General features: G+C 39.3%; 1 protein-coding gene and 1 pseudogene across 3 annotated transcripts; one reads left to right on the top strand and one right to left on the bottom strand.

Moving 5' to 3' along the window:
• The window catches only part of LOC138905862 (uncharacterized), a 2,105-nt pseudogene extending 2,024 nt beyond the window's left edge, over window positions 1–81 (top strand).
• Window positions 82–47,221: 47,140 nt separating this feature from the next.
• On the bottom strand, window positions 47,222–69,621 carry LOC108943377 (uncharacterized). 3 transcript variants are annotated; one of them, XR_011414471.1, is made up of 3 exons: window positions 68,655–69,621; window positions 53,224–53,277; window positions 47,222–47,476 (listed from the first exon to the last, which is right to left on the bottom strand). XR_011414471.1 is itself a non-coding variant. In XM_070196490.1 (2 exons), exon 2 carries the CDS (start codon window positions 65,035–65,037, stop codon window positions 63,964–63,966), a length of 1,074 nt encoding a protein of 357 aa, XP_070052591.1. In that variant the 5' UTR covers window positions 65,038–65,872; window positions 68,655–69,621; the 3' UTR covers window positions 63,660–63,963. The 3 variants fall into 3 exon arrangements, 1 of the variants encoding a protein (XP_070052591.1); XR_011414472.1 differs by lacking the exon at window positions 53,224–53,277; XM_070196490.1 differs by lacking the exons at window positions 47,222–47,476; window positions 53,224–53,277 and adding an exon at window positions 63,660–65,872.
• Between the last annotated feature and the right edge of the window lie 2,468 nt (window positions 69,622–72,089).

The raw sequence follows: 72,089 nt of genomic DNA, 5'->3' as shown, positions 1-72,089 counted from the left end.
ACTTTTGCCTGTCATCTTGAAGCAGAGTTAGAAAGGATGTACCGTACATTAGGGGGTCAACCAGGGCAAGCCCCACCATGAGCAGATGTTCCAGTGTTTGAAAGCAAGAAGATTGGGGAGTTGAATTATAGTCGTAGTTGTTAGAACTTTTTTGATGTAGTAGTTATGTTTTAGTTTGAGTCATTGTTGAATCTTTAAAATCATTGTCTTTTAGTCTTGTCAGAGTTTGGTAAGTCATTTTCAATGTAATGTCCTTTCTATTATTGTATTATTTTGTTTTGTTAAAAAAAAAAATCTACTATTATTATTTTCCCCTAAACTACGTAATGGTCTGATTCATGCGGCGTCATGATACGTAGGCAATCCTCATCGGATGCGATCATAACCATAATTAATCTAAAAAAAATGAAAAAAAACTGTTAAATTCAAGATGAAAATAAACCAATAAATCAATAAGCCGGGATGAAACATAAAGCTTTCCAAGATCATTTTAGAAATGAAAATGGCATTAGGTGCATAACATATAATGTGTGATTAATATCTGCAAAATGCCTAACTCTAACATGTTTGTTGTTTGTCATTTTAAAAGATAAAGTAAAACAGAGGTGGTTGGTTTGTGGTTTAAACTGGCGACTCACCCTTACAACACGAGATCAAAAAGAAAAAGTAGAATGGCGAACAACAATGAGAATGAGTCAGATAATGATGATGTCCATGGACAATTGGTTGAACAAGGTTCAGGACTGGTTGAAGAAGTAAGAGTGTTGAAGCAACAATTGGCAGAGATGTACCAAGCCTGGGTGAATGGACAAGCACCGCCCTCACTACCCATAGGGCCTTCGGATAATCTTCATAATGTGTCAGTTGCCACTCAAGTGCCTATCTCCATAACAAGTAACCCATTGTACCAACCTGGATTCAGTCCGAGCATTAACCTTCCCACTATCCCCAGTACCTCCATTCCACGTCCTCCAATCGCACCTTTCAGAAATCACCCACCTACTATACCCATTGTCCATACTTTCACTGTCCCACAACCGGCTCTTGCTCAAAAGTCCAATAATGATCCACAATTGGATGCTCATGATGCCCAACATTACTCTCCAGAACTGACTTTAAAGGTTCCAGATTCATACAAGCACACTCCTCATAACGTGTTCCCAATTGAGTTCGAAAAGCCCGAAAAGACTATGGAACAAGAGGAAATGACCAGAAAAATGAAGAGCTTGGAACAAACCATGAGAAACATACAAGGTTTGGGGGGCCATAAGAGTGTTTCGTTTAACGATCTATGCATGTTTCCCCATGTTCATTTGCCACCCGGCTTCAAGACCCCAAGTTTGACAAGTATGATAGGCATGGTGATCCCGTTGCCCATTTGAAGAGGTATTGTAACCAACTAAGAGGAGCGGGAGGCAAAGAAGAATTGCACATGGCTTATTTTGGGGAAAGTTTGACAGGAATTGCTTCAGAGTGGTTCATAGATCAAGACATCTGTCACTGGCACGTTTGGAATGACATGGCTCAAGATTTTGTCCAGCAGTTTCAGTACAATATTGATATAGTGCCAGACCGCTCCTCTCTCGTCAACATAAAGAAGAAACCAACAGAAAGCTTCAGAGAATATGCAATCAAGTGGAGAGAGCAGACTGCTAGGGTCAAACCACCAATGAAAGAGGCAGAAATGATTGACTATTTTCTCCAAGCTCAGGATCCTGATTACCTCCATTACATGTTGGCCGCCATCGGTAAACCTTTTGCTGAGGCGATTAAGATTGGTGAAATAGTTGAGAATGGCATGAAGTCAGGCAAAATTGTGAGTCAGGCAGCCCTTAAGGCAACCACACAAGCAATTCAAAGGGGGTCAGGCAATTTCGAAAATCGGAAAAAGAAGGAGGAAGGATCCATGATGGCATCTGGGTTCGGAGGAGTTTAAAGAGGAATAACTCCTTCTTACGTGCAATTCCAACAAGGACTATCCAATTCTCTTCAACATTATTATCCGCCTCAAGGTCCCCGATACTCAGTTCCCCTGCAACAATACACAGTGTTTAATGCTCAGGCTTATGCTAGGCCTCCCAATCACCAACAATGGCGGGCACCGATTCCACAAGGCTCTCGTCAACTCCGGCCGAATTTTCAGGCACCATATAATCCTCGTCCCCGACAAGAATATGTGAGAGAACAGGAGCCAAAGAAAGAGTTCACCCCAATTGGAGAATCGTATACAAGCCTATTTCGAAAGTTGATGCAGTTGAAGTTGATTGAAACTATTATGCCGCGCTATGTGAATCCAAATTCAAAAGGTTTTGACTCAAATGCAAGATATGAGTATCACTCTAACACCCAAGGGCATAGTACTGAAAACTGTTGGACATTAAAGAAAGCCATTGAAAATTTGATTGAAGCAAAGGCAATTGTGGTAACAAACAATGAGGATACTCCTAATATCACAAACAATCCGCTCCCAACTCATGATAATACACATTTTATTGGGATGATTTGTGATGATCGGGATTATAAACAGTCTGGCAAGACAGAGATGGTGGTTAGAACCATAGGGTTAGAACCAAAAGTGATAGTGAGCCTGCCGCAATTGGCACCATTGATGGTGAAAGGTGCGAATTCTAGTTTGAACTTGGCATGTTCTGAAAAAATGATTCTCTATGTTCCTGGAAGCACAAAAAAGGTTGAGGTTCAATTGGGTGGGCCAAAACTTTACATCCCCAGGGGCATTCAAAAGATCATTCCAAATAATGGTTTGAGGAATATAACAGAGCCAGTCGTGATCCGATCTGTTGCCCAACTCATAGTGACAAACACAAAAGCTATTCCCTGGAATTATAACAAGACTGTCATGACATACAAAGGAAAAGAGATAGTTGAAGAAACAGGTGAAATAGGGGGCTTGACCCGCTCTGGAAGGTGTTATTCACCAGAGGAATTGAGAAAAGCTAAGCAAGCCAGAGAAGGTCATTTGCCAGTGGAAGAACCCGTTGCAGAAAAAGAAGCGGAGGAATTCCTTAAGAAGATGAAATTGCAAGACTACTCAATTATTGACCAACTAAGGAAAACTCCTGCTCAGATATCTTTGTTATCTCTGCTTTTGCATTCAGAAGAGCATCGTCGTGTGTTGATCAAAACTTTGAACGAGGCATATGTCTCAGAAAAGACAATGGTGAATCAGCTAGAAAAAATGGCTGAAAGATTCTTTGAAGTAAATAGAATTACTTTCAGCGATGATGATTTGCCTGAGGAAGGGGCTGGCCACAATAGAGCTTTGCATCTTATGGTCAAATGTGAAGGGCACTACGTAAAAGGAGTCATGATTGACGGAGTCTCAAGTGTAGATGTGTGTCCTCTTTCTACTCTACAACAGCTGAACATCGACACTAACAGAATTCGAACCAGTAATGTCAGCATCAGAGCTTTTGATGGTTTAAAAAGAGACACTATTGGGGAAATCGAACTCACCATGACAATCGGCCCGGTTGATTTTAACATTGTCTTTCAAGTGTTAGATATGAAAACTTCCTATAATTTTCTTTTGGGAAGGCCGTGGATCCATATGGCCAGAGCTGTACCATCCACCCTACATCAAATGGTCAAATTTGAGTGTGACGGGCAAGAAATTATTATTCATGGGGAGGACGACTCATCCGTCTATAAAGACCCGTCCATTCCATATATCGAGGCCAAGGAAGGATGTGAATCTATCATATATCAAGCATTTGAGGTGATTGAGGTGGACCAAATGGAAGAAGGAAAACCAATTCTGCATCCTCGTCTTTCAGCCACATCTATGATGGTAGCTTCGCTGATGTTGAGGAACGGCTATGAACCAGGAAAAGGATTGGGATCCTCTCTACAAGGAATTGTGAACCCCATTGCTCCATTTTCAAAGAAAAATACCTTTGGCTTGGGCTTTAAACCAACATCAGCTGATATAGACAGAGCCAAGGCCCGCAAAAAGAATGGTTGGAATCTGTCCAAACCAATCCCTCACATTGCCTACTCTTTTGTCAAGCCACAATTTGAAGAAGTCCAAAATCCTTCTACTCAGGATGACATTAACGGAGTTTGCCAGGGTCTCAAGGAGATGTTCTATGAGATCAATATGGTTCAAGTTGGGGAGGGCCCTAGCCGTGCAAATGTTCAACTGATTGGTCCAGATACTTCACTCAGCAACTGGGAAGCAACTCCTCTTCCCATCAGGAAGGAGTCTGGGTAGCCTGTTTTGTTGTTTTTTCTGTATTTGGATTATTTTAAGGGTTGAAATCCAAATATTTTAGTTTAATTGCTTTGCTGTGATGTTAACCCTTCTATCCTTTCAAATTCAATGAAATGAAGTTTCATTTTCGTAGTAAAATTCTATCTTTTTATTTCCCTAATTTTTGTTAATTTCTTATCATTTTTAGTTTCGATAATGCTGGCTTTAAATACATGACATGCACGCGGAATTCATGCCCAGATCTTAAAAAGCTGTTTAATCTCGAAATAATGAATCAAGAAGTTGAGTATGACGAATATGAGGTTTTTAGAGAAATAAAAAGGGAATTGGATCAATTAGAGAATAAGCCTAAGCCTAAATTAAATGAAACTGAGGCAATTAACCTGGGAAGTCCTGAAGAAACTAGAGAAACAAAAATAAGCATTCATACTGAACAAAAGACGAGAGATTCCATAATTCAAGTTTTGTTTGAGTACAGAGATGTATTTGCTTGGTCGTATGATGACATGCCGGGTTTGAGTGCCGATTTAGTGGTCCATAAGCTTCCCACATATCCTAATTTTCCACCAATCCAGCAAAAACAAAGGAAGTTTAAGACAGACATGAGTGATAAGATTAAAGAAGAAATCACGAAGCAACTAAGTGCAAATGTGATCAGGTCGTCCGATACACTACATGGTTAGCAAAGGTTGTGCCAGTGCCAAAGAAGGATGGGAAAATCAGAGTTTGTGTTGACTATAGGGATTTAAACAAAGCAAGTCCAAAGGACAACTTTCCCTTACCCAACATTCATATCCTTGTTGATAATTGTGCTAAACATGAGATCCAATCTTTTGTGGATTGTTATGCCGGATATCACCAAATTCTGATGGATGAAGAAGATGCAAAAAGACCGCCTTCACAACTCCATGGGGAACTTATTGTTATAGGGTCATGCCATTCGGTTTGAAGAATGCAGGGGCAACTTACATGAGAGCCATGACTACCATGTTCCATGACATGATGCAAAAAAAGATTGAAGTGTATGTTGATGATGTGATCATTAAGACGAGAACACAAGCTGACCGTGTGCAAGACTTGAAAAAGTTCTTTGAAAGGCTACAAAGGTACAATCTCAAACTCAATCCAGCCAAATGTGCATTTGGAGTTCCTTCTGGGAAGCTTTTGGGTTTTTATAGTTAGTCGAAGAGGCATTGAGTTAGATCCCTCCAAGATAAAGACCATTCGAGAGCTGCCTCCCCCGAAGAACAAAGTAGAAGTCATGAGTTTACTCGGGAGGTTGAATTACATCAGCAGGTTCATCGCGCAGCTTACAACCACATGTGAGATTATTTTAAGTTGTTGAAAAAGAATGCCGCTATCAAGTGGACAGATGAGTGCCAAGAAGCTTTTGATAAGATCAAGGAATATTTGTCAAATCCCCCTGTTTTGGTCCCGCCGGAACCTGGTAGGCCTCTATTTTTATATCTGTCAGTAATGGATAGTTCCTTTGGTTGTGTTCTGGGTCAACATGATGTCACAGGCAAAAGAGAACAAGCAATATATTATTTGAGCAAAAAGTTCACCACTTATGAGGCCAAATACACTCTTTTAGAAAGAACATGTTGCGCTTTAACCTGGGTCGCCCAGAATCTTAGGCATTATCTTTTGGCCTATACAACTTACCTCATATCCCAAATGGATCCCCTGAAGTACATCTTTCAAAAGCCGATGCCAACTGGCAAATTAGCAAAATGGCAAATCTTGGTCACAGAGTTTGATATTGTTTATGTCACTCGCACTGCCATGAAGGCACAAGCTTTGGCTAATCATCTGGCAGAAAACCCAGTTGATGATGAGTATGAGTCTTTGAACACATATTTCCCAGATGAACAGTTTATTTAGTTGAAGAAGTAGTCCAAGATGACAGTCAAATTTGGAAACTATACTTTGATGGGGCTGTCAACATCAAAGGCATAGGGATTGGGACAATTCTGGTATCACCTATTGGGCAACATTACCCTGCCACGGTGCGACTTCTTTTTTTCTGTACAAACAACACAGCAGAATATAAAGCTTGCATCATGGGTCTGAACATGGCAATAAACCTATATGTGCATGAATTGTTGGTGATGGGAGATTCAGATTTGCTTATTCAGCAGGCTCAAGGTGATTGGGAGACTCGAGACATCAAGCTCATTCCATATAGACAATGTGTGGAGGATCTTAGCAAAAGGTTCAAGTCCATCGAATTCAAGTACATTCCCAGGTTTCACAATGAATTAGCTGATGCCTTGGCCACCCTGGCCTCAATGCTTCCATATCCGGGTAATACTCATATTGACCCATTAGAAATTCAAATTAGGGATCAACATGGTTATTGCAATACAATTGAAGCAGAACCAGATGGTGAACCATGGTATCGTGATATTAAACAGTTTCTGAAAACAAGAGAATATCCGGAACATGCTAATAGGGATCAAAAGAGAACTGTTAGGCGACTCTCTAATGGTTTCTTTATGAGTGGGGAAATCCCATACAAAAGAACTCTGGATTTGAATTTGTTGAGATGTGTGGATGACAAAGAAGCTGAAATGATTATGAATGAGGTGCATTCGGGAGTTTGTGGTCCACACATGAATGGATATGTTCTAGCAAAGAAAATCCTTCGGGCAGGATATTATTGGCTTACTATGGAACGAGATTGCTTTCGTTTTGTTCGCAAGTGCTACCAGTGTCAGATTCACAGTGATTTGATTCACTCGCCTCCTTCAGAGTTGTATCCTATGTCGGCTCCTTGGCCTTTTGTTGCTTGGGGAATGGACGTCATTGGCCCAATCGAGCCAAAAGCTTCAAATGGGCACATATCATCTTGGTTGCAATTGATTACTTCACCAAATGGGTGGAAGCTATTACATTGAAAGCAGTTACCAAGAAAGCAGTAGTAGACTTTGTTCACTCCAACATTATCTGTCGTTTCGGTATTCCAAAAACCATTATTACAGATAATGCTGCTAATTTGAATAGTCATCTGATGAAGGAGGTATGTGAACAATTTAAAATTGAGCATCACAATTCTACTCCTTACCGTCCCAAAGCTAATGGAGCTGTTGAAGCTGCGAATAAGAACATCAAGAAGATTCTTAGGAAGATGATCCAAGGGTCTAGACAATGGCACGAGAAGCTACCTTTTGCTCTTTTGGGATACCGGACAACTGTCCGTACATCAGTTGGCGCAACACCCTACTTATTGGTTTATGGAACTGAAGCGGTCATACCTGCTGAAATTGAGATTCCCTCTCTCCGAATCATTGTTGAAGCAGGGATTGAGGACAATGAATGGGTGAAGTCCCGATTGGAACAGTTGAATTTGATTGATGAAAAGCGTTTGGCGGCAGTTTGTTTTGGTCAGTTATACCAACAAAGAATGGCACGCGCTTACAATAAGAAAGTGAGCCCAAGACAATTCGAGGTAGGACAACTTGTTTTGAAATGTATCTTTCCGCACCAGGTAGAAGCAAAAGGAAAGTTCGCCCCAAATTGGCAAGGTCCTTACCTCGTCAAGAAAGTATTGTCAAAAGGAGCTCTACACTTGGTAGATATAGAAGGAAAGGTGACTGATATATCCGTCAATGCAGATGCGGTCAAGAGATACTATGTATGACATGGCTATGTTGGGGCATTCTTATATTTAGCATTCTCAGGTTGGGATGACGAAAGGCTATCATTCTCGCTACCCAAACACTGGTCAACCCTAGTTATCCCTTTGAAGCCTTGTTTATATTTCTTTGTTTTCCCCTCTTTTGGAATCAATGTACTTAAAAAAAAAGTTCATGTTAATTGAACTACGTTCGACCTGATTCCGAAAGGATACGTAGGCAGCCTCACTTTGGGGTTCGGTCACACCAAAACAAAAATCCACATTTTTTCAGTTCCAAAAGTTGTAATTCAGTTGAATAGTTCTTTTTACCTTTCCCTGCTAAGACCTTCTGATCAACTTTCGAGAATGCTAAGTCAGTATACTACGGGTAATGCTTCAGCCATTGAAGAGAGAAAAAATAAATGAGAGAGTCTTATTAGTGAAAACCATCACGGGCACTATAAGGCAATTGTGAGTTGAGAGAAAGGCAAATGAGAGAGGTCAATTAGTGAAAACCCACAAAGGGCATCATTGATCGATTTAAGGCTTCGTACATCCCGACACAAGCATGGTCAAGGAAAAGAACTTAGTTTCAAAGTTAAGTTTACAGTAGATTTTGAGAATTAGACGGTTCAAACGGATCAGGCATCCAGTCCAAAGTGCATGTCATGTTCATTGAAGTCAGCATATTTCCTCCAGATAAGTCCTTTCTTATTCTTTCCTCTGAAAGGGACACTTCTTGATTAAGTTGTAATACATATTAGTTCACCTTCTTATTTTCTTTCGCATTACTTTTTTGAGTCCCTTTCAATCTAATTTTGTCAAAGCAAAGCAAAGAAAAGGCCGCAAAACTGGTTACAGTTTCCCCGTTATATAAAGCAAAGATTGTTGGGCATAAACCGTATGGGCAAAGGCATAAAGCCATCTGTGATTTTTCCTGACAAACAAAAATCTTGAAGGATTGAACAATGTTTCAAGGGTCAACAAAAGTTACTTAGTTAAAAGTTATTTTGGGAGAAAGGTTGTTTGCACCATGAACACAAATGGTGATAGGCGCAAAATGGTTAGGTTTTGATGTTGAGAAAGAAGATCTCCAGAAAGAAAAGACAGAATCTCCTGACAATTTTTACAATCATCGACGGAGTAAGTTTTTCTAATAAGTGTAATGGAAGCAAGGTCAAGTCGCCCAAGAAATCAAGGCCACAAACTGACCACCATTTTAAAACTAATGAATCTTTCTTTGTTCAGAACAGGAACATAACAATTTTAGGAAATAGTTCGTGAAAAGACGAACACCACCAAGTGAAGTCCTCAAATACTTGATTTTCTTCAAATATACATGTAATCATGTTATTTCTAGTTTCATTATAGGGAATCAATACACTATCTTCAACACATGGTACTACATCCCCTGGTTGCATTACTCTTTGCCAAAATAGGGTATTATATCCCCCGATTGCACTTTTTGTTGCAAACATAGGGTACGACATTCTTTAGTAGCTTCCTAGAGTGCCACGAGCCTCATCTTATTGCCAACACATGGTACTACATCTCCTGGTTGCATTTCTTATTGGAAACATAGGATATGACATTCCCTAGTAGCACCCCAGAGTGCCTCGAGCCTCATCTTATTGCTAACACAGTGTACTACATCCCCTAGGTACATTTCTTATTGCAAACATAGGGTACGACATTCCCTAATAGCATCCTAGAGTGCCAAGAGCCTCACCTTATCGCTAGCATAGGGTACTACATCCCCTGGTTGCATTTCTTGTTGCCAACATAGGGTACGACATTCTCTAGTAGCATCTCAGAGTGCCACAGGCCTCATCTTATCACCAACACAGGGTACTACATCCCCTGGCTGCATTACTTTCTGCCAACATAGGGTACAACATTCCCTAGTAGCATCCCAGAGCGCCGCGAGCCTTATTTTTACTGCTAACATAGGGTACGACATTCCCTAGTAGCATCTCAGAACGCCATGAGCCTCATCTTATTGCCAACACAGGGTACTACATCCCCTGTCTGCATTACTTTCTGCCAACATAGGGTACGACATTCCCTAGTAGCATCCCAGAGTGCCAATAGCCTCACCTTATTGCCAAACAGGGTACTACATCCCCTGGCTGCCTTACTTTCTGCCAACATAGGTTACGACATTCCCTAGTAGCATCTCAGAGTGCCACGAGCCTCATCTTATTGTCAACATAGGGTACTACATCCCCTGATTGCCTTCCTTCTTATTAACATAGGGCACGACATCCCCTATTATTCAAAAAAAAAACGTGTTTTTTTTTTTTTTTCAATTCTTTATTCTGCAATAGCAAATATAGTTTAATGAATTTTCAATAACTCACAAAAATTTCCTAGAGTAAACTGGGGCAGAAATTTTTTGTTCTTTTTGTTTGTTTCTGATGGTTTGCAGGTTGTTTTTGCAAAGTACGGATTGGATGTGCAAAAAATAAGATTCCATATCTCGCCAGAGAAAGTGGAACGTTTGATCTCAATACCAGCCGAACCAGCTTTGACATAATGCATGCTAAGACATAGGGTCTCAAGATCCATCTTCTCATCATCTGATCGAGAATCAAGCCTCGGAGAATATTTCATAGTTTGTTACATCGAGAGCATCAAGTTTCAGTTTAAAGTCAATGAGGGAAGCAAGTCAAGAATCAAGACAAGACTCCAGATGGCATTTAGATAGAAATTTTGTAACTCTTAGATTTCAAGAGTATGTAATTTTCTTTTCACTTTGATATAATAGTAGGAACCGCGGATCAGAACCTCGACGGAACTTCGCTCGGCTCTCCATCTAAGTATACTCTATCAGTCATTTTCCGCTTGAACTACACGTGACCTGATTTCCTTATAACCCGGGATATGTAGGCTGCTTACAACCAAGGCTCGGTCGCACTTTTTTCTTTTATCTTCTTTTCCTTTTTAAATAATAGTGAGGTCAAAAATCAGTCACCTTGTTCATTTTCTTTGCTTGAAAACTCTTCATGTTTTCAAGCAAAGAGGGGCATACTGTGAACACCTAATTTTTGACCGCACCCAAATTCTATACTATTTTAGTGTAAATATTTCTTTTAGGTCTAATTTTAATATTTTAAACTTTTATCTTACTCTTAATAGGTTTCACTAAAAAGAAAACTACAAAATATAATCACATTCTTAGAGTATAAATTTTATTTCTAAAAATAAAAAAAATAAAAAATTCAAATATATATATATATTTGGTTTCTATTAATTAGAATTTTAATAAGTAAGCTATGGAATTTTTCTTAGTATCACTTAAAGTACATGTAAATATTTAATTTTCCTATTTTTACATGAAATGTTGGTTAATCTTCTTATCTTTATAATTTAATTTATCTTTTAAAATAAAATATAAAACAAAAGTAAACTAACTAAAACAAACGTAAAAATCTGATAAACAATCCCATAATCCCCATTTTAGTCTAATTAACCCCATGATCTACTCTCACCCTACACCCCTCACTTCTCACGTAACCCCTCACATCCTCACCACATCCCACGATCTCCATCATCTGCACACACACACAATATATATAAAACACAATCCCATTATAGAAAAGGGGGAGGAATCTGAAGCAAAAAAAAAATGGAAGAAAAAGAAGAGGAAACTAGTCATTTGGAAAAACTTATGCACTGCCGCAGCTCTCAACCCCAAAAAACGCCGAACACCATCATTTTTAACTCACGACCTTCATAGCCATGTAACCAGCCAAGCACCTCATCTCCACTTTCATTCTCACCATTGAAATAGCCCCAAAATCACCAAAAATCAGCTCCTTATTTAAAAAAAAAAAAAAAATCAAAAACACCTTGAACCACTCCCCTTTTTCACATGAAACGGCAGCAAAAAACCAACCCATTTGAGTCTAGATTGTTTAGGCCACTGTTCGAGTTTACCGGAAGTAGATTCTAGCTTCTGTTTTCGTTTTCGGCAAAGTTTGCCGATGTCAGATTTGTTTGTGCAAAGTTGTTATTGAAAGCTAAAGAAAGGTCCATTCTATCCACCCTTGTTTGTTTCAAATACTTTGCTTGCGTGTATCTGGTATGCCGTACGTATTTAGTGAGAATGAAATTTTCTTTTATGGCTGATTGTTTGGTTTATTTGATTGTTGAGCTTTTCTTAGTTAAATAATAAAGTTGATGGAACATAATACTTAAGTGTTAGTTTCTTAAATAAGGATTCATGTTCACTTTCTTTATTAAAAACTTGACATGGCAGAATTGGCATGGATTTAAGTTATTAATATTTAGCAAAGTCTTGGAAATAATTGGATCATATCTTACTGTTTGTATGCTTAGGTTACTCATATCTTATATTAGCACGTTGTCTTGTTTTATCTACTTTATTAGTTAATTATTTGATTTTATCTTTAGTCTTTAACTGATAGTGGTAGTCAGTAGAAGAAATGAAAGGGGCTATAGATTGTGATAAGTAAAATTAGCAAGCTGGCCCATATTAAATAGTGCAGCCTTTTAAGACAAATAATTTAGTACTAAAAATATTAATTTTTTTTTCTAGAAAAATTCACGCAACTTTGACAAAATAATCTTAAAAATAATAAAGTGTTATTAATTTTGTACACGTCCGCGTGACATGATTCATGACACACCAAACAAAACGAATACATGTACGCGTGATTCGTTTCAAGATAATTTCATAATTATAAATAATCAAGTAATTAAAAGCGGTTTAAGACAAAAGTGCACAAAGTTTCCTAGAACCTAAAATATCCAGAATTGGTTAAGCCAGGTATAATTATTAAAAGTGACTGTGCTAAAACTACGAAATCCGGGAGTGCCTCACACCTTCTCCCGGGTTAACAGAATTCCTTACCCGATCTTCTGTGTTCGCGGACCGTAATTCGGAGTCAAAACTTCCTCGATTTGGGATTTCAAATAAACCGGTGACTTGGGACACCATAATAATTATCCCAAGTGGCGACTCTGATTAAATAAATAATCTCATTTTGAATAATGTCACTTAAATTGAAAAAACTTCTTTGGCACCTATTCATCGGGAAAAAGGAGGTGTGACAGTGACTAACCCTCCTAAGCACTTTAATATACTACACTTAACTTTCAAATACATACTCTTTATGACCAATTCAAGCAATGCCACAAAATCATATAAAATTTGGCCTTTCTTCTTTAAGCACCGCTATGCATTCACTAGCCCGGATCACGATGAATAGGAGGTGTATTTTCTATTTTCTATTTTCCATTTCCCTTATCTTTTTGCATTCTCCTTAATTTTCTTTTTTTTCCTCTTTTTTTTCAACACTCTTCATATTTAGGTTGCCTGACTAATGATCTTTCAAACATACATGCACCTTTTTGGCTTATCTATTGTTCCACTCAAAAGCTACCCTAACTCACACCTTACTCTTCTAGCGACTTAAGTGCTTTCGAAGGTAAAAAGGTTCGAAAAGATTTAATTAAGAACAAAATGGAACTCGACTTGTAATGCGGGTGCCAAAGAAAAAGCTTATAGGATCAAATGGGCTATCTAAGGATAATTGTATTTATGATGGCATAATATATCAATGGACAATCAAAGAAATGTCTATATCATCTCCTAGACTTACAAAGTTTACTTATTTCGCTTCGACTAACACACGGGGCAAGTTCTAGACAAACACAGGATAACACAGAATATAATCAAAACCTCACATCACACAATGCACATGACCCCAATCGGGACGGTTCCATTCCAACTCTCAAGTTTAGGTAAGTAATCACAAAGTCAAGAAGTATTAAGCAATAAAGCACTACATGAACATTGAGTCAAGTAACTGAGAGAAAGCATCACAGACAGGCTATTCAATCTTTCACAACATCAATTTTTCATCAAAACATGTTAGGAAGGTAATTTTCATGCCAAGGGATAACTATGCTAGCATCAAACATGTCAAAAGGCACATAAGAGAACTCAAGTTTTCTTCCCTCAATTTCTTAAAAATAAAATTATTCAGTTCAAGTTACATCCACTGAAAAAGAACCGATGCCAAAAAAAAAATCAAGGGGGATTATTATCTACCTACGACTAAATAAATAAAAAATATTTTTGAATTTTTTTATTAGACCTTAATCCCTTAAGAAAGTTGTCCAAGTGATCCATTGTCAGGAAAAGTCCCATTATTTTTAGTTAAACTAACACAACTAAAATATCATAAAAAATTACCTAGATGATCTCCTCACCCCACACTTAAAATTGTGTATTGTCCCCAATGCACACCATAAATAACAAGAGGGTGAAAGAAACTCCCGGTTAGGCCAAAGGCCGAAGCATCAGCAACTCATAGGATACTCAGACTTTTCCCAAGCCTGGTCCTTCGTGCGGGTATCTCACACATAGTTCCAACCATCTGGTTTGGTTTTGCTTTCTTCCAGTGGCTTTGCTTTCCATGCTCCTACAAAATAAAAATAAAAAACTACACTACAAAAATAACACAATTAAAAAAAAACAAATTAAAAAAAAAAACAGTAAAGTTGGGTTGCCTCCCAACAGGCGCCTAATTTAACATCGCGGTGCGACGTGAATCACTTTCTACCTCCATTTTGAACTTATGAATTGGATCCCAAGTTTTGATTCTGCTCTATGATCACATGCTCTTGGGGTGGTGTAAATTCTTGCAAGCCAAAAATTAAATAATTCCTTATGCACTTTTTGGCTTTAAGTTGAGCAGTATCACCTTGCCTAGACGACCTCAAAAATTTCAAAATATATGGCTCGTCTACCTCTTCCGTTGACTCCTTTATATGCTTGTAAGGATCCATTCCCATTTCACCATCAGAACACAAGGTAGAGAATTGTTTGGAATGAGGTCCAACGCGCTCAAATACATGAACTTCAAGATTTTCGACTTCCTCAACACAGATCACACTAGAGTCAACTAAATTTGTATCCTCAATGTCCTTGGCTGACTCTAGTATCATGTCTTCAATTATCGCCATCTTCAAATTCTAATTGATCGGTTTGGTCGTATTCTACTCTCAACTCCTCCATTATAATGTAAATTTCTGCCGCTAATTCATGCTCTTCTTGGCTACCATCCACAATGTCAGCTTTACAAGGTTTAACTAGTTGACTCACTTGAGCATCCAAGTTGCGCATAGTTGCCTCTTGCCTTTGTATCTGCAGTGGTTTCTCATCATATTGTTCCACAAGGCACTTTAGCATATCATTCATTTCCTTTAGGTCAGCATCCCCGGGTTCTTTATTCCTAGTAACTTCACAAGTAAAAGCAGAATCACCATAATAAGGGGTGGGGGATATAAGAAATATAATCACAACCATAAAAGTGACCATCTTGACCACCACAAATATCACATACATTCCACACATAAGATTGAGTTGGTGCACATAATTCACTCTCGGGGAATATTTTGACAATTTCGCCATAGGTGGTTTCCTCCACAATAAGCACAAGGAAGACCACTAATAGAATTACCAATATCAAAACTCTCATAATTCCAAGATGCCATGTTTCTCAAATCAACAAATAAAACTAAAATTTAAAAAATCAAATATTAGAAAATAAAATAAAAATTCAAACATGAAACGTAGCAATATGTACACCTACAGCTACACCGTTAGTTACCCGGTAATGACGCCAAAATTTGATCACGGCCAACTATGCCTTATAAAAAAGACTAAGCGGTAGCTGCAAATATAATCCGGTCTAAGAGTCCGGAGTCGAATCCCACAGATGTAATGACCCGGCCAGTCATTTTGAGTATAATAGCCACGTTCCTCTATTTATTGCTTATTCTATGTTCCTTTGTTGTTATGTGACTTGCCGGGGTAGTTGGTATTGTCCCAGGGATATTTCGGAATAAATTGGGACACTTAGTCCCAAGGTTGGAAGCTTAAGTTGAAAGAGTTGACAGGATATTAACTTATGTATAAATAGCTTTGGAATGCAGTTTTGATGGTTCCAATAGCTCCATATGATTATTTTGGACTTAGGAATGTGTCCGGATATTGATTTGGAGGTCCGTAGGTGATTTTGGCTTGAAATGGTGAAAGTTAAAAAATTAGAAGTTTGAAGAGTTGAGAAGTCTGACCGAGAGTTGACTTTGTGGTTACCGGGCTCGAATTTTGGTTCCAGAAGTTGGGATAGGTCCGTTGTGTCAATTATTACTTATATGCAAAATTAGAGGTTAATCGGAGTTGGTTTGGTATGTTTCGGCATTATTTTTGAAAGTTAGAAGTTCATAAGTTCATTAGGCTTGAATCGATGTGCGATTCATGGTTTTAGAGTTGTTTGATGTGATTTGATACTTCGAGTGAGTTCATATGATGTTTTAAGACTGGTTGGTATGTTTGGTTGAGGTCCCGGGGGCCTGGGGTGTGATTTGGATCATGTTCGGCGCATGTTGGAACTTGGAAGACTACTGATTTTTGCTGGTGCTGGTTTCCTTATATGAAATCGCGAGAGGAGGATCGCGATCGCGATCGCGAAGGGTTGTTGTGGCAGCTGGGGATTTTGCTCTATGCATTCGCGAGCGAGTGTCTGCGATCGCGAATCTTAGAGAGTCAGTGAATCGGGAACACGTGGGTTAAGTCGCGTTTGCGAAGAGGAAAGGAAGAAGCTGGGGTCACGCGATTTTGTTCTTTGTGATCGCGTGTGTAGGTTCGCGATCGCGTAGTGTGTTGAGTCTATGAGTCACATTCGCGTGGGTTTATTCGCGTTAAGAATTAATTTTGGCAACTTGGATTTTGTGCTTCGCGATCGCAAAGAAGGGCATCTGGGCAGACTCTCAAATGTAAAAAATGAGGGTTGGAGTTATATTTCATAATTTGATTTTGGGAGCTCGGATTGAGGCAATTCTTGGAGGGATTTTTAAGGAAGTAATTGGGGTTAGTGATTCTAACTAGGATTTGGTCAAATTACATGAATCTATCATTGTTTTTATCATTTAATTAGTGTTTTGGGTTGGAAATATTGGGGAAAATTGTAGAAACTTCATAGGCTTTAATTTGAGGATTTGAAGGTCGAGTTATAATCAGATTTGATTAATTTTGGTATGGTTGGACTCGTGGTTGAATGGGTATTCGGATTTTGTTAATTTTGTCAGATTCCGAAACGTAGGCCCAGGGTTGACCTTTTGAGTTGACTTTTTAACTTTTGCTTAAGAACTTAGCTTTATCATATGGAATAGATTCCTATAGCTTGTGTTGATTGTATCAAGTTGTTTGTAGCTAGATTTGAGTCATTCGGAGGCTGATTCACGAGGCAAGGCTTGTTGGAGTAAAGATTTGCACGGTTTGAGGTAACTAACTCTTCTAAACTTGGTTCTAAGTGTATGAATCCATGAATTACGTGTAGTGTGGTTGGTGTTAAGGTGACGCACATGCTAAATGACGACTGAAGAGATTGATGACTGAGTGAGGCTGAGGGCCTGATTGTGAGGATATTTATGGGATCAGGCTACACACCGCAGTAGGCTTTATTGATTTATGCCATGATCGGCTTATTTTAGCGCTTGGGCAGGATCCTCCCCTCCGGAGTCTGCCTTACCAGCAGCGAATGCAGGTACCTACTGAGTGCGAGTGCGAGTACCGAGTGCGAGTGTTGAGAGTGTGTGCCGAGAGATTGGGAAGATTGAGTGACTGTGAGGATTGAGTAGCTGTGAGGATTGAGTGGCTGTGAGGATTGAGTGACTGGGAGGACTGAGTGAATTGATACTCCAAGAGGATGCATATGATTTTATCACTGCGTTGCATTACAGTTGGCATGCATAATTGACATGTAGATATAGAGATGTATCATTCCTAATTTTAGTCATACTTGGCATATTTTATCTGTTTTAAGCTTAAACTGATAAACTTGAAAGCATGTCTACATTTCTGTATTGATAATTTTGTATTTGGACTGTATATGTTGAGCTCGTCACTACTTTCAGCCCAAGGTTAGTCTTGTTACTTATTGAGTACATTGGGTCGATTGTACTCATACTACATTCTGTACTTCACGTGCAGATCTATGTACTTTCGGGTACGGCAGCTGCTAGCTTTTGGAGAGTTATCTGTCGGAGACTATCGAGGTAGCTGCCTTGGCATCCGCAGACCTTGACTCTCCTTCTTTTCACTTACTTGTATTGTTCTGTCTTTCTAGACAATGTTTTTAGCAGTCAGACTATGTTGTCATTTAGATGCTCATGTACTTAGTAACACCTGAATTTTGGGAGATATTGTATCGAGTCGCAGAATGTTTTTATCAGTATTTATGAGGTTTTACTCTTAAACTTATTTTGTTATCTTTTCAAAATTTAAAGATGCGTGGTTTATTGTGATTGTTGGCTTGCCTAGTATTGTGATAGGCCCCATCATGACATGTGAGATTTGGGTCGTGACAAGTTGGTATCAGAGCCTAGGTTATATGTGTCTCATGAGTCATGAGCAGGTTTAGTAGAGTCTTGCGGATTGGTACGGAAACGGATGTACTTATCTTTGAGAGGATGTCAAACCATTAGGAAAACATTACTTTCTTGTATTCTTGTCGTGCGAATTTGTTGATTCCGAAAACTAAACTTCTATTATTCTATTCTCTCACAGATGGTGAGGACACGTGCTACCGGATCAGGCGGATGGCCACTAGTACCACCAGTTAGGGCCACGAGAGGCCGGGGCAATGGTAGAGGCCGAGGTGTAGCTCGTATAGTAGCTAGAGCAACACCTGTAGACCCACCAGTTGCTCCAGATCAGGAGCAGATTCCAGATATGGTTGAGCCGGTGGGACCAGCTCAGTCACAAGTTATGCACATTGTGATTCCAGGCCTTCAAGAGGATTTGGCCCAGAATTGACTGTTTGCACTATTCTTTCTCAGGCGGTTTCAGTTCCTGCCACACCAGCCTTTTCTCAGGTCGGGGGAGGTGATCAGACCCCCGCCGCCCTTACTCCAGAGCAGGTGATACAAGGACTTCAGACACTGGGGGAATTACTAGCCTAGCCAATTATAGTTGCTCAGGCCTAGGTGGGTCCATTATGAGTGATGAGGAGCAGAAGAGACTAGAGAGGTTTGGGAGGCTCAAGACTCCAACATTCAATAGTGGAGCTGATTCAGAGGATGCTCAGGACTTCTTGGATAGGTGCCAGTGGATTCTTCGCACGGCGGGTATTCTGGAGACTAGTGGGGTCTCATTTACTACCTTTCAGCTAACGGGGGAAACCTTTAGATGGTGGGAGGCCTATGAGCAGAGCAAGCCAAATGATGATGCACCACTTTCATGGCACGAGTTCTACATTCTCTTCTTGGAGAGGCTTGTGCCACCGACCCGTAGAGAAGAGCTGTGTAGGCAGTTTGAGCAGCTACGCCAGGAGGGTATGTTCGTGACCCAGTACAAGATGAGATTTTCAGAGTTTGCTCGTTAGGCGATCTGGTTGGTTCCCACATATAGAGAGAGGATTAGGAGGTTCATTGATGACAACTTTGGTTGCGTTTTGTTATGACTCTGGAGAATGCACCTGGTGCTAGGTTCGACGAGGTGGTTGATATTGCTCGACGGCTAGAGCTGGTCCGTAGTCAGGAGCATGAGGAGATGGAGGCCAAGAGGCCTTGTGGTTTGGGTAGTTTCAGCGGTGTTCCTTCTAGGGGTAGTCTTATCACAGCAGGGGTCGTCCTTACAGGCCCTCTTAGATGGCTCGTCCGGTTCATCGTGGCACATCAGCTAGCCATGGTCCATACAGTGCCGGTACGGGTTAGTCATCTCTCAGTGCTCTCCCAACTCAGAGTTCATCCTGTGCTCTATCGGTTCATGGTTCATCTATGCCAGGTCCTTCTTGCAGTTATTCTTGTTCTCGAGGCTTGATTCACCCCCACCACCAACAGCGAGTTCCTTCGAGTGCGGGGAGTTTGGGAATGTGTGGAGACAGTGTCCCCGTCGCTTTGGAGGTCTAGCTCAGTAGAGGGGTCAGGTGGTTACTTCCGTACCAATTATTTCACCACCCGCCCAGTGAGCTCGGGGTGGGGCTTAGGCATCTAGAGGTCACCCTAGAGGGAAAGGCCGATCAGGTGGTGGGCAGGCTCGATTCTATGCTATTCCTTCCAGGCCCGAGGCGGTTGCTTCAGATGTAGTGATCACATGTATTGTTTCAGTGTGTCACAGAGATGCGTCCACATTATTTGACCCTGGTTATACTTATTCCTATGTATCATCCTATTTTACTCATTATTTGGATATGCCCCGTTAGTCCTTAGTTTCACCTGTTCATGTATCTATGTCGGTGGGCGATACTATTGTTATGGATCGTGTGTATCGGTCGTGTGTGGTGACCATTGGAGGATTGGAGACTATAGTTGATCTCTTATTACTTAGTATGATTGATTTTGACGTGATTTTGGGTATGGATTGGTTGTCTCCATGTCATGCTATTCTGGATTATCACGCTAAGACCGTGACTTGGCGATACCAGGGTTGCCAAGGATCGAGTGGATAGGTTCTCTAGATTATGTTCCCAGTAGGGTGATTTCATATCTTAAGGCCCAACGGATGGTAGGGAAGTGGTGTATGTCATATTTGGACTTTGTGAGGGACGTTGGTATTGATACTCCTACTATTGATTCCGTTCTGGTATTGCGAGACTTTCCGGATATGTTTCCTGCAGACCTGTCGGGCATACCATCCGACAGGGATATTGATTTTGGTATTGACTTGGTGTTGGGCACTCAGCCCATTTCTATTCCTCCGTATCGTATGTCACCAGTAGAGTTGAAGAAATTGAAAGAGAAGCTTCAGGAGCTTCTTGATAAAGGGTTTATTAGGCCTAGTGTGTCACCTTGGGGTGCACCGGTTCTTTTTATGAAGAAGAAGGATGGTACTATATGGATGCACATTGACTATAGACAATTGAACAAAGTTACAATCAAGAACAAGTATCATTTGCCGCGCATTGATGATCTATTTGACCAGCTTCAGGGAGCTAGAGTGTTCTCCAAGATTGATTTGAGGTCTAGGTATCACTAGTTGAAGATTCGGGACTCGGATATTTTGAAAACGGCATTCAGGACCTGCTATGGTCACTATGAGTTCCTTGCGATGTCTTTTGGGCTGACCAATGCCCCAACAACATTCATGCATCTGATGAACAATGTATTACAGCCATATCTTGATTCGTTTGTCATAGTATTTATTGATGATATCATAGTGTACTCACGTAGCCAGGAGGAGCATGCATAATATTTGAGGATTGTACTACAGAGGTTGAGGGAGGGGAAGTTTTATGCCATGTTCTCCAAGTGTGAGTTTTGGCTAAGCTCGGTGGCGTTTTTGGGGAATGTGGTGTCCAGTGAGGGGATTAAGGTAGATCCAAAGAAGATAGAGATGGTTTAGAATTGTCCTAGACCGTCTTCAGCTACTGAGATTCGGGATTTTCTCGGCTTGGTTTGATATTATCATCGCTTCGTGGAGGGTTTCTCATCCATTACAACGCCTTTAACCAGGTTGACCCAGAAGGGTGCTCCATTCAGGTGGTCGGATGAGTGTGAGGAGAGCTTTCAGAAGCTCAAGATTGCCTTGACCACAACTCCAGTTCTAGTTTTGCCTTCAGCGTCGGGTTCCTATACATTGTATTGTGATGCTTCTCAGATTGGTATTGGGTGTGTCTTGATGTAGGAGGGTAGAGTAATTGGTTACGCTTCGCGCCAGTTGAAGCCCCATGAGAAGAGCTACCATGTTCATGATTTGGAGTTGGCAGCCATCATTCATGCATTGAAGATTTGGAAGCATTATCTCTACGGTGTGTCTTGTGAGGTATTTACGGATCATCGGAGTTTCCAGCACTTGTTCAAACAAAAGTATCTAAATTTGAGGCAGTGGAGTTGGTTGGAGCTGCTAAAGGACTATGATATTACCATTTTGTATCATCCCGGGAAGGCCAATATGGTAGTCGATGCCTTGAGTAGAAAGGCGGTGAGTATGGGTAGCCTTACATTTATTCCTGTTGGTGAGAGACCGCTTGCATCAGATGTTCAGGCCTTGGCCAATTAGTTCGTGAGGTTGGATGTTTCGGAGTCCAGTCGGGTTCTAGATTGTGTGGTTTCTGGTCTTCCTTATATGATCGCATCAGAGAGCGTCAGTATGATGATCCCCATTTGCTTGTCCTTAAGGACACAGTTCACCACGATGATTCTAAGGAGGTTACTATTGGGGATGATGGGGTGTTGCGGATGCAGGGTCGGATTTGTATGCCCAATGTAGATGGGCTACGTGAGTTGATTCTTGAGGAGGCCCATAGTTCCCGGTATTCCATTCATTCGGGTGTCGCAAAGACATATCAGGACTTGAGACAGCACTATTGGTGGAGGAGGATGAAGAATGACATAGTGGGATATGTAGCTCGGTGCCTAAACTATCAGCAGGTGAAGTACGAGCATCAGAGACCGGGCGGTTTGCTTCAGAGGCTTGAGATTCCGGAGTGGAAATGGGAGCGTATAACCATGGACTTTGTAGTTGGGCTCCCATGGACTTCGAGGAAGTTTAATGCTATTTGGGGAATATGGATCGGTTCACCAAGTCCATGCATTTCATTCCTGTTAGGACTACCTATTCTTCGGAGAGGTTGGCTGAGATCTACATCCGTGAGATTGTTTGCCTTCATGTTATGACGGTGTCCATCATTTCAGATAGGGGCACGCAGTTTTAGAGAGCAGTGCAACGAGAGTTAGGCACACAAGTTGAGTTGAGTATAACATTCCTGTCACGACCCAAACTGCAGGGCCGTGATGGGCACCCGATGCCTTACACAACCGAGTACCAATATAACATATCTTTCTTATCATACCGTCATGGGCAAGTGAGCCAGAAGGGCCGTCATGAGATAACGGAAATAAAACATAAGGGAATACCAGACATAGGATGACTCAACATGATATAGAAACTTATACATGTGACATACGGGTCTATAAGGACGACATGATAATTTGTACACTCAAAACATAGGCCAACAAGGCCATACAAGTATCCATATATATGACATCTGTCTACAAGCCTCTAAGAGTATATAAACATCATAAAGGTCGGGACAGGGCCCTGCCATACCAATCAATACGTGCCCAAATCATATTGACCAAATAGGAAACTCCTGAGCAAGTGGAGTGCACCAACACCTTTCGCTGAGCAGATAGCCTACTAGGAGGACTCTCAACCTGTCTATCGGGACATGCAGGCATGAAACACAGTGTCCCCAGGCAAAAGGGACGTCAGTACAAATAAAGTATTGAGTATGTAAGGCATGAAAGCAGTATATAAAAGACACGAAAGAAACATGGAGTAAAGAACTCAACCTGTAAGTCTGAATAGCTATGTGAATCATGAAACATTTATAATGTCATGCATATGCTTATAAATGTCATATCATGCATAGGTATGTGCGTACATAACATCATTAAGCTTCTGAGGATATCCCATCATATCATCTCGGCCTCTGTGGGCAAAATCATCAACGTAGACTAGCTGATTAGGTGGTGGTGCGTATATAACGCTATAACCTTTACCCATACCCCATATATATATATATATATATATATATATATATATATATATATATATATATGCGTATATAACGCCATCTGGTCATTGGTCAATGTACATGTGTAAATGAATGCAATGCATGAGAAGTAAGTCAATAAGATCTCTCGGAATGTCATAAAATTATTATGCCTTCGATTAATATCATGAAATAAACTTTATCAACTTACGTATTTTCTGAGACCCATGAACAGACGATAGAATAATAGGACACATGGGGAATCAAGAACATAGGAACCCCTAGTACTTTTAAGAATAGAATGATTTATGAAAGTTGTGTGCTTGCTCGTTTCATTATATCATATGGATCATGCCAAAAGGAAAGAAGGGATAGCCTTAACATACCTCAAGTCATCAATGCAACTCAACAACAAGCTTATGACAACTAGCGCGCCAACCCTATAACAAAGAAATACATGTACAACTTAGATGGCGCTAGTATATCACGTATCTCAAACGATAACTCGATTCTAAAATAAAACGGGCGGCATTTCCCCTGATTTTACTGCTCCATCAAGCCTACAATAGGCGAGATACAAACACAATACAATCAGCAACTCAAAAACAACCTAACTACAATTCGGGACCTTCAATACAACAAAAAACCCCAAATATACGATAACACACCCAATCAACAAGTTATCAATTAGCCTGAAATTGCAACGACGAGCGACCAGCCTACTACCCTACCATATGTTGAGTTTCTCAACACCCTTCATCTTTCCAAACTCCATAAATCAGCAGCACAATATTCCAACACGACTGGACTACAAAACTGTCCACTAAAAGTGAAATCAATCGAACTCACGGCTTCCGATCACCGTCCCGTGAGTTCTAACTATTAGGAAACGAATTTATCAACCTTCCTTGATATATAAAAGCTTAAATACATAAACTAGATATTTTCTTAACTATGAAGTACCTTCCAAAACTCAAACTACAAAGAAACAGAGAGGCGATATTGCGATACTTATGTCGTAGAGATCGTTCTAATATTATCGCTTCTTGATTTCGTACCCGGGATGTTAATCTTCTTTGAAACCCTAGAAGAGAGCTTAAGGATATGTTTATGGGAGTTCTATGGTCGTGTGCTGCGGAAAAATGAAGATAAATACGACCTAATACCTTAATATATCAACTTTTGAAAAGTCTAAGAGGTGCTAGCTTGGCACCCTATCATTGGCCCTTCTTCCGACACTTATATATTTTTATCTTGATGTCTTATAAATAAACGGTTAAGATCGTTGGAAACTACATTCCAAGACCTTCAATTTGGTATATAATATGTCCCAAAAAGATGTCATATAGCACACGAAATGTATTGCTAAAAAAGCTTCAGTGACACACCTATTTGTCACCTATTCAGTCTACGCAGTATAGCAAAACTGCAAATATCTCTCTAATACAATGTCGTATCAACAAACGGTTTAATACGTTAGAAAATAAACTTGTAGATCTTAAATTTGATATATGGATCATCCCTTTATTCCAAGTATATTGGGAGAAAGGCTCCGCTACATTTGACCTAAATTTCAGCACATTTATGAATGTAACTTATAATGACCTTTTCCAACTTTTGTTCCACAACTCGCTTGACTTAAAAATGTAACACACGACTATCATAAGCCTAAAATAACTCATAACATAACCTCCTTATATGTTAATCACCCTATTCTTATCCCAAGATTATATGTTATAAGATTCCCAACTTGTCGACTTTCGACGAAACTTATTTTCTTCAGTTTGCTTAGCTTCTAAGTCTTTCAACCCTCTTGGTACTTGTTATCTATGATCTTAAAGATTGTAACCTCCAAGGTAACATGATTAACTTACCATATGTACTTTCAAAAATGATCTCATTTCTGAGCTTACATCAACTGTCTTACAACGTACTCTTACGTACGAAAACATGGGGTGTAACATCATCCCCCCCCCCCCCTGGGAACATTCGTCCTTGAATGTTGACTGATGTGCTTATCAGTCTCATAATCTATTGCTCTTGCGAATACTTTAATATTTTCTTTGCCATCTAGGCAATTGTTCTGTGAATAAATTCATAGACCAGGGCATTCCCCCCTTTAGGCCTGTTTCTCACACCACGACTTGTGATCGGAATTCTTCCAATCTCTTAACTGTTGCTGCCTTCCATCATGCAGCCTATACGACTTTGTCCTTTTATGTGTGCCTATGCGACTCTTCTCTCCTTTTTCGTCTAGCTTTTAGCCAATCTCTAGGCCTCACTTTGTGAACATATACAGAACTATGACAAGCTGCCCCTCTGGGAATCTATAGGTATATGGAAATTCTTCACTTGGTACTTTGTCGAACTTACGATTATTGCTATATCTTGCTTCATAGCCTTGGTTATCTATGCTTATGGCTTTACTACAACTAGGTAGGTCATATTATACCATAACTCTTACTTCGGTTTATTATTATCGAGGTCTGCTACCAACCTCTAGGTTACTCTCTCGCTGCTTATCTATATGTATAAATCTAAGTCCTTTAGTGCTTCCTCATTACTTTTCATCTTAAGAATGACGGCCTAATCTCATCTCATACTTTGTACTTTTATCCATCTATTGGTGATTCACCTCAACGTTGATCTATATTCTACCACTGATAACTTGAAATCTCTTACATAGTACATTATCACTAGGGGTCACGTTGCATCGGGGAATATTTGAAGTGATTTGCCTGATCCACATAAGGAAAATACTATACTTCAATAACCGTATTTCATGGCATCCCAACGTGATTCATCTTATGGGGATATTCTAATCCCGTGCAATTCATGAAATCCCTTTTCTTTAAATCATTACTCAATCAAAGGCCTAGACGTCATCCTCTTATCAATCACAATTACATCCTTATTTTACTACCAGGGCAACATTTCATCTCTTCTACATGCACCTAGTCTTAGACTCCTCCGAGTTAATTCAAGTTATACTGAGCTTTCTTTAACTTACAAAAATCATCAGCTCTCTTATTTTGATGGGCTTAATCCCGAGGTCTTACCTATTATTGTCACCTTCTCACTCATCTTTACTTATCCTTACTCCTATCTACCTAAACCCTTGTCACTCTACGATACTTTAGCTTGCAACCTACACATATCTATTCATACTACTCGCAACCTTCCATTAAATTGCTAGCACCATAGATTTTCTTTCGTGCCTTCTCAGTTGTCTTTAAACATAAGCAATTACTTTTCATGGCAGTTCTGCCACTTTTTGCATGAATACATGGCTTATCTCATTGCGCACAAATACTAGAATTTCCTATAACTCATATGATCTCAAATATCAGCTTTTGATTTTTTCTTCTTCCCGTTCATTAGCCATGATAAGTGCCACTTTCTTATGGAGTGCATACAATATTGGAGTGAGACTGTTATTACAAGACCATTTTTTCTTTATGTCACTATGCTTAAGTTGAAGCCTTTTTCCTTATTTCCTCAACTAGTCTTTCTTTGTAGTACTTAGGGGGGACCCTTTGACTCCTGTAAAGCTGCAAGCTTATTACATCGTATACTCAAAAGAAATTTTGATATTCTTACTCGCCTATAATTATCTTTCGTTACTTACCTCCACGCCCTTGTGCTCGTAGGGTTGCTTCTGAACTGAAATTTTTAACTGTCTGCCCAGTGGCACTTTCTTTTATTTCCATAATACTTATACGGTACCTATAATTACCCCAACTCCTATTTGAATATTTCTCAAGGGTTACGACATCATATCTGCGAGACTGAATTCACTATGTTGGGGTTCACTATGTTTATCTTGCACAATCTGTTGAGTTGTCTATATCCTTTTGTCTAGCCATGACTAGGCTCTTCCTGAATCAACTACTAACTACTCGTTAGTCCATTCTCATATCTACATTTTGCGTAATCTCTCTTGGGCTATATTCTTTGTCTTAACTTACCCCGCACACTGGCTCCTTATGTATCAAGTGTTCATTTGCACTTATTTATCAATAATATCTAGTGATGGAACCCTTACTGCCTCTCCCCGTCATCATGCTTGCATAATATTCTGGAGTCGTATCATATCCGTAGGATCAGAATAAATACAATCTCATTCCTTTCACCTTTCTACCATATTCTTCCTTTACTATTCCATAGTTACCTAAACCACATAACTCCGACTTAATACCATATCACACCATCTTCCCCCTTTAGGGGAGTACTAACATTTAATGTTGTGAAGATTTACCTATAAATGTTTTACCTCTTCATCTTTGGCGTCTTTTCACGTTTCCACGGACTTTTACTTGCCTTGCGGTAATCTTTCTGTACCATGGATAACTGAATTTTTTACGCACGAAGGTGACACCTAGTGTATTTGGCACACTTAGTCCCTTAAGCTTAACTCTGCTCACAGTTCTTGCTTTAGGGAAGCATCTTCCTGAATGACCTTTATAGGTTATTCTTTTGTTGTCCATTCTATTATTGCCTGAACGCAATCTCTGAAATTCTCACGATGTCGACTATTATCAAATACTTCAATCCCGATTTCATGTTCAGTTTATCTTATTCACTAGCCCATATTAATTTCTATTACTCCGGGGGTCTAACTTTTCCTTCTGCTAATCACGTACGAATCACCAACTCATTTCTCGAAATGGAGACATGACTTTATGGCTTATACTCTTTTATTATCTCAAGGCATGTAACCTCTTGTCTTTTCCTTTACTTGACTATAGAATCTGTAGTCCTATCATATTTTGATTTACCGTTATCATCTATTTATCATATCTTACTCATAATTCTTCATTTACTTTCTTCTTATTCTCCTGCTAATATTGCTGCCTATCACCTTATTATTAAAACTTCAACAAACATTCTTTCACTTTTAGCCCCCCTTGATTCACCTCACTGGCTCTTCGGGTCGCCTAACACTCTCTGTTTACTAAGGACGGGAGCCATACAAAGGTAAATATTTATCCCTTCTAGGATTCCAATAACAATCTTCTGAAATTTCTGAACATTCTAGTATTCATATCTGACTATACTATTCTAGAGTGCACCATCTGGGTGTCTCACAAGGAGAATTATTACCACGTTTGCAATATCCTTCGGAAATGTGAGCTAATGATAACAATCCATGCACAATTTTGGGTTACTCTAACCCCAGCTGGATGCTGATATCCCATCCTTCTTTAAAATTATATTTGTTAGCTCCCACAGGGCATAACTGAAATGGGTGTTGTCAAGTGAATATATCTTTGTTATTGTTGAAAGTAACTCAGAATGCTTATATTTCTCTGCCTGAATTGTAAATACAGATAATCTTCACTAACTGGGTACCTCGTATCCTTCTTCACCTAGCTTCTTTTACTTTTTGAAACTTGTATGTAACTTCTGATTCTTGTATTGCTTTATACTATAGGGGTGGATCGATATTCATGCCTTAGGGTTCCTTATCAAGAAGCTTGCACATCTTAGTACACGCATGATCTGCTGAAGACCTTACATTTACTCATCATAAGCATGATGCAAAATCAAGCTCCTTTTATCAACTCTTCCACAACCATATTCAATCTCTTACCAACTGTCTTTTTAGATGTAGGTATCGTTGTATTACAAATAAGATAGAATTTAGGAGTTTGAATTCTTAAAATTGAGCTCTACCACACGATCTAGAGTAAGAAGAAAGAGTAACAGTCATAAATGCCCTATAGCCTCCTTCTTATAAGTGTGGTGCATAATACACCCATAAACAAGACTCTACTAGACACGGCTTCTAGACTTCCTCGGACAGAACTGCTCTAATACCACTTTTGTCACGACCCAAACCACAGGGCCGCGACGGGCACCTAGTGCCTTACATAACTGAGTATCAACGTAACATATCTTTCTTATTATACCATTGTGGGTAAGTGGGACAGAAGGGTCGTCATGAGATAACAAAAATAAAACATAAGGGAATACTAGACATAGGACGCCCCAACATGATATAGAAACTTATACATGTGACATACGGGCCTATAATGCCGACATGATCATTTGTACACTCAAAACATAGGCCGACAAGGCCATACAAGTATCCATATACATGACATCTTTCTACAAGCCTCTAAGAGTATATAAACATCATAAAGGTCGGGACAGGGCCCCGCCATACCAATCAATACATGCCCAAATCATACTGACCAAATAGGCAACTCCGGAGCAAGTGGAGTGCACCAACACCTTCCGCTGAGCAGATAGCCTACTAGGAGGACTCTCAACCTGTCTATCGGGACATGCGGGCATAAAACACAGCATCCCAAGGCAAAAAGGATGTCAGTACAAATAAAGTACCGAGTATGTAAGGCATGAAAGCAATATATAAAAGACATGAAAGAAATATGGAGTAAAGAACTCAACCTGTAAGTCTGAATAGCTCTTTGAACCATGAAACATTTATAATGTCATGCATATGTGTATAAATGTCATATCATGCATAGGTATGTGCGTACATAACATTATTAAGCCTCTGAGGGCATCCTATCATATCATCTCGGCCTCTGTGGGTGAAATCATCAACATAGACCAGCTGATCAGGTGGTGGTGTATATAAAACCATAACCTTTCCCCATACCCCATATATATATATATATATATATATATATATATATATATATATATACGTATATAACGCCATCTGGTCATGGGTCAATGTACATGTGTAAATAAATGCAATGCATGAGAAGTAAGTCAATAAGATCTCTCAGAATATCATAAAATCATTATGCCTTCGATTAATATCATGAAATAAACTTTATCAACTTACGTATTTTCTGAGACCCATGAACAGATGATAGAATAATAGGACACATGGGAAATCAAGAACATAGAAACCCCTAGTACTTTTAAGAATAGAATCATTTATGAAAGTGGTGTGCTTGCTCGTTTCGTTGTATCATATGAATCATACCAAAAGGAAAGAAGGGATAGCCTTAACATACCTCAAGTCATTAATGCAACTCAACAACAAGCTTATGACAACTAGCGCTCCAACCCAATAACAAAGAAATACATGTACAACTTAGATGTCGCTGGTATATCACCTATCTCAAACGATAACTCGATTCTAAAATAAAATGGGCAGCATTTCCCCTGACTTTACTGCTTCCTCAAGCCTACAATAGGCTAGATACAAACACAATACAATCAGCAACTCAAAAACAACCCAACTACATTTCGGGACCTTCAATACAACAAAAACCCCAAATATACTATAACACACCCAATCAATAAGTTATCAATTAGCCTGAAATTGCAACGACAAGCGACAATGGCTAATACCCTACCACATGTGGCATTTCTCAACACCCTTCATCCTTCCAAACTCCATAAATCAGCAGCACAATAGTCCAACACGATTGGACTACAAAACAGTCTACTAAAAGTGAAATAAATCTAACTCACGGCGTCCGATCACCGTCCCGTGAGTTTTAACTATTAGGAAATGAATTTATCAACTTTCCTTGATATATAAAAGCTTAAATACAGAAAGCAGACTTTTTCTTAACTATGAAGTACCTTCCAAAACTCAAACTACAAAGAAAAAGAGAGGTGATATAGCGATACTTACATCGTAGAGATTGTTCTAATGTTATCGCTTCTTGATTTCGTACCCGGGATGTTAATCTTCTTTGAAACCCTAAAAGAGAGCTTAAGGAAATGTTTATGGGTGTTATATGGTCGTGTGCTATGGAAAAATGAATATAAATACGACCTAAGACCTTAATATATCAACTTTTGAAAAGTCAAAGAGGTGCTAGCTTGGCACCCTATCATTAGCCCTTTTTCCGATGCTTATATCGTTTTATCTTGATGTCGTATAAATGAACGGTTAAGAGTGTTAGAAAATACATTCCAAGACCTTTAATTTGGTATATAATATGTCCCAAAAAGACGTCATATAACACACGAAATGTATTGCTCAAAAAGCTTCAGTGACACACCTACTTGTCACATATGCAATCTGCGCAGTCTCGCAAAACTGCAAATATATCTCTAATACAATGTCGTATAAACAAACGGTTTAATGAGTTAGAAAATAGACTCGTAGATCTTAAATTTTATATGTGGATCATCCCGTAATTCCAAGTATATTGGGATAATAGCTCTGCTATATTTGACCCAAATTTCAGCACATTTATGAATGTAACTTGTGATGACCTTTGCCAACTTTTGTTCCACAACTCGCTTGACTTAAAAACGTAACACATGACTATCATAAGCCTAAAATAAATCATAATATAACCTCCTTATCATGTTAATTACCCTATTATTATCCCAAGATTACATGTTATAATATTCCCAACTTGTCGACTTTCGACGAAATGTATTTTCTTCAGTTTGCTTAGCTTCTAAGTCTTTCAACCCTCTTTGTACTTGTTATCTATGATCTTAAAGATTTGTAACCTCCAAGGTAACATGATTAACTTGCCATATGTACTTTCAAAAATGATCTCATTTCTGAACTTACATCAATTGTCTTACAACGTACTCTTACGTGGAAAAATATGGGGTGTGACAATTCCACCCTCAGACGGATAGACAGTCCGAGCGCACCATTCAGATATTGGTATATGCTTCACGCTTGCGTCATAGATTTTGGGTTGTTCTTGGGATCAGTTCTTGTTGCTTGTAGAGTGTGCCTATAATAACATCTACCAATCAGCATTCAGATGGCTCCGTATGAGGCTTTGTATGGGGGACGGTATCGGTCTCCAGTGGGTTGGTTTGAGCCGGGCTAGGCTATTGGGTACTGACTTAGTTCAGGATGCTTTGGACAAAATTGAGTTGATTCAGGATCATTTTCGCATGACGTAGTCTAGACAGAAGAGCTACGTCGATCAGAAGGTTCGTGATGTTGCTTACATAGTGGGAGAGAAGGTACTGCTCAGAGTTTCACCCATGAAGGGTGTTGAGGTTCAGAGAGAAGGGCAAGTTGAGAACTCAGTATATTGGGCCTTTTGAGGTGCTAGAGAGGATTGGAGATATGGCTTACAAGCTTGCATTGTCGCCTAGTTTATCGAGTGTTCATCCAGTGTTTCATGTTTTCATGCTCTGGAAGTATGTCCGCGATCTATCTCATGTTTTGGACTTCAGCACGGTTCAGATGGATGGTGATTTGACTCATGATGTGGAGTCGGTGGCCATTTTGGATCAACAGGTTCGGAAGTGGAGGTCAAATAATATAGCTTCAGTGAAGGTGCAGTGGAGAGATCAGCGCCAGTAAAGAAGGCTATTTGGGAGACCGAGCGGGAGATGCGAAGCAGATATCCATGCCTATTTGATACTCCAGGTATGATTCTAGACCCGTTCGAGGACGAACGTTTCTTTAAGAGGGGGAGGATGTAATGACCCAGTCAGTCATTTTGAGTATAACAGCCCCGTTCCCTCATTTATTGCTTATGTTATGCTCCTTTGTTGTTATATGACTTGTCGGGGTAATTGGTTTGGTTTTGGGCATGTTTCGGAATAAATTGGGATACTTAGTCCCAAGATTGGAAGCTTAAGTTGAAATAGTTGATCGGATATTGACTTATGTGTAAATGGCACCGGGATTTAGTTTTGATGGTTCCTATAGCTCTGTATGGTGATTTTTGATTTAGAAGTGTGTCCGGATATTAATTTGGAGGTCTGTAGGTGATTTTGTCTTGAAATGGTGAAAGTTGAAAAATTAGAAGTTTGGAGAGTTAAGAAGTTTGACTGAGAGTTGACTTTATTGTTATCGGGCTCGGATTTTGGTTCCGTAAGTTGGGATAGGTCCGTTGTGTCAATTATGACTTGTGTGCAAAATTTGAGGTTAATTGGAGTTGGTTTGGTATGTTTTGGCATTAGTTTTGAAAGTTAGAAGTCTATTAGGCTTGAATCGATGTGCGATTCGTGGTATTAGAGTTGTTTGATGTGATTTGATGCTTCGAGCGAGTTCGTATGATATTTTAGGACGGGTTTGTATGTTTGTTTCAGGTCCTTGGGGCCTCGGGTGTGATTTGGATCATGTTCGGCGCATGTTAGAACTTGGAAGATTGCTGATTTTTGTTGGTGCTGGTTTCCTTATATGCGATCGCGATAGGAGGATCGCGATCGTGAAGGGTTGTTATGGCAGCTGGGGATTTTGCTCTATGCGTTCTCGAGCGAGTGTCTGCGATCGCGAATCTTGGGGAGTCAGTAAATCGGGAACGCGTGGGTTAAGTTGCGTTCGCGAAGAGGAAGGAAGAAGCTGGGGTCACGCGATTTTGTTCTTTGTGATCGCGTGTGTAGGTTCGCGATCGCGTAGTGTGTTGAGCCTGTGAGTCGCATTCGCGTGGGTTAATTCGCATTCGTGAAGAATTAATTTTGGCAGCTCAGATTTTGTGCTTTGCGATCGCGAAGAAGTGCATCTGGGCAGACTCTTAAATATAAAAAACGAGGGTTAGAGTTATATTTCATAATTTGACTTTGGGAGCTCGAATTGAGGCGATTCTTGGAGGGATTTTCAAGGAAATGATTTTAATCATTTAATAAATGTTTTGGGTTGGAAAAATTGGGAAAAATTATAGAAACTTCATAGGCTTTAATTTGAGAATTTGAATGTCGAGTTGTGATCGAATTTGAGTAATTTTGGTATGGTTGGATTCGTGGTTGAATGAGTGTTCAGATTTTGTTAATTTTGTAGTATTTTGAGACGTGGGTCCGGGGTTGACTTTTTGAGTTGACTTTTTAACTTTTGCTTAAGAACTTAGCTTTATCATATGGAATTGATTCCTATAGCTTGTGTTGATTGTATCGAGTTATTTGTGGCTAGATTCGAGTCGTCCGGAGGCCGATTCGCGAGGCAAAGGCTTGTTGGAGTAGAGATTTGCATGGTTTGTGGTAAGTAACACTTCTAATCTTGTTTGTGAGGGTATGCATCCCTAAATTACATGTTGTGTGGTTGGTGTTGAGGTGACGCACATGCTAGGTGACGGGTGTGTGGGTGTGCACCATAGGAATTGTGACTCGGTCGATTCCGTGGAACTGTGAAGTCAAATAATCCTGTCATTATCCATATATTCTCCATGTGTTAGAGAATTTTGAGCTGTGATTTATGTTAGAAATCATGCTTAGGCTATGTGCTAATACTGTTGGGACCCACATAGGTCATGTTGCTGTTGAATTACTTGCTTAATTTGAAATTATGTACTCAGTCACATCTATTATTGCATATCATATCTCAGTCTCTGTTGTCATATATTGATACATCATATCATCATTGTTTAGGTTGATTATTATGATATTAGTGAGCCCGAGAGACTGGAGAGATTGATGACTGAGTGAGGCCGAGGGCTTGATTGTGAAGATATTTATGGGATCAGTATTCTCTTTCCCACAGAAGTTGAAAAAGGAACACGGCCTGAAGAATATTCACTTTCTGATCATGCCAAACTAACTGAGGTATTTTCACCAGTAAGAATGCCATGTTGTATTTTCACCAGTAAGAATGCCATGTTGTCAATTGCTTGGATAGTCTGTTGATTGACATGCAGTGAAATAATTTTAAAAGAAAAGAGGCTAGAGGGTTGTGGCCAGACTACAGGCTTTTCAAGTTGCTATGCTAGTTCTTGGAGCGATAGAGATGGATGCTTAATTACAACTGAGCTCTATTGGAGATTATAACACTTTCTTGTGATGCACATGGGGTGCTATACTTTATGGTGCATCAGGTGCCTTCTTCTTCTTCTTCTTCTTCTTCTTCAGACAATTTACAAATTGTTGGGTAATTGCCTATTTCCTCCTGTTTGTGTGTGGTTTATTGTGATTGTCGCCTTGCCTGGTATTGCGATAGGTTGTAATGACCCTGCTAGTCATTTTGAGCTCTAGCGCATCGTTCGACGTTTTGAGGCCTTGAGTAGCTTTACTTCATGTATTATGACTCGTACGCATGGTCGGAATTGAATTTTGAGAAGTTCGGAAGGAAAATTCTAAATTCGGAAGCTTTAAGTTGGAAGAGTTGACTAAGGTTTGAATTTTGAGTAAACGACCTCAGAATCAAGATTTAAAGGTTCCAATAGGTTCGTATGACGATTTCGAACTTGGGCGTGTGTTCAGGTTGAGAATCGGGTGGTCCAGGAGCATTTCGGCCCTTAAAATGGATAATTGGCATTTTGAAGGTTTAAGAATTTTTTAAGATGTCCGTTTGGGGTTCCGAGCCTTGGAATAGGTTTGTATCGTGATTTGTGACTTGCACGTAAAGTTTGGTGTCATTCCGAGATATTTAAGTGTAATTCGAACGCGTTCGACGAAGTTTGAAGGTTGGAAAGTTGAAAGAAAGGTTTTGGCTGTCGATTCATAATTTTGATATTGTTTGACGTGATTTGAGGCTTTGACTAAGTTCGTATCGTGTTTTGGGATGTGTTGGTGTGCTTGGATGGGGTCCCAGGGGCCACAGGGGGTGATTCGGATTGAAAATCGGGATGAGTTTGGACTTAGGGAACTGCTGAAATGAACAAGGTCCGGTGTGATCGCACCTGCGAAGGATTTGGTCGCAGGTGCGAGACCACATGGGCGTATTTGGCATCACAGGTATGGAGTTGTGATGGGCAGAGGGGATGCGCAGGTGCGAGGTTTTGGCCGCGCCTGCGAGATCGCGGATGCGGGAAAGCAATGCGCAGGTGCGAAGGGGCGTGAGGTCATCGTTTTCGCAAAAGTGGAGCATAGGTCGCAGGTGCGACTCCGCAGTTGCGTAGTCTGGTCCAGAAAAGCGAAGGCAGTGGCCTTCATGGGGGACCGCATATGAGGAGATTTGGCCGTAGAAGCAGTTAAGTGAACCGTAGGTGCGAAATTCCTGGGCAGTGTATTAATTCGAAGGGTTCCAAGATATCTTCATCTTTGGACTTTGCAAGCTCGGTTGGAGGAAAATTTTGAGAGGGATTTCATGAGATTTCTTGAGATAAGCCACTTTTGGTCATTTTTATCTATTAATATTGAATACTCATTGAATTTTCCCCCTAAAATATGTGTTTTTAAGGTGGAATTTGGAAAATTTTGAGCTAGGGATTTGAGAGTAAGATTTGGGGATTTGAGTGGCGATTTGATGTCGGAATTGAGTGATTTTGGCATGGTTGGACTCGTTGTTGAATGAGTGTTCAAAATTTTTATAAAATTTGTTAGATTCCGAGGCGTGGGCCAGGGGTTGGCTTTGTTGACTTTTCGGACGGAGTTGGGAATTGTTATAAATTGATTAATTATGAGTATTAGAGTATATTTTTATTAGTTTTCATGTTGTTTGATCAGTTTCGAATTGATGGGCATCGAATTTGAGGTGTTAGAGAGGCATTTGAGCCGGTTGTGGACCTTCGGAGCGAGGTAAGTCTCCTGTCTAGCCCTGTGAGGGGGAATTTACTCCGTAGGTATTATATTCTTATGTGCTACATGTTGTGGGAGTTATGCACGTATGAGGTGACAGGTGTCCGTGCGTATGCTAGAATTCATGATTATGTCCGTGTAGACTTAGGTGCACGCCATGCTATAATTATACTATTTGAGTTATCTTTTCTTGTTTAATTCCTTTATTTCGCGTTGCGACTTGAACTAGACTTGCATAGGGTGATAGACTCGCTATTGTAGAGATGTGTCGAGCTACTTGATAATCCGCGGAATAATTTGTGATTTCCCTTACGAAATTCTTGCGCGTTGTGCGTTTTCATTGAAAAGCCTCTTTACATTTCATAACTCGCACGTATCTTCGTGAGTGGGGTCAAGGACCCGTTAAATTATCATACTCTTATGAGAGCGGGTCGTTCGCCTCGGCAGTATTATAGATGCATCTATGGTTCGTGTCGTTCGACCCTCGATAGTGCACACATTATTATGGGATCGGGTCGTACGCATCGGCATTTCTATAAATACTCTTATGGGATCGGGTCGTTCGCCTCGGCAACGTCGTGCGTAATATTTGACAAAAAGCCATCGTATCCGTGAGTTTTCCTGATTTGAGTTGTGACGATCCATCTGGTGGGGACTATTTTCCACATATACTCCGGTTGAGGAGGTGACCGATAATTGAGGGCTTGCGTTTACTGTTCAGAGGAGGATCGTACCACGTGCTTAACTTTGTTTACACTGTTTTTACCATGCCTCATACTTGTTTACTTTGGGTTGTACTTGATTTATTGGAGCACTAGTAAGTGTCGATGTCGACCCCTCGTCACTACTTCTCCGGGATTAGGCTAGATACTTACTGGGTGCGCGTTGATTTACGTACTCATGCTACACTGCTGCACTTTTTGTGCATATATATATATATATATATATATATATATATATATATATATATATATATATATATATATCCTGATCCTGGTGGTCTTTTTGGGCGCAGAGGCGCGGCTATTGGGGGGACTTTATGGTGAGCTGCATTCCATGTTACGATCCGCAATATATATAGTCTCCATCAGAGTTGTTTACATTCTTCTGTCTAACTTTTATTCTAGACAGATGTTGTATTTTATTATATTTCTTGGTAGATGCTCATGCACTTGTGACATCGAGTTTTGGGTTTCCTACTGGATGTTCATTATTGTAGTTCGCATAATATTATTTATATTTTATACAGAGATTGGAAAAAACAAATCAAGGATTTTTCTATGAGTACCAGGATTTACTCTACTTATTTAATGGGATTCATGATTTCAAAAATAATAAAATGAGTAACTAAGTTGATTAATCACTGTTGGCTTGCCTGACGGCGGCGTTAGGCGCCATCATGAGCTATAGCGGATTTCGGGTCGTGACATAGGCGCCATCACGACATGTGAGATTTGGATTGTGACATGTTATGGGCTTATGTATGATGTGTTACGTCGTGGGGTTGTACCTTGTGGGTGTGGACATGAAATGTTGCATGCCAGTTGAGGCTGATACCGTGTGTTGATGTGGGAACCAGATCTTTGGGGAATGATCAGATAGTGAAAAAAGAAAAAATTGGTTCTAAGGCTTTTTAGAACCAATTTCGAGGTCATCAAATCACTGACCTCGAAATTGGTATCAGAAGTAAAAAGCTTAAACATAAATTGTGCGTTTTGTTTATGTGTTGATGATAAGTAATGTTGACATAAGTCATTAAATAAGTTTGAGTGTTGGCACAAAATACATATCAAAGTCAATCAATCTCAAATTTTGCATGAAAGTCCCAAACGACATAAAAGAGTTATTCCAACTCTCAGAATCGTAATTCGAGTCCGATATCTATAAAGTCAACTCTCGTTCAAACCTCCCAACCTTCCATACCTTTAACTTTCCAATTTTCGTCAAAATGCATCAAATTAACTTACGGACCTCCAAATCTAAATCCGGACCTAAGTCTGAGTCTAAAATCATCATATGAAACTATTGGAATCATCAAAATACCATTTCGGAGTCGTCTACATAAAAGTCAAATTTCGGTAAACTCTTTTCACTTAAGCTTCTAAAATAAGAATCAACCTTCCAAATCAATCCTGAATCCTCTGAAAACCGAACTCGGCCACACACACAAGCCATAACACATAATACAAAGCTGCTCGAGACCTAAATCCTCTTAATGGGATGCTAATTCTCAAAACGACCGGCCGGGTCATTACATCCTCCCTCTCTTAAACAAACGTTCATCCTCGAACGTGTCAAGAACCATTTCGAGGTCATCAAATCACTGAGTGAACTACCATACATACACCCGCGGGTGATCCCACGTCATCCCAATCCACATAGGCCCGACGACACCATCCCAACTGAAAATTATCCCTTCCACCCACACTGGTAAACCTTAGAATCAAATTTCTCACCATCCAATCATTTCCAAGAGACCCGATTCCTAAATCAACACACAGTATCAGCCTCAACTAGCTGCAACAACTTATGCCTACACCCACAAGATACAAACACATGACGTAGCACACTACACCTATGTCCAAAACAACATTTTTTTTATCACAATAGCTATCCATAATCAAACCCAGCACCGGAAATTAACCTCATATCTGATAGAACCCTGCTCCAAACCTTCACAACACTAACAACGATGCACAAAATGTGAAGACCTCGTAACTATTCACCAGAATCAACAAGTCACATCTAACGCCACCTGGTCACACACCTCGCAAGCTAAAACCCAATATTCACAGCATGAATATGACTGAATATATAAGGAAACACATGAAAGAGCTACCAAACCAGCTTGACAGGCACAACTCCCTATTAGTACCATATTACGAACCAATTTCACAAGGGAAAATCAAAATATATGTACTAATCACAAGGATATCATCCTGATATGACTACATCGCAGCACGCAGCCCGGTTCAAACACATCAAATCACATGAAACCGCAAGGGTCTCACCTTCAACTCTGAATCACAAGTAGAATACACATCATACCAACCGGAACCTTCCACTTATTCAATTCTGCCAACAAATTCACAACACATACTGAACTCACATGCCGGTGGAGTATCTAAATCACAAATGGTAACCCATCACCCAGAAATCACATCAAAAGTACCGAAATGAGTAACAAAAAGTCACTTCTAGTCTCATAGTTCTCAATAATGAATAAAACAAAATGATAGACTCGGGCTACCACCATAGAGTCTCCCAATAGTGGTAAACAAATAAGCAGAGTAAGAAATCATGAAACTCACCCATATGCGAAGAAAAATAGGAGGACTCACCCCGATAAACAGAAACGAAACAAGATACTAATGATGTTCCTCTATAACAATTTGAACCCATACTTGTACGACATAGTCTGGTGCAGCGGCCTCAGCCCTACCATAGAAAAAACATCAACGGACCGGACCTCCCCCTCTTGGGCGCCCTACACTCGCTCGACCTGACCCCAAGCTGGCGGTGCAGGGATATCAGCAACTGGAGCAGAACTCATAGCCTGAATACCTAGTCACAACACATCTATCCAGAGTTTGGGACACTCTCTCACCATTTGGCTGGTATCTCCACTCTCAAAATAACCTTTCTGCTGACGTGGTTGTGGAAGTTACCCGGTACGGGTACCCTAAGACCCATGGATATCTGAAGCACCGTGCGAAGCCTGAAGTGCAAATTGAACTGGCTGACCCACAAACCTGCGTACCCTGCCTCCAAAAATAGGGACCAGTAGATCCTCCCGGTCTACGAGGCCTCTTAACCTCCCTGCCCTCTCTCTCCTGACCCCGCATGCCCTCTAATCGGCGAGCGATCTCTACTTCCTACCGAAATGGAACATCCGAGTCCAAATCCTGAGCCATGCTAAACCGGATATCATGACTTAGCCCCTCAATGAACATGCGAACTCACTCTCTGACTGTAGAAACCAAAACAGGTGCATGTCTGGACAAATCACTGAATCTAACAGCATACTCTGACACCGACATAGTGCCCTGGCGCAGCTGCTCAAACTCCATGCGCCACACTTCCCGAAGGGTCTATGGAACAAACTCTCTCAAGAACAGTCCATGAAAGTGAAGCTGCATCGGTCGGACTACCCAACTCATAGCCGCTCCCTTAAGCTGGAATGTAGTAAAAGCAACCCCACTCGTCTCCACAATACCCATAGTGTGGAGAATACGATAGCACTCCCCTAGGAACCCAAGCGTATCCTCTGAAGCCGAACCACTGAAAGTAGGAGGGTAATACTTCTTGAACCTCGCAAGTATGAGTTGTTCTTCCTCAGATGTTGATGCCCTAACCACGGGCGGAACTTGGATTACAGGTTGTGTCGGCATGACACCTGGAACCTGACCAACATGGACTCGCTGCTCCGGAGTACGGGCGGCGGGAGTATGAGCTCCTCCCTCGATCTATGAAGTAGCTGGTGCAACCGGAATCAACCCCGCCTGAGCCAATATACCAACATGCTCAGGAACTATGCCAAAATCTCTTGAAGTCCCGGGGTAGCAACAGGTGCCTCCGGTGCCTGTCCCCCAACCGGAGCAATTGACGACTCCTTAACTGCTACTCTGACAAGTTCTCTAACTGTGGTACATGCTCCTCCTCGACCTCTGCCTCTGCCTCTGCTCCGACCCCTAGCAATACCGACTCTGGGGGCAACGTTGTCGGTAACTGCAGCTCGTGTCCTCACCGTTTGTGAGAGAATAAAATGACAAAGGTTTAAACTCTGAGATCAATAAACTCACACGATAGGAATGAAAGAAGTGAAACTATCCTAATAGTTTCGTAGCATCTCGAAGATAAGTACAAACTTCTCTATACCGATCCGCAAGACTCTACTGAACTTGCTTATGACTCCTAGCACCTATGAACCTAGAGCTTTGATACCAACTTGTCACGACCCCAATTTCCCTCCGTAGGATGTCGTAGCGGCACCTAGTCCCTAAGACTAGGTAAGCCTAACACTTACTGAATTAATAGAAGAATTCAACCATCATCTGATAAATATGAAATAGAAATCTTTATACACAACTTACAATCCCAAAATCGGTAGTACAAGTCATAAGCTCTACTGAGTTTGCTAGAAAATCCCTAAATACAACTATTCGGAATAGAATTAAATAGTACAAGTAAAATATCAGAAGGTGACTTTGAGGCCTGCGAACACGACGACAGGTTTACCTTGAGTCTCCACAGCAATGCTCGACCAGCCAACTAATAATCAATAATAAGCGTAGTATGAGTACACTACAACGATACCCAATAAGTATCAAGACTAACCTCGATGGAGTAGTGACGAGGAACGGTCAAGACACCCACTAGACTAAACAACCTGAACAAGTATAAATGTAGAGCTAACAGGGAACAGTATCAATAATAAGCTAGGTATGATGACAATAATAATACAATGTTTGTAATAGGGACTAAAAGCAACAGTAAGCAACGAGACGCAACATGTAATAAAACTATAGAGTAAGCCGAACACAGTTCAATCCTGTGAAACCAGATAAGGGAAGACAAGTGACAATTCAGTAGGAACAACCGCTTTCACACCAGGTTTATCCAAGAATTTCCACGAGGTACCAAACCTCTAAATTAAAATCACAGGTCCTAATTCGTGAACCCTAATCATTTGGCATCTTGTACCCATATTACAATTCATAACAGCACTGCCCAAGGGGTAACAATATCTAATATCCGCCCAGACCACTCACGTGCCAACAATAATAATGACTCATTACTACACGGACAACTCACGTGTCAATAGGATAAATTTCACACATAAGGCAAGTACATGGTGGTACATGTAAATGGTCAAAACACCAGGATTCATCTTCTTAGGCCGATATGGGTGATTTATCTATGTGTATGCTTGTGCAAGTATTCTATCATAATTTAAATCAACAAGTAAGAGTAGAGACAATGAATGGCACATAAGAAGAAATCACGACAAAGTGTACAGTGTAATAAAGACATCCATGAAATGGAAACCGCGAATAGTACAACAAGATTAACTACACAGAACCAAGCAAATAGTGCAACACAGAGAAAGACAATTAATAGTATGCTAAGGAAACAACAATCAAAGACTAGTACAAAAGAATGGGGAAATGTCAACAAGAGCCCTACCGAGGTACCGCCTCGTAGTCTCAAATCATAAAATGAATCACAACTTTCCTTATATCACCGCAGGAGCCTTTACATTTAGTTTTGAAAATTATTTTTTCCGAAATAGCATCCCGCATTTTAGCCCACCTTATCACACCGCATGGCTTCTAGTAGTTCTTCTACTAGCCATGCATTTCAAGCCAACCTTATATCACCGCATCCGTTTCAACATCCGGACCTTATACCACCGCATGCGTATCAATAATAACAACACCATGACAGAAACCTCGTGTAACAAAATAACAACCGCATGGCAGAAACCTCGTGTAAACACAATAACAAAAGCACGACAGAAACCTCGTGCAAACAACATAACAATTCTCTCAACAACAACACGCATGCCAAAATATAATAACTCAAATAAATGACTCTCACAATATATGCCCATATGCCACAACATTTCCTCAAAGCAGTTTCAATATCAGAACCACGCATAGCCCTAGGCTCAACAACACTGAATACAATAGCAACAACAACAACAATAATACGAGAATACCGCAAGTAAATTGTAACGACCCGGTGGGTCGTTTTGACTATTGCAATCCCGCTCTCCCATTTACTGCTCAAATTGTGAATTACAATTGTTATTTGGCTTGCCGGGGTAATTGGTTTGGGTCCGGTGAGGTTTTGAAATAATTTGGAGCACTTAGTTCCAAGGTTTAGAATTTAAGTTGAAAAGGTTGACCGGATGTTGACTTATGTGTAACGACCCCGGAGAAATTTTTGCTAAGGAAATTAAGGTTTGGTGGTGCCTAGGTAGATCAATTAGTACAAAGATTATAGAAATTTCTCGCGGCGAGCATGCTCGCCGCGGCTCGGACTTTTTGGGTTGAACAATGCACCGATGTGTAAAGGAAAATTTTGTCGGAAAAAGGGTCATTTCTGTGATCACTATGCGGTCGCAGAATCACTCTGCGGACCGCAAAATGGTCACAAGGTGGATCAGGAGAGGGGCAAGATTTGAGGAAAATCTACGGTGCACTATGCGACCGTAGACCTGTTTTACGGTGCATTATGCGACCGCAGAATAAGTATGCGGGCCGCATAATGACCGCAGACCGGGTCAGTAATGCCCATCTTTGGAGGCCAAATTATACGGACGGTATGCGGACCGCATACCTGTTATGCGATCGCATAACTGCGTCGAAGCTTCCATTCTTTCTAAATTTTGACCCGATCCAACTTCGATTTATAGCCCTTGAAGCTCATTTTTGAGCCAAAATCTGACATTTTAGAGAGAGGTGAGAGCATTTAAGAGAGAGAAAGTGAAGACTTAGTCATTTATTCATCAATTCTTATTCAAGGTTTGAAGATTTCACAAGGATCTTGCCAGGGCTTCAAAGAGGTAAGAATTTCTTTCCCTAATTCTTCAATTTCAAGTTTGGAGTAAAGATGGGTGAATAATAGTATGATTCTTGGGTGTAAGAGTATTATGTATACATACCAATAAGGTTGTGGAAAGATTGTTAAGTTCAAATGGGTAAAGATTGGGTTGAAAATGGTAGAAATCTTCATAGACTTTAATTAAAGATTTGAGGGTCGAGTGGATGTCGATATTTGGTAAAATTTATACGGTTTGACTCGTGGTTGGATGGGCGTTCATACTTTGTAACTTTTGTCGGGTTCCGAGGCGTGGGCCCCACAAGAGATTTTTGAGTTAACTTCGGATTTTATTGAAAAATTAGTATTTCCTTATGGAATTAATTACTATAATTGGTATTGACTGAATCAAATTAATTGTGGCTAGATACGAGGCTTTCAGAGACAAATTCTCGTGGCAAGGGCATAGCGGAATAAAGAATTACACGGTTTGAGGTAAGTAACGACTGTAAATCTTGTCCTGAGGGTATGAAACCCCGGATTTCGTATCGTTTTTACTATTTTGAGATGACGCACATGCTAGGTGACGGGCGTGTGGGCGTGCACCGTTGGGGATTGTGACTTGATCCGTCCCGTAGCAATTGTAGAGTTGCATACTTTGTTGAAACTGTATAATACTTATGTGTTTTAGAAAGAGTTTCTATAAATTGGGCTGAATGCCATATTTGGCCCTTATGCCAATACTGCTTGGACTCTCATGGGCCTTTTCTTACTATCCTCTCACTGTTTTCGATTGAAAATCTGTGCTCAGTCATGGTCATACCGGTTTACTGCATAACTCAGTTTTATTACTCTGTTTTGATGCATATAATTGTTGCTTTGGGCTGAGTTCCCCGTTTTTACTGAAATGCCCGAGTGGCTTGAGAGATTTATGACTGAGTGAGGCCGAGGGCCTAATTTGTGAGGGTATTCATGGGATCGGACTGCACACCGCAGCATGTTTGATATAGGTCGAGGGCATGAGTGATTTATGCCATGATTTGGCTTGATATAGCGCTTGGGCTGAAGGAGCCCCTCCGGAGTCTGTACACACCCCCAGTGAGCACAGGTACCTACTGAGTGCGAGTACCGAGTGCCGAGTGTTGAGTGACTGTGAGGCATGAGTGATTGTGAGGTATGCCCGAGTGGCAAGAGTGATTGTGAGGTATGCACGAGTGGCAAGAGTGATTGTGAGGCATGCCCGAGTGGCACGAGTGACTATGAGGTTTGCCCGAGGGGCTATATATGAGTGATGCTTTGCCCGAGGGGCTGTTTATAATTTTATCATTTTTGCTCACCTGTGCATTTTTCCTCTGTTGGAAAACTGTTGAAAAAAAATACCTTTAAATGATTTTTTACTCGAACTGGGTTTAAACGAGATGTTTTGATTCAAATCCTGATTTTAAAAGCATGTGGTATCTTACTGAGATTTCATGATATGTACGTTATATGCTTTATTGCTCGTCACTACTGCTCAGTCTTTATTTATTGTTGTTACTTACTGAGTTGGCGTACTCACATTACTCCCTGCACCTTGTGTGCAGATCCAGGTGTAACTGGATACGATAGCGGTTGTTGATTATTCTGGTTGCAGATTTTCTCGGGGATAGAAAGGTAGCTGCTTGGCGACCGCAGCCCCTACTCTTCTCTCTCTTATCTTCCTTTAGTTGTATTTAGCTATTATCCAGAATATGTTAGTCTTGATATTGTCAGACAAATGATAGTAGATGCTCATGACTAGTGACACCCCGATGTCGGGCTTTTCTTTCCGCACTTATGTTTTGATATGAACTCTTTTACGAAGGTTTTTATGTTAAATAGCCTTGAAATTATCTTTGAAATAAAAATATCGGTTTGTTTTGGAAATAAGTCGGCTTGCCTAGTTCTACGATAGGCACCATCACGATAGGGTTAGTTTGGGTCGTGACATAAATCAACACAAGAACTTCAGAACACAAAGAAACAGAAGAGCGAGCTCACAAAGAAAGACACCACGGGAAAATAATAGTCTCAACAAGGATAGTTCAACAAGGGAGAGATAATGGGTAACAATGATTCCACAAAAGTACAATTCGACAACAAGAGAGAGATCAGGAATAAATGACCCCAAATAAGAATACGTCAACATTGAAAGGGATAACAAACTTCAATTAAGGCTAAGCAATTACGGAAGAGATAATAATTATTTCAATTAAGGTTATGTAATTATGGGAAGGATAGCATGACAATAAAAGAGGCAATAACTTCAATTAAGGCGCGTAAAAGTTTAATCGGCAATAAAGGTAGAACATAAAGCAATTAATTCCAATTAAGACACGTGAGGGTGAATTTAGTAAATGGGGGATTTAACATGACAAACAACTTCATATCTAATGAACATAAGAACCTAAGAGCCCTAAACGGCCAAATTTCCACAAATAAGCCCGAACACGTACTCGTCACCTCGCGTACATGGCCTTCACATGACACAATTAGCACAAATAACTCGAATCCTAAGGGGTAGTCCCCCCCCCCCCCCACAAAGTTAGATAAGATACTTACCTCAATGAAGCTAGACCGATACTCTAAAATGACATTCGCAAGTGAAACAACCTCCGAACGGCTCAAATCTAGCTAAAGTAACTTCATTTAATAAATAAAACTCATAGAAAATAATTCCGGATAATAAAGCTTCAATCTTTAACAAAAACTAAAATGTCAACCCAAAAGTCAACCCCCGCAAAACCCGAACACCCATTCGATGACGAGTTCAACCATACAAGAATTACTAAATTACGATATCAATTCGTCGTTCAAATCATCATTTTACACTTTTGAAAGATTTTACAAATTTCCAACTTAATTCTCTAATTTAATGATGAAAACAAAGATAAAATCATGAAATAAAATCAAAACCGGGTAAAGATCACTTACCCCAATCAACCATACAAAATTTTTAAGGATTGGTAGTACAAGTCATGAGCATCTAAGACTTAGAATTTACATAGTTGGTACGAAATAAATACATCATCTGTTCGAAATATACATAAACAGATTTATAAATCTAAAGCTACCAAGAACACAAGGCAGTTATAACTGAAATGCAGGTACATATTCAATGCCAGCTCCTGCCATATACAACAACATAAGCTCCAAAATCTGCACACAAGGTGCAGATGAGTATAACCGACCCCATGTACTCAATAAGTAACAAACCTAACCTTAAGTTGAAAGCAGTGACGAGCTCGGAAGAAGGTGAGTGTCCAATACTAGTAGCCAATATTAACTCATAATAATATGATGGAGGCAGTAAAAGTAATAGCTCAAAAGATATTATGCTTAGCTCGTTCATAGTTACGGAAAAATAGACATGCTTTCCAGGTATAACAATCAAGTCCGCATATTAAAACTGAAAATCAACTAAACATGAGATTATCAATAGAACTATATTTCCAATTGACAAAACTAGATAAGAATTTTCGTTTACCAATTAGCATGAGGAATGTACGTCTCCACATGTAACTATACATGTCAAGTCATCAATTACCATATACCGCATAGCATGAGGAATACACATCTCTATGCCTACATGTCAAATGTACATGTATAATCATGAATGTCATAGTGTCGTCTAGTATGAGGAAACGCGATCGCGTCTGTGCCTTCGCGATCGCGTAGAAGGACATCAGACACGAGAACTTCAGCATTCCAAAACATAAGAAAATGGCCCGCGGGCCATCCGAAACGCACCCGGGGCGCCCGGAACACCATCAAAAGATGCCAACAAGTTCCATAACATAACACGGACTTGCTCGAGGCCTCAAATCATATCAAACAATATCAAGACTATAAATTGCACCACGAATCAAACTTATAAATTTTTAAGTCTTCTAACCTCTACAACTCGCGCCGAAATATACCATATCAACCCGGAATGACGCCAAATTTTGCATGCAAGTTCCAAGTGGCATAACGGAGCTAATACAACTCTCAGAATTACATCCCGACCCCGATATCACTAAAATCAACTCTCGGTCAAACCTCTTAACCTTCCAAAACTTTAATTTTCCAATTTTCGCTGAAATGATTCAAATTGCCATATGGACCTCCAAATCCAAATCCGGACGCACACCTAAGTCCAAAATCACCACACGCAACTATTGGAATCATGAAAATGCCATTTCAGAGTCGTCTACATAAAAGTCAAAATCCGGTCAACTCTTACGTTGAAGCTTCAAAAACAAGAATCCTTCTTCCAAATTAACCCTGAATCCTCTAAAAATCGAACACGGCCACACACGCAAGCCATAACACATAATATGAAGCTGCTCGAGACCTAAAGCCGCCGAATGAGACGCTAATTTTCAAAACGATCGGCCGGATCGTTACATAAAGTTTCTCTCTTTTCTTCCATCAACATAATTCTTCATCCTTGCTTGTGCCTTTGTGAGGTTATCATGGAGTATCTTGGACATCAATTTCCTTTCTCTTAAGACTAAGTTTGCAGATTCAAGCTTTGTTTGGGACACCAGCTCAAATATGGGTTGGGGAGGATCATACCCATATAGAGCCTTAAAGGGCGTTATACCAATCGCTGAGTGAAAATTCTAATTGTACCAGAATTCAGCAGTGCCAACCGCTTGTTCCACTCAGAAGGTTTATGACCCACCATGCATCTAAGGTATGTCTCCAGGCATCATTTTAACCTTTCTGATTGCCCATCCATTTGCGGATGATAAGCAGTACTTGGTTTTAGCTGTACATGTAACTCTTTGAATAGATCCTTCCAGAAAGTGCTAACAAAATATGGATCCCTTTATGAAACTATTGAGCTTGGCATTCCATGTAACTTGCATATATTATCTAAGAACACTTGAGAGACCTGACCAACTGTGTAGGGATGAGCGAGGGAAAAGAAATTAGCAAACTTTGTGTATCTATCTATTACCACACGTATTGAATCTTTACCATTAGATTTAGGCAATCCACTAATGAAGTCCATTGCAACATGTTCCCAGGCTCGCGAAGGTATTGGCAGTGGTTGGAGAATGTCAGGGTAAGCAACACTCCCCCCCCCTATTTCTCTGGTAGGTGTCACATTCCTTGACCTGATTCTTGACATCCTGTAATAAAGTAGGCTAACAGAATAAGTTTCTAAGCCTCTGTTGTGTAGCATGTATACCGGTGTGACCTCCCCGGGGTGATCAATGCATCTCCTCAGTTAACTTTTGCATGAGCTCATCATGATTTCCCACCCAAACTCTTCCATTTTGCCTGAGAATACCATTTTGGATATGCACCCCTCGAACTGCGTTAGGATCCATAAATAACTAAGTGGCAATGTCTTGAAGAACTGTATTATTTTGATAACTTTCTAAAACATCTTCAGCCCATTTGGTTGAACAACTGTGAGTCCGGCACAATCATCCTCATCATACTTCCCTGAGAGTGCATCTTCTGCTACATTTCCAGTCCCTTTTTGATAATGAATCTCATAGCTAAGACCCAATAGCTTAGTGACTCCCGTGATGATAAAATGATTAGGTTGTAGATAATATCGCCACTTATCCACAATATACAATACTGCAATTAGCTCTTTTTCATATGTTGAGAACCTCGTATGCCTTGAGCTTAGTGCTTGACTGATAAAGGCAATGGGCCTCCCATTTTGCATTAAAATTTCCCCCATTCATTTTCCACTAGCATCTACTTCCACAATAAAAGGTATTGCGAAATTTGGCAGGGCTAATATTGGGGCTTCGACTATGGCTTGCTTCAGCTCTTCAAAGTCAAGGGCTTACTAATTGTAGCAAAGTTTTTGATAAACCTTCTATAGTAGCTTGTGAGGCCCAAGAATCCCCTCAGCTCCTTGATTAATTTGGGCTATGTCCAATCTAGCATAGCCTTAATTTTAGACTCATCAGTGCTCACCCCATTTTTTCAAAATGACATGACTTAGATATTCAACTTTGTCTTGGCCGAAACTGCATTTAGACTTCTTGATCAACAGTTGGTTTGCTTTCAACAACTCGAACACCATATGTAAATACTTCAGATGTTTTGTCATTGACCCATTGTAAATAAGAATGTCATCAAAAAAATACAAGCGCAAATTAATAAGGCCCAAAGATCTGGTACATAAGTGCCTGAAAGGTGGCTGGGGCATTCGTCAGCCCAAAAGACATGACTTTAAATTCCCATAGCCCATGATGCGTGCAAAAAGCTATTTTATATTCGTTCCCTTTCGTTATACGAATTTGATGATAACCAGGCCTCAAATCTAATTTAGTGTAAATTCTTGATCCATGTAGCTCATCAAATAAGTCTTCAACAACTGGTATGGGATATTTATTCTTAACAGTGGCCTCATTCAACTTGCGATAATAAACGCACATACACTAACTGGAATCTTTCTTTTTAACCAAAAGGACATGTGAGGCAAATTGTGAAACACTTCTAGCAACTATTTGGGCCTTCAACATTTCCAATGCGATCTCTTCAATGGCATTCTTCTGCTCAAACAAGTATCGATAAGGCCTCAAATTTATGAGCTCGGCTCCTGGCACCAGCTCTATGGCATGGTCGCAATCACGACTAGGAGGCAAACTTTTGGGCTCTTAGAACCAGCCCTCGAACTTGCTCAACAACTTCCTCACTTCTTGGGGAATCACTTGATCCTTCTCTATTAAGTTCATCAAGAATTTTTGGGTCGCAATTACTTTAGTATCCACCTTAGAAACTTTTCCTTCATCTGGACAACCCCTTAATGTAATTATTTCTGACTCGTAAATGAACGAGACACTCAATGGCTTTGTGTGCAACACTATTGGTGCAACAGTGTCGACCAATTCATTCCCAGGACAATGTCACAGCCCCCTACTTTCAACAATCCAATGTGAAAGATGAATTTCTTGTCTTGCATTTTCAATTCGAATTTCCTGCACACCTGTTTACATTTGAGATATTGGCCATTGACCACCTTAACCTTCATGGGTCGGTCCAATTCTTCTACCCTACCTGAACTAGACTTCACTATCATGGGATCTACAAAACTATGGGTTGACCCACTATCCAATAATACCAAAACCTTTTGTCCTCTAACCCATCCAGTAATTCTAATTGTTGAAGGGGTCTTGCTTAGGCCCATTATAGCATATAAGGTCACCTCAGCTTGTTCCTGGCCCAATTCCGCCACAACCCCTCCCTCTTGTTCCTCCAATCCATCCACTGCATCAACAAACTCCTCAGCTTCCATAGCATTAAGAGTTTTATTTTTACAAACACGTCCAGGGAAACAGGTGTCATGGCATTTATAGCATAAATTCCTCTCCCTCAACATTCTAGAGTCATATTCTTTGAATTTGGATTCCGGATATTCACAATAGGTGGGTTCTTAGGTAGAGTGTAGGGGTGGGCATAAAATCCGAGAAATCGAAAAATCGGACTGAACCGAACCGAACCGAATTAATTTGGTATTTCGGTATCGGTTCTTCGGTACTAATTCGGTGTAAATATTTTAAAAGTTCGGTATTTCGGTACGGTTCTCAGTATTGAACTTTTAATACTTTGGTAAACCGAAATACCAAAATACTAAAATATTTTAGTAAGCCCAGCCTTAGTTCCCATTTCCCAACCCAAGTCCAACTTCCAACCCCTAAAGCCGATAAGCCCAATTCAACTACCCAAGTCCAATCTTCTACTTTTGACTTACAATAAGATATGTTTACCAAGATTACAAACTCCAACTTGGTGGAATGTGTTGATATTTTCATATATTTGATTCTGGAACTAAACAATATTGGAAAAGTTCCTCTTTTTCTTGTTGTTTTAGATTCTTTGGTTCCTCTGTCCTTTGTTGCTCTACTGTGGATTCTCAGTTAGAACATAAATTTGGCACATTTCATTTTCAAAGCTGGAACTTTTTCAGGCTAGAAGGAACGATTAGTGATTACCATAAATTTGGATCAAGTACAATACTAATATTAGGCATTTAAAGATAGAATGGATACAATAGATGAAAACATTATTCCTTCGAGTTCGTTATTGATAAACCAATACGGTTATCTAATGGATTTGGATTATATGGATGGACTATTGTGACAACTGCACTGGCAAATAGAAAAAACTAACAGCAATTTTACCGAATCATACCGAAGTCGTACCGAACCGTACCGAACTACTTTGGTACGGTATTTGGTATGCACAATTGACGTACCAAAGAACGAAGTACCGAATCTGAGTTTTTAAATACCGTACCGAAATATCGAACACCCACCCCTAGTAGAGTGGGCTTGGGTAATATGGTCTTATAGCTGGACGGAGAGTTTTTGTGATAGGATTTAGCCGACTATTGTTTATCCATTTGCTTATAAAATGCATTAAAGGATCTCTCATGCAACGTCGCACACTTGTACGCTGCCAATAAAGTTCTGGGCCGAGCAAACTGTACGAGTGGTAATATGCCTTGTTTAAGCCCAACAATAAAGCAAGACACGAAATGGGTTCTTTTAACGCAGGATTAAGGATCACAATTATCACAAGCCAAATCCGCGTGACCGGCACCCGGCACACTACCCGATCTGAGCGAACCAACCCATATGTCAAGATCAAGTATAATTGCAAAAGCCAATTGAAAATCTTGCACATTTTCAAATCAAGTCACAAAATATATATTTTTTCATTTCCAAAATCATACATAAAACTTTTCATAAAAATAATATAATCAAATTAAGTAATTATTCATTTATGCATGACGTCAACAATCCTATTTTTACAATCCAACACAACTATCTATGGAGCTTCTATACCAAAGAATAGAACCAACAATTGGAATAATTTCAACAACAAAAAAAAAAAAAGAAATAACATGATAGCTACCACGAAATAAAAGTGGTGCTTCATCATACCTCAGAAAGAGAGTTATGCTAGGCCTGTCCACACATCACATGCCATACCTTAGCCTGAAACACGTAAAGAAAATTGGACCTTGAAGAGGGGGCCCTAAGGGCTGAGTACACCACAATGATACTCAATAAGTATCATAGACTCTCTATAACTCAAGTTCCTGGGACAAGATTTGATAAAAATAAAGCAAACAATATCTGATACAAAATAGTAACAATTATATCAATTCATGCTTTTTGTCATTTTATATGAAAAGACAAGTAAAATATCAGCCATGATATAAACTTTTAAAATATTTATATCAGATTTTTAATAAAGATCATATAAAACTATTTCAATTTCACCAAGTCATTAAATCACTTTTGGCTCCTTAGGCCTAAATATAAGAAAATCATCTTTACCTTTCACCGGGAGTACTATACCATTACCGACACAAGAAAGTCAACTAGGTTATGTACCTAGCGGCAAGTATCATATACCTTACTTGCTCAGGTCGTCTCATCATAATGTCATATGAATCGACTCAGCCATGCTAATAATAGTACAAAATAGTACCCTCTCGAGGGAGAACACTCTGTCGTAGTCTATACCACAAAGTGGCCATCTACGCCTACACTGACACATACAGTTTCATGACGACGAACACAATATATCTGAAGCCAATCTTGGTGAACACAAGTAACTCCCAAAATATTTGATACCCCAAAAATAGATTCATAAACAAATAGCCTCAAAGTATTAATTTTACCAAATTATGACATTTATAGTCAATCCGAACCATTCGAACAAAATTAAATGAAATCCTTTCTCATTTCATATTAAAGCAATTAACAAAACGAGATTTCAATCCTTACAGATTTAACAAGTGCTATGTCAAAATATAAAAATTAAAAATATTATATTTTCCATTTTATAAAATGAAGATAAAAATACAGCTCAAATATGTAATCTTTTTATCATCAATATAAGTTTTTAATAAAACTTATAATATTTGCCTCAAGTGTCATTTGACATCAAGTCCTTGAAAACAAGATTCTTTTTTTTCCTTTTATAAAATAATAATGTCTTTTCTATGCAATACAATTTAACACCATTGGTGACATCCTTCCTTGCTTGCCCCCACAAGTATCAATGCACATTTATAAATAATTTCATATAGTCCAAAGCATAACTTTAGAGAAATTCCCTCGAAAAGAGTAAGTTTTAATCAACTTACGCCGCTTTCGCTTTATTAACATTCATAAGCTTTCAATTATCTTCCATCATTCCAATGTTGATTAAAATGCTCAAACATCACCAACAAGTTGATATCTACAATTAGATATCCTAATTATATCAAAATATGACCTAAAATATTGATCAATATCCATTTATGGCTCATAAGTTGGCTACAAGCCTCCAACAACTCAAATCGCTGAATAGGTTCACATACTAGCTCATTCAACTTCATTCTCATATTTTAATACCCATTCAAAATCATTAATGACACTATATCAATTGTCCAATGGCACCAAGTTACTATTCATCATCTTCCATAATCAACACTTGCAAAATATATGATTAATGTGATTACTTAGTTGATCACTTCTAACTTTTGCTAACAAATAATTCCATAGGTTCAATGTATTCATCAATTTCATTTCTAAGAATACTATTCGTCTTCTCTCTTATTTTCTCAAAAGACTATTCATGCCATAAACTAGAGTTTTATAATCCAATCTTTTAATCATTAAAATTTATAACAAATACTACAAATACTTCTAACTACTTATAATAAACGAGTTTGAAGCATTAGAATTACCTCTAGTAGATCAATCTTGAAAAATCACAACTTTTGTAATTTTTGTGCTCTTAAGGATTTGATGATGAAATCTAGTATTTGTATGTAAGAATGATATTAGAACTCATGTATATTGAGTAAGAATCAACTCAAAATATACCTTAGTTGGTTGGACTTGATTTGAGCTTAAAATCATCTCTTGACCTCAAGAACCCTAGCCCCAAAAGCTCAAAATACTCTCTCTCTCCCCGACCTTGTACTTATAGGCCCAAATTTCTGGGTTTTAGACGCTGCCCCGGATGCTTCGCGTCCCCAGTTCACTGCTCCTCCAAGCTCGGATACGGACCCCGATGCTATGGCAGTACTTCACTGCCAAGCCTATGGTAATTTGATCATAACTTCTTGTAGAATGTCCAAATGACGAACGGTTTGAAGTGTTAGAAATTAGACTTGAAGATCTTTCATTTGATAGGTTGTTCACCACATAAATCCTTATATATATCTAGATATGATTGTTCAAAACTAGGTCTTGTGCGTACTCATTTGGAACTTTAGTCTATCATGTAATTTCCAACTTGACTTGTCCCAAGGGATCTCCTTTGACCCTATATCACTTCAAATACACCCCGTACACTTTTTATTATGTTCATGGGATATCTTTCATATTATTAATTAACACTCACATACAAATAAATATGATTAGCACACGTCGGACTTCTTAATGACCTTATAATATTTTGAAACTTTTTCTGAGGCGCTACATTCTCCCCTACTTAAGAACATTCATCCTCGAATGTTTTATAAGTTATTCTTACGCAAGAAGTTATCCTCCTTTTCTCTTAAATTACCACCCTTAATCACTCGTCGCTTTATATAGATCTTACACTTTATCTCCAAAATCTGAACTTCCTTACACTTCAAAATTTAGCTAACTTTTCCAATTCTTAAAAATTTCTGCAGAGTTTCCTCTGTAATTGGGACTATCCAAAAATTTTAACCTGTCAAAAATAATTTCACACACGGACACCAATGACAACATAGTTTAACAACCAACAATATACAACATAATATACCACATTGGACCCACTAGGCTGTACATATACCATAAGTATATCAAATGTAAATCTTTGAAACTTTTAACTAGTAACATATATGAATACCCTTCAATATCAATAATACCTACTATACATAGCTCCCATATCACTATTATACATGCCTGCATTTTCTTTAGTCATGCATACGTCAAGTTGTACCTGAAAAGTATCTTCAAATAAACTAAAAATCTCTCTGTGATTGGACTTTCTTGATTATTATTTTTTTAAGATAAAAGAAGAAACTAATTTCCATGTTGCCTTAATTTCTTAGCTTGCTCGAGACTATAACTTAATTTTTTATGAGAGCGAAGTTATATTGCCCAATTGATACCTGTAGAACTTGTACATTCCGACTCGTAGACTTGAAATTCTTTCATAAATAGTGCTCTCAATTAAGTCTGTTGCCTTTCACGATTCTTGTTACCAAGCATGATTTGCCCACTTAGGAATCTTGATGTTCTCTAACCGTTAAAATTATTCTGGAATGTTCTTACATTCCCTCCAAACACTAATAAGATATTTGTCATATTTTTATCCATCACATGGCAATTAATACCCCCACTTTCACTCGTGACTTTAGAATTCCCCAAGATCCCAATTTAATAACTATTATTGTTCACAAGTTTGCTCTATGAAAAATATGCATCCCAGTTTTATCCATTTTATGATACTACTGTGCCATCCATTCTCGAATACCAGGGTTAAAGTTTCCATTTCTTAACCTTTAACCAATCCTTAACTCTATTGAGTTCCTTGTGATGTTTCTCTAACAAATATTTGAGATTTTATCTACTTTTGGGTGCACCATAGACATACTACCATAGCCCATAAGCTTCCAACACTCACGTATCAATGCTATCACGATGACACTTACACCTTTTAAGATTAGTGCTCTTCTTTAAACACACGCTCTAATAAAGTTCTAGCAAGTACGACTACCTTGCGCCTCTCATCTCATGCTTAAATATGCTGAACAAGTGCAACTCCCTTAGGCTAAATCCACATATCATTATACAACTTTTCACACATATACCAACTTCACAATGCTAAATGTAAGAAATATGCAATCTATATTTATGCTACCATCATGTTCTCAAGCAGCAGAAATACGCTCTTAAGTCCTTTCATAAAACTTTATTTTGATGGTATCTCACCTATTAGGCTAATACTTATGATAAAGATGTCATGCATGCAGGGTCTTATTACCTCATGTCTTCATCATAATGCGAACTTGTTTGGCCATAGCTAATACCACATATTTACATCAACATGTTTTATATAATAAATATATACTTGCATATTTTCCTACTCGTCATGGTATCATTGACCTCGTCCGTACATATCATGTTATGGATTTGTGACACATTATCATGTAGCCTTAGAATTCTTGTAACTTCTCAATTTCTAAATCTATACCATAACCGTTTTCAAATTTGTTTTGAGCCTTACGTCGTACACATTATATGTATAACTTTTCAACAACTTTAACTTAGCCCATGTGCCATTTTAATATTTATTCTTCTTAAATCATAAGGATCTGTTCAATCACAAGTTAATTGCTCTCTTTTTTGGGGGGCACGTATAGAGTTGCTTTGAGATCATTCTTGGAAATTCTTAATTTTCATCATTTCAACACAATAAAATAAGACATACCTCGACTAGACAAACTCAAGATTATCATTCCATGTCATTTTTTCCCCTTCTCTAATAACCTATATTGCTTCTTATAACCTCCAAGATTATGCCTTTTGTGTATCTCATGCCTTAATATTTTCTCGCTTACCCATTTAAGTTCACATATTTTATCCTCGCATACCTTGATATGCATAATTAGAGATTGAATTTTAGTTGTACCACATTCATCATCTGGAGGTACTCAAGGTTGTCATACTCATCTTTTACATATGGCATGCTTTGTCTATCCTCAACTCGTACTTATACGTGACACTTTATTTCTTGTGTGTCACTTCTATTACATATGACACCATCATGACGATAACCTATCATGCTCAGGGAAAACCCGATCTCTATTAGAATTAAATGTCATCTCACTCGTCTTGTAACATTCCATTTTCGGATGATCTAGAAAGTTTTTTTTTCTTTTGGGAACGTGTCTTTGGTCATTATTGACATTGTCTTAAATATGCCATACTTCTTATGAGTCATACTATGTTCACTACAAACTTGACTGATTCACATTCACTTATCAATTAGATTCATATCACTTCCCTATATCTTGTCGTGATAATTTAAGATGCAACCTCTTCATTATAGTATTATTTTTTTTAGAGATTCATTAGTATTCGACTAATTATTCTTGTTCACCATAGTTATATGAATTAACTGTATCAATCCGATATGTTCTCAACCTTAGTTCACTTCGGACAATCCGGCACTTTTTGTCTACTTGCAAACAATTTGTATTATAACTTGAACCTTAAGCTTTGTGCTCGTCACTTCTATATCATCCACGGCATGTAATTAATACTATCGAGAATACAAACTCTCACTTCAGGTACAAACGCACGATCTAGAGTGAGAAAAAATGAAACTCCCTAGATGCCATTGTAGCCTCTCCGATATAAGTATGGCCGGCAACACACCGATAAGAGAGACTCTACTTGACACGGCTCCACAGACTTCCTAGGTGTAACGACCCGGCCAGTTATTTTTTAATGTTGTAGCCCGTTTCCCCATTTACTGCTTATTATATGCTCAATTATTGTTATGTGACTTGCCAGGATAATTGGTTTGGTTCTGGGGATGTTCCGAAATGAGTTGGGACACTTAGTCCCAAGGTTGGAAGCCTAAGTTGAAAGAGTTGATCAGATATTGACTTATGTGTAAATGGAACCGGAATAGAGTTTTGCTGGTTCTAATAGCTCCGTAAGGTAATTTTGGACTTATGAGCGTGTCCGGATATTAATTTGGAGGTCCGTAGATTTTGGCTTGAATTGGTGAAAGTTGGAAAATTAGAAGTTTGGAGAATTGAGAAGTTTGACCAAAAGTTGACTTTGTGATTACCGAACTCGAATTTTAGTTCTGGAAGTTGGAATAGGTCTGTTGTATCAGTTATGACTTGTCTTTAAAATTTGAGGTTAGCCAGAGTTGGTTTGGTATGTTTCGGCATTAGTTTTGAAAGTTAGAAGTTCATAAGTTCATTAGACTTGAATTCAGGTGTGATTCATATTTTTGTTATTGTTTAATGTGATTTGAGGCCTCGACTTAGTTTGTATCATGTTTTATGACTTGTTGGTATGTTTGGTTGAGGTCCCGGGGGCCTTAGGTGGATTTCGGATGGTTAACGGATTAAAATTTTGACTTGAAGAGTTGCGGAAGTTTGCTGATGCATGTGCTTCTGATTTCCTCTTACGCGATCGTGAGGAAAGGGACGCGATCACGGAGGGTAAGGTATGGTAGGTGGATTTTATTCTATACGATCACATGGTTAAGGTTGCGTTCGCGAAGCCTTGAGGGAGTTGTATTATGCGATCGCGTGGCAGGGGGAGCGTTCGTGAAGAAGGAAGAGAAGGCCTGGGTTCCACGCTTTGTTCATTGCGATCGCGTGAGGTTGTCCGCGATCGTGTAGGTTAGGGATATTTGGTCACTGCATTCGTGACCTGGTCTATTCTTTCCCGTAAAAGGTTTTTGGGCTACACAAGATTTTGTTCTTCATGATCGCGAAGGAAATTCCGTGATCGCGATGTGTAATCCCTGGGCAAAATATAAGTTTTCAAAAAATGAGGGTTTGAGTAAAATTTAATAATTGGACTTTAGGAGCTCGGATTGAGGTGATTCTTGGTGGGATTTTTAAGGAATTGATTGCGGTAAGTGATTCTAATTCGGATTTGGTTAATATACATGAATCTATCATTGTTTTCATCATTTAATTAGTGTTTTGGGTTGAAAATTTGGGAAAAATAGTAGAAACTTCATAGGCTTTAATTTGAGGATTTGAAGGTCGAGTTGTGATCGAAATTGAGTAATTTTGGTATGGTTGGACTCGTTGTTGAATGGGAGTTCGGATTTTGTTAATTTTGTCGGATTCCAAGACGTGGGCCCAGGGTTGACATTTTGAGTTGACCTTTTTGATTTTTGTTAAAGAACATAGCTTTTTCATACGGAATTGATTCCTATAGCTTGTGTTGATTGTATCGAGTTGTTTGTGGCTAGATTTGAGGCGTTTGGAGGCTGAATCACGAGGCAAGGGCTTGTTGGAGTATAGATTTGCACGTTGAGGTAAGTAACACTTCTAAACTTGATTCTGAGGGTATAAAGCCCTGAAATACGTGTTATGTGATTGGTGTTGAGGTGACGCACATGCTAGGTGACAGGCGTGTTGGCATACACCATAGTAATTGTGACCCGGTCAATTCTTTAAAACTGTGTAGTCACTGAATCTTTCTATTACTCATGTCTACTCTATGTTTTAGAGAATTTGAGCTGTGATGTATGTTAGAAGTCATGTTTAGGCTATGTGATGGTACTATTGGGACCCACAACGGTCATTCTTTTGCTGTTGAGTTATTTGCTTAAATTGCAGTTATGTACTCAGTCGCATTCATCATTGCATATCATATGTCAGTCTCTGTTACCATTTATTGTCACATCATGTATCATTATTTTGGGCTGATTGGCATGAGTGTTGTGAGCCCGAGAGACTGGAGAGATTGATGACTGAGTGAGGCCGAGGGCCTATTTGTGAGTGATATTGATGGGATAGGGTTGCACGCCGCAGCAGGTATTATTGATTCATGACGGGATCGGATTGCGTGCCACAGCAGGTTTTATTAGCGCTTGGACAGGATTGCCCCTCTGGAGTCTGACATACCAGCAGTGAGCGTAGGTACCTTACAATGCTGAGTGACTGAGTGTGATGGGTAAGAATTGATACAGTCAGATTGAGTACTCTGAGAGTGTGAGTACGTGAGGTTTTCATTGTGTTGCATCACATGTGACATGCACATTGACATGTAGATATAGAGATGTAACATTCCTCATATCAGTTATACTTGGCATATTTTATCTGTATTGAGCTTAACTGTTAAACCTGGAAGCATATCTACATTCCTGTATTGTGTACCAATAGATTATGAGTTTTAGTACTTCTGAGCACATCGGTTGCTAGCTTTGGAGCTTTATCTATCGGAGACTTTTGAGGTAGCTGCCTTGGCATCCGCAGACCTTGACTCTCCTTCTTTTTAGTTATTTGTACTGTTCAATTTTTCTAAACAGTATTTAGCAGTCAGACTATGTTGTCAGTTAGATTCTCATGTACTTAGTGACACCCAGATTTTGGGAAATATTGTATCGAGTCGCGGTATTTTCATATCAATATTTACGAGATTTTTACTCTTGAGCTTATTTTACTATGTTTGCAAATTTAAAGATGCGTGGTTTATGGTGATTGTCGGCTTGCTTATGGTAGGCTATAGTCCCGTGTTTTAGCCGCTTATTGTACTCTAATTCACTGTATTTTACTTATGTTGAGCTTTAATTAGTCGTATTTTGCACTTATTGTGTGTTTTATGCCGTGTAGGAGTGATTCTCAGTTATTTAGATGTTATGGAGCAAATTCGAGTTATTTGGAGCTTTGTAGTCTAAGTAGAAGTCTAAGGGATTAAACCGGGATCACGTTCGAGGGTCGAGTACCAAGTCCGGATATCAAAAATTAGAAAAAAATGAATCACTCTAAGAAGACTACACTGACGCGCCGCATGGGGCGACGTGGCTGTGTAATATATGCCCAGAAAGTGATTTTCAATTCGTACTGGAGTTATCCACAAGCGCGGTGCATGCCGCGGCATGACATGCAGCGCGGTAGTACAAAAATATTAGAGTATCTTCCCATTTTTGCTAAAAGGGTATTTTCATTCGGGAATTATTGGGGGTGTCTTAAATACATGGAAAAATACCATTTTCGCGACTTTTGACATAATTTCAACCTAAGGAGGCCAAGTAGGCTAAGGAGGAGTTGGAAGAACACAAGCACAAGGATTTCATCATTCCTTCCTCACTTAAAATCCGGGTTTGGATTGAATTTATATTTTCCTATACTTTAGTTACATTTGTGAAGAACTTCTCCATGTCTATGGAGTAGATCCTTTTGGGTTTTGATGAATTTGGTGTATTCATGATTGTTTGGGGATTGTAGCTCTATTTTTATGTATTTGAATCGTTTTTGGAAGATTTAATTGTTGCATCTATATTCACTTGTTCTTGTAATCGAAAGAGGCATAACTTGTGATATCTTTGCATTATATTGTTGGTTGAGTTCATAGATTCTTCTAAGTAATCAAAAGAGGCTAGTTGAATCATTGATTAAACCTAGTTAGGAGAATAATCGAAAGAGGTTTTCCTAAAGACTGATCCATTACGCATTCTTACATATCTTCACAGAGCTTAAATTGGTTCATATTGAGAGGTTGAGACTTAATCGAAGAGAGGAGTTTCTACTAAAAAATTGTACTGATAATTAAGTGAATTCGAGAGACTCACTTGAACATTAGAAGTGAATTATCTATAGTTAAATCCTAGACAATTATCTTGCACCTATTCTATCAAAACCTCATTTTCTCCTATTGTTATCTTCCTTTGCTTAGGCCTTGCTTCGATTGTCATTAGTTAATAGGTGTAGATTTTAGATTCTTAGTTATATTTTATTATTAATCATATAAATCTCAACTGTTTATCCTCCTGGATAGCAATCAAGCTAGAAACTACGAGAATACTATTTAAATCCAATCCTTGTTGACACGATATTATACTATACTATCTTTGACTAGCGAGCAGACCGAACCGTGTAAGGCTGCCTATATATCCCTTTTTAAAGGAATCAGGTCAAACGTAGTTCATACATCTGACCTAACTATTTTTTTTCATCTTTCTTTCTTTTTCTTTCTTTTTTTCCTCATTTTCCCTTCTTTCTTCTCTCTTTTTTTGTTTTCAAAACAAACTGCCCCAGCTTCTATTTTCTAGGGGCATGGACCTTCGAATGTTCTTTTTTCTTTTTCTTTTTCACTTGAACTTTCTAAGAGTTTCCCCAGTTTGTACTTTGGGAGCATGAACTTTTCTTTTCATTTTTTTTTTTGACTTTTGAATCTAGACTTGATTCCAAAAGAGGGTGATCAAAGAAAATAACACGGGCTCAAAAGATGTAACAAAGGGCATAAGGTATTTTGGTAGCAGAACAAGGGCCTCCTAGCCTCTAGAGTGCCAATCATGGTTTCCTTTCGCGACACAGCATTGATGAACATGTCTGTCTTCTTGGTGTGTCGTGGTCGGAAGACACTTTTCACTCATTAATGTCAAACTTTCCAATAAACTTCAATTGATTCTTCCTCAAACCCGACCTTCACAATGATTTGAAGGTAAAGATCATTAATCTCCACAAGTCATTTTATTCGAGCTTAATTCAAAAGTGTTTCAACTCTTTATTCATCCTCAAAAGTTCCTTTTTCTCATTTATCCAATTCAAGCTTAAATCAGTTTTCTAAGATCTGGCCAAAAATTCTGCATGCATGTCATATCACTAAAACTAGCGGAAAAAGAACTAAGCATGGAATGACACAAAAGGACAAACTGTATTTCATTGAGTAAACAACAAGACAAACAACCTAAAATCCGAGTTACAACCCTAAAATAACCCGGCTAATGAAAATAGCAACAAAACGGACAAATAAGACTCACACAAACAAAATAGAGGGATAGAAGGGTTTGACTCAATAAAACAAATAAAATCTGGATCACACCCTGGAATAACCCAGATAATAGAAAAAATATCAAAACAAGCTACCAAGATTCCTTCCTAGTGAGGAGGGAATGACTTTTCAATTGCTAAGCTTGACATTTAGCCACAAATTTGCTCATCAGAAATCACCATGGCCTTCTCCAATTTCAGTCGGCAAGTTCCCGAGAGGATTCTCATACTCCATGTCACCACACATCATCACCACAAAGTGTGCATCATCATGTGCATGTAAAGGATTCTGCGTGATATTCTGGGTGTCATTATCTTGGATCACAATCAGTTTTTCCTGGATCATCCTTTCTATTTCTCTTTTCAAATCCCGACAACTTTTAACATTGTGCCCCCGGGCAATGGAATGGTATTCACACCTTTTAGAAGGGTCAAAGCTTCTTGCACATGGGTCCACATGATTTGGAGGAATAGGTGCAATCATGTCATAATGCTTTAATTTCTCAAACACACTTGCATAGGACTCTCCTATTGGTATAAAATTATCTTTCAACCTTTGTTCTCCTCTATACCCCTGGCTTGGATGTGGGTTATAGGGCACTTGAAAAATTTGTGAAGGATGGTAGAGATTTTGCGGTGTTGGTACTCGCCTTCCGGTGTGTCTTGGTGGCTGGACAACATACTGAAGTGGAGCAATAGAGTATTGTGGGTTCTGAGGTGGATAGTAGTGCTCAGGGAAATCATCGAAAACCTGATGAGGCTGCTCATACCTTCGAGATGTTCTCCTAGGACCTCTTCTCGACCTTATTGTCATCATGATTTCTTCATCCTTCTTATTCGTATCATTAAAATTATCAGATTCAATCTGGACAGCCTGAGTTGCAGCTTTGAGAACTGCTTGACTTAAAATTTTGCCTGTCTTAAGGCCATTCTCAACCATTTCCCCAATTTTGATTGCTTCCGAGAAGGATTTGCCCACTGCGGACATCATGTTTCGAAAATAATCTGGCTCTTGAGCCTGAAGGAAGACAGTGATTAGCTCGTGGTCATCCATGGATGGCTTAACTCTAGCCGCTTGCTCTCTCCATTTAATGGCATATTCCCTGAAACTTTCAGTTGGTTTCTTCTTCAGGTTTGAAAGGGAATTGCGGTCTGGGGCGATATCGATGTTGTATTGGAACTGTTTGACAAAGGCATGGGCCATGTCATCCCAGACATGACAGTGAGAGGTTTCTTGATCCATAAATCATTCAGAGGCTACCCCTATCAGGCTTTCCCCAAAATAAGCCCTTACTAGTTCTTCTTTTCCCTCCACACCTCTTAACTGATTGCAATACCTTTTCAGGTGGGCTATGGGGTCTCCGTGTCCATCATACTTTTCAAATTTGGGGATCTTGAAACCAAGTGGCAAACGAACATTGGGGAACATACATAGATCCTTGAAGGCAATACTCTTCTGACCTGCCAACCCTTGCTTGTTTTTCAACTGTTGTTCTAAGCTTTTCATTCTTTGGGTCATTTCTTCCTGTGCCATCTTTTGGGACGGCTTCTCAATTTTTGCAGGAAGATCAAACAGGTACGAGTGGTACTCAGGAGAATGGTACTGTTCTTGCTGGGTAGCAAATTGTGACTCATGAGTTTTCTTTTGTACCATTATCGGCTGTGGGATGGTGAAGACGGGCATAACAGTAGTGGTTGTCTGATTGGTTGTCAATGGAACACTTTGGGAGCGCGCAACAGAAGTTCTAGGTGTAGTCATACAGTTGGGATAAAGATTCAACCCAGGTGGATAAGATTGATCATGCAATGAGACCAGAATGGTAGTAGTCGAAATGGATGTGAACTCTGGGAAACCATGAATAGAAAAAGACGGTCCTTGGCCATTGGCCTATACTTGACACATTTCAGTCATTTGCTGCTTCAGTACTCTATTTTCCTCAACCACAATAGACTCTTGTTGAACCCTCTAACCCTGAGTCTCTTGAGCACTTGTAATAGCTTCGATGCCAGTTGTCAATGGCATTTTTCTCTTGGATCTTGTGTTGCAAGCTTACCACAAACCGACCACCTCAAACTTTCTTTACAATTCAAAACAAGAGACACGTTAGAATGGACTCAGTCGGTCCTTATTATCATCATCATTTTTTTCTTTTTTTCTTTTTTTTTATTTTTTTTATTTTCATTTCATTTCATTTTTCATTTTTTTTGGTCGATCGAACCTGATGTGGGTTGCCTACGTATCATGTGGGAACATGAATCAGATCGTGCGTAGTTCGGGAAGATCAAGAATAAAGGAAATAAACTAACTCTTTTTTTTTCTAATTTCCGAAAGAAAGACTTATAAAGAAGAAAGAAAATATTTTTGGATTTCGATTTGTTTTTTTTTTTTTTAATATTTGAAAAGAAAGACTTCTAAAGAAGAAAGAATTTTTTTTTGAATTTTGATTTTTTTTTTCGGAATTTCGAAAGAAAAACTTCTAAATAAGAAAGGAAATATTTTTGGATTTTTAGAATTTTATTTTGAATTTATGAAAGAAATACTTCTAAAGAAAAAAAAAATATTTTTTGAATCTTGAATTTTCTTTTCAATTTTCGAAGGAAGAATAAAAATATTTTTGGATTTTGAGAAAAAATTAAAAAGAAAATATTTTAGTATTTTTTTAAAAAATTGGGGTCTAAAAGAAAGACTTTCTAAAGAAGGAAGTAAAGGAAAATATTTTTGGAATTTTTGAAAATTGTGGGCCAGAACCGATGAGGTTTGCCTACGTATCTCACATCCGGTGAGAATCAGACCCGCGTAGTTCATCCAATTTTGAAATAATTGTGAGAACATGATATTGACTCATTTTGAAATTCATTTTTTATTTTCTTTTTTCCTTCATATATTTCGGCAAAGCTTCGGGACACTTCCAAATATCGGGTTTTTCATAACCGGGTGAATTTTCTCTCTTACCTCACTCTTGGTTTTTCTCTTGATTTTCTTTTCTTAGCCAATCAACATGCAAGCCGAAACAAATAAATGTACAAATAGCACGCAAGATGCATCAGGATGATCTTTAATTTTGGGTACACCTGTCCTAGATAGACCCAACCCATGTGTTGAGTCCCCAAAGTTAAATGCACGTGATGTAAACAAGCGTTCCTACTAGGGATTCGGCATAAGCCTATGTTATTCTAGGTTTATACCTGGAGGTGTGTTCTAGACATGGCTTACCCAAGCGGACAGCTCGAGGCGAAGTGGGGGCGATGTACCGGGAGCACGAAAGTCTCTCCGGCCTAGTTGCTGATCCAACCTCGTTCTATTTGGTATGACCTCTAACAGAAAAGTGGGCCACGCGTACGTGTGCACCATATTTTTAGAAGACTCAGAAGGGAGGCGTAAGAAGATAGTTTAATACAGTTCAAACAATATCAAAGCGGTAAATGAACGGCAATTAACACATTAGGCCCACAATCACAGTAATATCAACAAACAATAAAGCCAAGTACATATTATATTACAAGCTCGAATTCTGAACTCTGAACCAGAGATTCTGGGTTCTTCTTCCCAGCAGAGTCACCAGAGCTGTCACACCTCCTTTTTTCCGAGAGGATAGGGGAGTTTTTCCAATTAAAGTGACATTAATCGAAATGAAATTATTTATTCAATTTCAGAGTCACCACTTGGAATAATTTATGGTGTCCCAAGTCACCGGTTTATTTTAAATCCCAAATCGAGGAAATTTGACTATGTTCTAAAGTCTGCGAAACCAGAAGACCGGATAAGAAATTCTGTTAACCTGGGAGAAGGTGCGAGGCACTTCCGGATTCCGTGGTTTTAGCACGGTCGCTTTACAATCATATACCTGGCTTAATTATTTGTTTTATTACGTATTTTTAGAACTTATGTGCGTTTTACCTTTTATCTCTTTTAATTGCTTGATTATTCATGATTATGGAATTATCTTGAAACGAGTCACGCGTACGTGTACTCTTTTTGTTTGGCGCGTCAAGAATCATGTCACGCGTACGTATACACAAATCACAACACTTCATTATTATTAAGGTTGTTTGGCCAAAGTCGCGCGAACGCGCACCTTGATTTATTTTGAAAATCGCAATTATGTCACGCGAACGTATACATAATCACGATAATTTGATTAAGAGCATACCTAGAAGCATACTAACGATGTGAATTACTTATTTCCTAAGTTTAGGATTATTCCAAGGCCATGAGGTATGGATATGAAATTATTGAAGGACATGGTATAGCTTAACCGCTTTATTTAATGACTCTTTATGTGGATTATCTTGGTAAGGATAAGAATATAAAGTATGGATCAGAAGTATTTTCTAAAGGGCTCAGAGAGTGCAAATCATTTTAAACCCCAAAATCGAGTCTGAATTCATTTTTTTAACCTTAGACCCAAGTTTCATTTCATTCTTTAAGTGTCCAGCAACAACCAATGTCCTAAATAACTTGAGGATCCAAACTTTGCGTTTCTAACACTACCGATCAACACTTCAAAATTGAGATCAAATTATGTAATACTCATGACTAACAAAAACGAGACAAAAGTAATTTATAAATAAATAAAGATAACAAGATAAAACTAGAAGTAGAATAATATAGCACCTCGTCCAACTTAGCCTTTTACATCAAATTCACTCATTAGTCGCCGGGCCTCAAAATAATACGGAACAACTAATTTTTCCAATGGATATTCAAGATTAGAAAGGGTCTTAGCGAGTGAGTCATAGTAAAGAATCCATGGATCAATCATATAAGGCAAAGACGTCAAAATTGCATTAAACTCATCAAAAATCAATTGGCATGAATATTTACAGAAACTTAAGAACACAAAAAGGGAGGAAAAGAACCTCGATTTCGACTCCTCGACGACAATACGAACCAACTTGAGGGACTTTCGTACCAAGGACCAAAGACTCAAGCAGCCAATCGGAAACCTCAACCGGAAAAACTCGCTGGTAAACTCGAAACTATGCAGCGGAGAAGCTGAAAGATGAGCTGTTTGCGACTGTTTGTCGAAGGAACACGAAGGTGTTTGGCGTTGATCTTTGCTGGGATTTTAGGTGGTGTTCGATGGACTGTTTTGAGGTGATTTTAATCTGGGTTTGGGTCTGATTTTGAGGTGCTTTTGGTTGGAGTTTGGTGGTGGAACTGGGCAGAAAAGAGCAGAGATTTGCTGCTGATTTTCGGTGGTTTCGGGATGACTTTACGACTGAGTTTTGGAGCTGTTTTGGACAGAGATTTCAGCTGCGTTTTGGAGTTGATTCGGGACTGTTTGGTGGCTGGTTTCATGTGCAAAAATATGAGGTTTTGGAGCTGAAATAGGGGTGTTTTGGGGGTGGGTTATGGGATGGTTGGTGGCAGGTTTCACAGCTAGTATAAGCTGCGATTTTTGGGGACGTTTATGGCTGAAGAAGTGGTGCTTCAAGGCTGAGTTTTGGGGGTGGAGTTATGGCTGATTGGTGGAGCTTTTGGGGTGGCGTTCATGGAGTGCGATGATTGCGTTTTTGCTGATTCTTGAAGTTTATCTGGCAGTTATTTAGAGGTGTTTTTTATACTGAATTTTGGTGTTGATTTTAGCTGGGTTTAGGAGCCATTTTCGAGCAGATTTTCAAAGATGTTGATCGGTGTTTTTAGGGGCCTGTTATAGGTGAAGAAGGCGGTCGTAATGGTTGTTTGTGGTGGTGGATTTTTGTGTTATAGAGGAGTAAGAAGAAGCCTCCGTCACTCTGTTTTTCCTTGTTTTCCCTAGCCCTCCGTTTCTCTCGTTCTCTCACTCTTTTTCATTTTTCTCCTCTCTCAATCTTTTTCTCTCCCCCCCCCCCTTCATGTGTATGTGTGTGTCCTTTTAATTGTGTGAGTGAGTGAAAGTTATATAGGTGTAGGTACAGGGATTAATTGGTGGCCAAGAAAAAAGAGTGTGTATGGGCATGTGAGTTTTGAGGGAGAGCATGTGAGTTTGTTACAAAAGATAAAAAAGAATCTTGCCACATGAAAATGACTCATTGACTCTTACTTTAATTAATATTTTTTCTTTTCTTTTAAGAATGTAAAATAAAAATACTAGCTAAATATTTTTAAATCAAGAACATATAAATTTTTTTTGTGATTTTTAATTTTCTTAAATAAAACATACTAAAAATGAAATAAAGGTTAAAATATGTAGATTAAACTTGAAATTATTTACATACTAAAAAGTGTTGAAAAATCTCAAGTATGATAAAAAATTAGGTGCTCACAGGATTTAACTTATGTTGAGGAGCCGGTGGTGATCTTAGATAGGTAAGTTCTGTTGAAGAGCCGGTGGTGATCTTAGATAGGTAAGTTCGAAAGCTGAGGTCGAAGAATATTGCTTCTGTGAAGGTTCAGTGGAGGGGTCAGTCGGTTGAGGAGGCGACTTGGGAGACCGAGCATGATATGCGCAGCAGTTATCCTCATCTTTTCACCACTTCAGGTATATATCTATGCTCATTCGAGGACGAACGATTGTTTTAAGAGGGGGAGGATGTAACGACCCAGCCGATCATTTTGAGTGTATTAGCCCCGATTCCCTATTTACTATTTTTTTCGTATCTGTTTTTGCTTATGTGACTTGTCGGGAGGTCTTGTTTTTGGTTTCAGAGTGATTTGGGATACTTAGTCTCTAAAACGGAAGCTTAAGTCTTAAGAATTTAACCGTAGTTAGAGTTATGTGAAGACGACTCCGGAATGGAGTTCTGTCAGTTCTGTTAGCTCCGTTGGGTGATTTTGGATTTAGGAGAGTGTTCGGACTGTGAATTTGAGGTCTGTAGCTAATTTAGGCTTGAAATGGCGAAAGTCGAATTCTTGGAAAGTTTGACCGGGGGTTGACTCTTTGATATCGGGGTCGAATTCCGATTTCAGAAGTTGGAGTAGGTCCATAATATTGAATATGACATGTGTGCAAAATTTGAGGTCAATCAGACGTGGTTTGGTAGGTTTCGGCGTCGTTTGTGAAATTTAAAAGTTTAGATGTTTATTAGGCTTGAATCCTGGTGTAATTCATGTTTTTATTGTTGTTTGACGTGTTTTGAGGGTTCGACTAAGTTCGTATGGTGTTTTAGGACTTGTTTGTATATTTGGTTGAGGTCCCGGGGGCCTCGAGTGTGTTTCAGATGCTTAACGGATCGAAATTTGGACTTGTGCAATTACTGAGTTGGGGAGTTGGTGAGGGGTCGCAGGTGCGAGGGGATTTACGCATCTGCGAACCCGCAGATGCGCTTGAAGTTCCGCAGATGTGGAGAGTGAGTTGGAGGGGTGAACGTAGAAGCAGACCATTGTTCGCAGGCGCACACACGCAGGTGTGGACCCTTCATCGCAGATGCGGACCCAACCCTTTAAGTCATTTCCGCACCTGCGAGGGAAATTCCGCAGGTGCGATAGTGTGTCCGCGGATGCAGAAAATGGGATTTCGAGGGTTTGATTTCCATTTTAATTTTGGGACTTTGAGAGCTCGGTGTGAGGCGATTTTTCGAGGTTTCTTCAAGAAGATTGTTGGGGTAAGTGATTCTAACTCGGATTGGACTGTATTTCATGAATCTATTGCTATTTTCATCATCTAATTAGGGATTTGAGTTGTAAATTTAGAAAAAAAATGGTAGAAACTTCATAGGCTAAATTTTGAGATTTGGAAGGTGATTTGAGGTTGGATTCAAGTAATTCTTGTATGGTTGGACTCGTGAGTGGATGGATGTTCATATTTTGTGACTTTTGTCGGGTTTCGAGACGTGGGCCTGGGGGCCGGTTTGAGCCTATTTCGGATTTTGGCTTATAGTTTCGTATTTTTCTTATGGAATTGATTTTTTTAGCCTATATTAATTATATCCTACTGCTAGTGGCTAGATTCGGGGCGTTTGGAGATTGATTCGAGGGGCAAAGGCATTGCGGAGTAGGATTTTTGCACGGGTTGAGGTAAGTAATAATTTTAAATCTGGTCCTAAGGGTATGACACCCCGAATTGTTTGTATGATGTGACTATTTTGGAGGTGATGCACATGCTAGGTAACGGGCTTGTGGGCGTGCACCGTGGGGGATTATGATTTGGTCCGTCCCGTGAGGCTGTAAAGTCTAATAGAGTATTGTTAATTACCTGTTCTCTCTGTGTTATAGAAATTTGACTGCAAATCATGTTAGAAATCATGCTTAGGCTATGTGATGGTACTATTAGGACTCGTAGAGGTCGCGTACTTGTTAAAGTATTTGCTAATTATTGTCTTGTACTCAGTCATGATTTTACTTGCGTATCACATCTCAGTCTCTTCTTGATT

The sequence above is a fragment of the Nicotiana tomentosiformis genome, chromosome 2, assembly GCF_000390325.3.
Source record: "Nicotiana tomentosiformis chromosome 2, ASM39032v3, whole genome shotgun sequence".
Classification (NCBI taxonomy): domain Eukaryota; kingdom Viridiplantae; phylum Streptophyta; class Magnoliopsida; order Solanales; family Solanaceae; genus Nicotiana; species Nicotiana tomentosiformis.
The sequence above is the reverse complement of the archived record's forward strand: the minus strand, read 5'-3'. Positions and strand labels throughout refer to the sequence as shown.

Excerpts from the sequence above, each read along its gene's own strand:
- LOC108943377 (XM_070196490.1), bottom strand. The coding sequence starts at position 65,037 with ATGGATCAAGAAACCTCTCACTGTCATGTCTGGGATGACATGGCCCAT.